The following is a 72089-nucleotide window of genomic DNA, read 5'->3' as shown; positions in this document are numbered from 1 at the left end:
TACTAGCCATGACACAAAAGGATGGAGAATTCAGCAAACTTCTAGAGAATGTCAAAGAGATTTGTATTGAAATCCCTTTGATTGACGCTCTTCAAAAAATGCCAAAGTTTACCAAATTTTGAAGGATATCAAAGAGAAGAAAGAAAGGAGAGCTCGAGATAGTAGCATTGATGGAAGAATGCAACGCTCTATTCGTGGCAACCACTCCCCCAAAGCTTCAAGACCCTAGGAGCTTCTCTATCCCTTGCACAATAGGCACTGAATTAATAGAATTTTTTTTGTGATTTGGTAATAAGTGTTAGCTGATATGAGCTCTCAAGTGTCGTAATACGGGAGCTTATCAAATTATAATTCAAGTTACCGAACCCATGTGCACTAAGGTAGTATAGAGATGACTCGAGTCATCTCCCAACAAATGCAACAATAGGATGGTAATCTAGGATCGTATGTTATTCCTATTTTTGGGGTTCTTAATATAAAAATAGGGGGTTTGAATTTTGATTCTAAACCTAACAAATTAAAATAAAACTAAATAGGAAACTAATCTAATGCTGAAATGAAATCTAACTAAGTGTCAACAACGTATTGTCACGCTACGCTATGGATTAACCATCAACACTATTAACTTAAGGAATGAAATAGCAAAGTATTAAATAAAATATAATATAATAAATGAAAGACACTGCAAGTAATGAAAGCTAAGTCTAATCTAACTACAATTGCAGAAAATAAAAGGACAACATGAAGTAAAGTATCAATGAAACTAAGCATAGAACGAAACCTAAAGAATTAAAGAAATATAATCTAACCTAATTGCATTAAAATGAAGAACAAACATCATGGAAACATAAATCCCTAAGCTAATAAGCATTGCATGGAATTGCACTAAAGAAATAACATCAAATAGAATAGCACAATTGGTTGAGGAATTTCACCAAACATGTTGTGAGCATTGATCAAATTGAAACTAATGTATGAAACCTTAATAAGAGAGTTCAATTCGATACAAGCATTTAACATACTCAACAACCAACAATCATACAACCAAATGATTAACTCAATGAATCAACCAACAAATGAAAGCTTTAAAGGAAAGAAACAACCCAACAAATGGACTGAATGGATGAAGAACTGCTGTCTGGAATGAGGTGAAATGGGTGATGACTTCTCCTCTTCTAATCCTCCTTGCGGTCACAATTCCCGGCTCCAGACCCCCAGAACCAGTGGACAGCAACATAGGTACCGGCTGTGCACACTTCAACAATGGCGATGATGAATGAATCTTCCACCGAAGAACCCCCTCGGATGGAATCTGAACGGAAATAATGGAGGTGCTGTGAGATTGGATGAACCGCCGCCGCTGCCTCCTTGCTTTGTCGCCTGAACCACAGAAGGCAGGAGTGAAGGAAGAACGCCGGAGGTGGAGGACAACACCAGAGAACCCCTCCAGTGAGGTGAAGACGACCGGAGGTCGCTGCCGCCGCCGTTCCTTGAAGCCCTAACTTTTGCAATTACTCTGGCCGGGACTCTAGGGATCGCGGGAAGCAGGGAACTCACTGGAGAACCCCTGCAGTGAGGTGAGCATGGTCGGAGGATCTCGTTTCCGTCGCTCGCAGCTGCCGGAAAAGCTGTCGTCAGTCGAGGAGAATGGGGCGTCGGGGGAAGAAATCGCGAAGTGAACAAAATAAGATCCGAATGGCACTGTGCCCGCGTGAGAGAAAATAAAGGGTTTTCCGGTTTTTAGCTAAGCCGTCCATTTATGAGGAGAGGAGATGTGGGGTCAGATTTAATGATGAGAATGATGCATGGCTTGATCAAGGTAAAGATTATTTCAGATCTAGATATATTGATTCATCTTAATTTTCTCCATTTAACCTTACAATCAATTTAGATTTGATCCGACTCTAATTTATGGTTTTTTAAATTTTCTATAAAATCATAATAAAAATATGAGATTAAATTCCATAATTATAAAAAAAATTATAATTAAGTCCAAATTAGATTTCTACTTGCAAAACATAATATAAATGTGAAATTAAACATGCGAGAAGTTAACGATGTAAAAAAAAAAAATAAGAGCCACAATAATAGATAAAAATACTAGTTATCAACTCCCCACACTTATTCTTGCTCGTCTTGAGTAAGTAAACAAAATAATAAAGATAACTAAAAATACATTCCCCTAGTAATTCTCAACCATGCTTAGAAAATTGAAAAAGAAAGTTACTTAAGATTGTCAAATCTCAAAGACACAAATATTCATGGATTCAATTCATACACTAATTAACTGTTGGATATGTAAAATACCGGAAAAAAGCGGATAATTATAAAGAAAATTTTCTGGAATTTTTGAAAAATTTTCAGGAATTTTTCGGAGCTCGTATGAACGAGTTAACGGGGATAAAAACGGGGCTCGGACAAGCCTGTTTAGGCTACCCATTTAAGCGAGGAAATGTTATTTTCTTAATTCCTTTTTCTATTTTCTTTTCTTTATTTTCTTTCTTTCTCTTCCTCGCCGAAACCGTGCGCGTCGAGTTCTTCTTCCTCATGCCGAGTCGCCATCTCCTCCCGTGCCCTAACTGCCACTCGGCAGTTCCCTATTTCTTCCTCGAGCCGATTCCCTCTCTTCTTCTTCCCTCGATTGCGCCACTTCTCTTCCGTCCGGCTGTGCCCTAGATCACCCCTCTTCCTCTTCTCCTCTCCGGCACCGATTCCTCCAGCGCCGATGGTCGAAGCGCCTCTTGAAGTTCAACCGGTGGCCGTCCTGAGCATCCCGGTGGTTTCTTCTCCTCTGACTGCCACCCGATCCTATCCCTTCGGCAACCAAGCTTCTTCCTCCCGGAGCTCGTGACATTGCCGATCTTGCTGTGCTCAAGTAGCAAAGGACTGTGCCCTAGATCCCGATTCGTGGTCGCCGCCGCACGGAGCAGTGCCGACCATTGCTAGAGATTTCTTGCTTCTGTGCCCTAGCCTCGGTCCACTGCCACCTCTGCACGCGTTTGGTTTCGGACAGAAGCTAGCAGTTGAGGCCTCTGTCGATCACATACCGCCATCGTTGATCTAGGGATTCCGGCGGCCAGTATTGAGGTAGGCTCTCCTAAATCTGGATTTAGGTTTTTGGTGTGTTCTGATTAAGTGGCTAACCAAAGAAGGTTTAGGCAGCAAGGTGGTTTCCAACCGCTAATCCTTTCCGGCAGCAACTTCCTTGGTTGTGGATCAACAACTGTGGCTATGAGAAATTAGGTAAGGTGTAGTGCAATTGTTTCTTTTGTTGTAGCGTGCACCTATTTGTAGGAAAGGATAAGAAACGAATAGTGCAGAAGTTTATTCAAGTTTAAGTTTATACGTAAATGGAATTGGGTTTATGTTTGTGTGTTGATTAGGGTTTTGCCCTAATTTAGTGTAAGAGATTTTTAATTAGCTATTTATAGGAGTGTAGTTAAATAAAATATTTCTTTATCGGTGACTCAGGGTTTTGACGCGAGACGAGCATCTCGACGTCCGAGTTGGACCGGATTGATCTTTTCTATTGGAGGTGGGTACCTCTTGACTTATCTTTTATGATATTGTCAATTGGATATGTATAGTATTTTATAGCTACAAGCAATGATCATGTTTGTCTTTGGTATGTCACGGTTTGATACTCATAGCATGTTCTGTTTTGTCGCTTGTTATGTATCCATGTTTATACCTCGTGATTATTGCCATGAGTACCTTAGTTCCTAGAGTAAGTGACATACCATGCTTTACTGAGTTTAGGACTAGATTCTGGATTTTTATTATCTGGCATGTGTACCTTTATTTTTATATCATATCTGATCTGTGTACCTAGACCCTTTTGCTTTGATCCATGTATATTGTTGGTACATATTTTATGGAGGTGGATATGTTCAGGACCTAGGTTGTTATTTGCTTTATTATGCATCTCAGGTGTTACCCGCTGAGTTGTTGAACTCACCCCCGTGGACACTATCTTTTTCAGGTACCAGGTTGTTTATGGAGTCGCTTGGAGTATCATATCTGTCGGTCCCCACGTCACATCAGAAGACATGTCTACGCCTTTTTTGTTTATTTTATCGTGGTATATGATATGTGTGTATTTGGCTTGTGTGTTCTGGTTTTGTTCCGGAGTGTTGTGTTCTTGTGTGGTGTAAGCCTAGCCGGCTAGCAGTGTTTTGTTTTGTTTTGTATGGGCTTGTATTTATGTTTTTCCGCTGTGTTGGTTTTGATTTCAACCGAGTGGGCTAATAAAAATATATATAACTGCGTGGTTGTTGTTATATTTGTCCAGCCGTGTAGGCTGAGATTATTAACTGCGTGGTCGTGTATATATTCCAGCCGCATGTGGCTGATGTATATTGTGTCTGTAGAAATGCTTCAGATTGTCAGCCGTACAGGTGAGGTGTTGCTGAAATTTCTTCGGACAAGGACTCCCCTGGGGCGTGACAGGATAGAAAAGCGCTAGAGGGGGGGTGAATAGTGCTCGTGGCTTTCACTTTTTGTATTCGAAGAATTAACAAGTAAATGCAGCGAAATATAAAACACAACATAGAAAGACTCAAATATTTTTACTTGGTTCGGAGCCTTGGGCGACTCCTACTCCAAGGCCCACGCTCGTTGAGCGTTTACTTTGGGCAATCACTACAAGCTCGCAAATTTACAAGTATGAAATACAAGTAAAGCAATAATTAAATTATGCCGACAACATAAATAATAAATTTGAAGCTCCTAGTCGTCGAGGGGTTGTTACAGCTGTTCTGGATCGTTTCTTGAGCAGCACACGGAAGAAGAGTCGTTTGGAATGTGTTTATCATGCTGCTGGTCGAGACTGTCTTTTATAGGCTGTTAAGGGAGCCTTCAACCTCCTTGAGGGTGCCTCCAATCCTCGGGACAACAGCACGTGGATATGACCAGACTTCTTCACCGCTTATCCTCTTAAAGGCGCCTCCATCACCCTTGAGGACGCCTTCAAGGCTGTCCGAGGTGCCTCAACACTCCATGAGGGCGCCTCCATCTCCGCTGCGTGCACTCCTCAGCCTTTGCACCCGAGACGCCTCCAAGTTCCATGGAGGGTGCCTCGGGTACTGTTCATCCAAGGCAAAACTTGCTCCTTTGTTCCTGCAAGATATGTTAGTCTACAAAACAACAACACATCTTGCAAAACAAAGTTAGCACATAATAATCACATAAATATAAATGTCTGGCAGTCACCAAACTGTCTGATTCTGACTTCGGATTTCTGACCGGAATTCCTAGGCCGAACCGACGCCTACTGTTCCCTCTCCGGGGAACGGGTCCTCACCTACTCCACTCAGGAGAGTATACCTGTTGCCAAACTGGTCCTCTAGACCGACTGAACTTGTGCTCAGCACCCGAGTCTTCAGATCTTTCTGCTAGATGTTCGCTCCACGACCCGGCCAGACTTTCACCTAGTTTGCGACACCAGGACTTTTCACCTAGGGTTACCACCCCCTAGGACTTTTGTCCGAAGACCTCGACCCGTCAAGGCTTTCTGCCTAGGGTTACCATCCCCTAGGGTTTTCCCTTTGCCTAACCGCAGCTAGGACTTTTCTTCACCTAGGGTTACCACCCCTAGGGTTTTTCACCTGCGTAACTGCAGTTAGGGCCTTTGCCCTAAGTACACTTAGGACTTTTCCTGCAAACTCATTCAGCACATTAGATGACAAGGCAACTTAACTTTGAACCCTTTAACATAATCAAAATATAGGTTCGATCGTCGGATGCTTCCTGCACCAACAATCTCCCCCTTTTGGATTATGGCAACACCGTTCAAAGTTAAGTGAAAAAATATGATAGTAAATACAGAAACTTAAACATGAGCATAAATGAAATAATTTGAAAAACCTTATGCTCCCCCTTTCATTATGTTTAAGTTATGTTTAAGTTCTTAACTTTGACTTTTCTCTCCCCCTTTGACATAAATCAAAAAGAATAAGTAGAGAGAAGAAAAAAAATTATTCTATTTAACTTTAAGCTCCCCCTGAAGGGTAGCATTTAGCAAAATTTAGCTTTTGAAAACTTAGCTAGATTAGGAATTCTTTGAAAATACTTAGCTTTTTTCAACAAAACTTAGATAAACATAAGTTTTGAAACTTTTATATCTTTTTTGAAAAACAAACTTAGCTCAATTTTCAGCTTTAAAATGATTGCGTTGAGAAAACACCTTGCCAAATAGCTAAGTTTTAGAAAATATTTTAACTAAGTTTAAAAAACTTGATTAAGTACTTAGCTTAAGGGGGGTTTTTATAAAAGCATAGTTAAGTATTTAGCTTGAAAAATATTTAGCTTCAAAAATAAATAACATAGTTAAGTATTTTACAAACTTAAAACATTTTCAAAAGTATTTTAACTTGATTTTTCAAATAAAACGTAGCCAAATTTTGAAAATAAATGTGTTGTCAAGTACTTAGCTTTCAAAACTTAACTTAAAAACACTTTGATAAATTTAGTACTCAACTTTAAAATATGTGAAAAATTTTGATGAACTTAAGTTTTAAAACTTTCTTTTTCACAACTTAGCTAAATTTTTGCTTTGAAAATACTTAGAATTTAATAAAGACTTAGCTAAGTTTTTGAAAACTGTTTTTGAAAAGGAGTTAGAGAAAAACTTCGTTAAGTACTTCGTCTTAAAAAAATTTGATAAGAAGCTTAGTAAAAAAAATTGATCAAAACTTAGTTTAGTTTAAAAACTTAGCTTTAAAAATAAAGAGTTTGAAGAAAAACTTAGTTTCAAAAATAATTTATTTTTATTCCAAAAAAAAAATGAACTTCCTTTTTTAGAATATTTTAAAAAAACTTTTAACTTTAAAGAAGAATTTAACTTGACTCCCTTCACTCCCCCTTAATTAATGCCTTAAAAATTTAGGGTCCTAGATTAAGCATGTATTTAACAAAGAATAGAAGTTATTATTTTTCTAATTTTCCATCTCACTCATCCTAATTATCAAGCATGTTCAGCTTATAAGTAAATGTGAGATAGAGTTAACTTTATTTCAATTTTAGCAAAAAATATTGAAATTGATATTTAAAATCTAAATTTGGATTTCAAATGACTTTGAATTTGAAATATGAGTTACCATTTTAATTTTTAAAGATTTTGAAAATATTATAATCTTTTCTATTAACTATCATTAAGACTTTGAAAAATTAATTATTATTAAGATTTGAAAATTAATTATGATTTAAAAATTAAGATTTGAAAATTAATAATTTTGTAAATAATTATTTTGAATTTTGAAAAAAAATTATAATTTACTTTGATTGAAATTAATTATGATTTAAAACTCAATAATAATTAACTTTTTTAAATTTATTATAATTTGAAACTTAATAATAATTTTGTAAATAATGATTTTAATTTAATTATAATTTTAGAATTGGTTATAAAAATAATTATAATTTTAAGATTTTTCAATCTTTATTAAGATTGAGATTAATTAAAGATAATTAACTTTTTGAAATTAATTATGATAATTATAATGATTTGAAAGTAGTGATCATTTTTTAAAAATAATTTGAAAATATTTATAGAATTAAGTAAGGTTTTAAATTTAATTATGATTTTAAAATTAATTATAAAAATTAAGTAAGATTTTGAAATTAATTTATGATTTTAAAATTAATTATAGAATTAAATAGGATTTTTAAAATTAATTAAAATTAATTTAATTTAATTGATTAACTATTTTAACCCTAGGTCCATCTCACCCTTTTTCTAAGTTATCAATCAAGGAACCCTAATAATTTTTTGAGATGGTTAATTTTAATCTTTAATTTAGATTTTGTCTAAGGATTAATTTACATTTAGGTTAGACTTAGGTTTTTCAATTAGTCAATTAAATATACATTTCCAGGATTGGCTCCTAGGCTGTGGCGAGACACTAGGCCTTCTTGGGTATAGGATCATCTACCACTTCTAAACAGAGCCTTTCAAAGGAATTATATATTTAATTTTCCTTTTAAAACTCCTAGGACTAACCAGTCAAATGTAAATTATGCCTAGGTCCTTAATCTAGCCTAATCTAAGCATTTATATAGAAATAGTAAAACAATCATCAATCAATTTTAAAATTTATTTTTCTATTGGCTCTCCCTGGATCATAGCATCGATAGGGTCTATCAAGGTAATAGACTTGATCCTTGGGGACCCATGCTTGGACTATGTTTCTATTTGATATATTTACAATTGATAAATATGATTTAAATTTATGTTTATGTTTAAATCCAAGTCCGAATTTATTGTAAACGACTCTTTGTTTTCCAAGAATCAAATCAAGATTCTTGGAACCCAACGTGAACCGTTCCAATGCGTCTTTAATTTCTTTAACTTGAGTTTTCATATTAGAATTTTCTTCCTCAAGTTGTTGGACTTGAGTTGAACTTTCAATTTGAACAGACTTAGTCAAAGGACTCGGGTTAGTCAATTCCTTAAGGGTTGTTACCTCCTTTTGGAGTGACTTGACCCGGACGTTGGATTTAGCTAATTTCTTTAATAAATAAGAAACTAAATTTTCTAAATTATCTACACTAGAAATTAAAGAGCTTACAGAGGGGTTAGGCCCTTCGGAAATGGATACGGATCTATGGCTTCGCTCGGACTCGATTTCTTATTCACTCTAGATTTCGGCAACATATGCTAGTACTGGTAGAGCGAGGATGCTTGCTTATTCTTCTTCTTCTTCGGACTCGTCTGATGATCCAGACCACGTTGACTTCAGCACCTTCCTCTTTCTAACCTCCTTTGTCTTGCTTGTACCTGCAGCCAACGCAATACCTTTCTCAGCCGGAGTAGTATTAGTCTGCTCATGTAACTCAAATAATTCGTCTATTAAATCATGCTTACTTACTTGCGTATCGGAAGTGTTGGAACCCCAAGGTTGTTTTGGTGTGATCAACAAGTTAAGTTAGGTCCTGTGTGTTTTTAACCTTGTGTCTAAGTGTGTAGGAGCTTAGGAGCGCAGGTAGTCGAGCGGAAGACGCAGCTAGCGAGAAGGATGGCACGCAGTGCGCCCGAGGGATGAGGTGCTGCGGAAGAGTTCACCGGCGGGCGAGAAGGAAGCGTGCGGTGGTTCCGAGGGACGAGAAGCCGGAGCGGAAGACTGCTCGAGGAGCAAGAGACACAACTAGCGAGAAGGTCGGCATGGGGTGTAACCGAGGGACGAAGACTGCGGAAGAGTACGCTGATGGACAAGAAGGAAGCACGTGGCGATTCTGAGGGACGAGAAGCCGGAGCGGAAGCCTGCTCGAGAAGACCGGAAGTTGGGTTCGGGTGAGCCCTATTCCGGATGGCAGAGATCACCCAAGCGAGCGGAAGACTCGGTCTGAGGAGAATGAAGCCGGAGCAAAAGACTCGGGCTGAAAAAAGTCAACGGGGTTGACTTTCCCAACCGGGGCGGCCAGAACAATCCGGGGCGCTCGGAACAATCCGGGGCGCTCGGAACAGTCCGGGGAGCCCGGAACAGTCCGAGGCGCCCGGAATTGACCTTTTGACGAGATCGCGTCAATCGCGATCTGAACGTTGGGGGATAAAGTTTTATCCTCCCAGGGCGCCCAGAACCCCTTCGGGGCGCCCTAACCAAGGTTATAAATAAAGCCTTGGTCCAGAAGCTTTTCAACAACTCAAAAATTGTAATTCCAACATTTGTACGCTCAATCTCTAGATTAGCTTCTTTCTTTTTGCGCTTTCATTGCAGTAAGAGGCTTCTCCGCCTGAAGGAGATATTCTAGTGTGTTCCACTCCTTGAATTAACAACCTCCCCGGTTGTAACCAAGTAAACATCTGGTGTCTCTTTCTTTTCTGTTTCAATTTATTGCTTTTTCATTTTATGCAAGTGTTCTGTTGAAAGTTCGAGAAAGGGTTGTGCTTTTATTTTTTGTAGGCTATTCAACTCCCCTTCTAGCCGGCCGTCACGATCCAACAAGTGGTATCAGAGCCAAGGTACTTCAGGAGGACTAACCGTCGAACGAAGCAACGAGATAATAGCCGGACCAAGCATGTACCCGCTGAAGTTTGAAGGGGAATTCGCCAGCTGGAAAAAGAGAATGCAGGTATTCTTTAAAATCGATTTTGATTTAATGTTAATTATAGAGTTCTGTTTTACAGCACCGGAAGGTAAGGAGAAATACCATTGGATGAAGGAGTAGGCTGACTATGGGGCAAACGGTAAAGTAGAGTACCATCTGCTAAGCATTCTTCTACCATAAGAAGTCAACCGAATCGGCAACTACGACTCTGCAAAGGAACTTTGAGAAAAGTTTCTTGAGCTGTATGAAGGAACGTCCGAAGCAAAGCTCGTAAAATGGGATTTACTTCGCAACCAGCTCACCAGCCTGCGACTTGGGGAAGACAAGATAGTTGCGCATTTGCACTCAAGGATAAAGGAAATCATCACCGGACTTTCGAATCTCGGAGAGACGGTAAGTAACCGAGATTCGCTAAGGTACACACTAAATTCCTTTCCTAGAAATTCAAAATGGGTGTCACTAGTAGATGCCTTTTATATTTCAAAAGACTTAGAAAAAATTACATTAGAAGAATTCTTTTCTACATTTGAAGTGCACGAATCAAGATGTGTAGGTACGAAGGAGCCCAAGAACAACGTCGCCCTCAAAGCATTGAGAGACGAACCTGAGTCGGAGTGTTCTCTCAACGATGAGGAAATGGTAATGATGGTAAGATGGTCTAAAAACTTTGTAAATCTAGAACCTCTAACCATCCGCAGGGTAAAAAGAAAAGGATGATCCGCTGCTACCATTGCGACAAAGAAGGGCACGTCAAGGACAACTGCCCCAAGCTAAAGAACATGGACAAGGATAAAGGTAAGAAGTTTGTCCAAAAGCGCAAGGTCCTAAAGGCGGCGTGGGACGATACGTCATCCGAATCGGAAGTCTAGGTGTTCTCCGAGCTCGCATTAATGGAGAGTCATCAAGACGACAACTGCGATTCAAGCTCTTTCGAAATGAGCATTGAGAGCATCGATGAAGGGGGAGCTACGTCAGAAGAAAGTAACAATTCAGGAGGAGACACGGATAACGAGATCGATAAGGTAAGTCATGTACGATCTCTTTCTCCCGATAAACTCTTTAAATTCATTAAATTATTAACAAAAGATTGCTACAAATTTAAAAAAGAAAATAAAATTTTAAAAGTAATAATAGCTAAATCTTGCTCTCTAAAAGATTTAGACAAATCAAAATTATAAAATGAAAAATTGAAATCAGAAAATAATAATTTGAAAATGCAAATAGATAGTCTAAAAAATCATGCATGTTCAAATAAAACATATTTTAGAAAATACAACAATTTAAATTGGTATTTTCGATATCATAAGGGACAGATTAGAAATATTTCTTAGAAAAATATCCCTAAGAAATTCTTAGTCAATCCAGTAGGCTGGAACCTATATTGGGTTCCAAAGTCCTATCTGACTTGAACTTGAACTAATTAGATTTAGAACTTTCAGTGAGAAAATTAGACATTAAAATTTCTTTATGAGGCTTTGTCTAAGGAAGTGATTGTTGCTCCAATAACCAAGAAGACTTAGTGTCTCACCATGACCTGGAAGCCAAAATATTGAAATAAAAATGTTTAATTAACTTTCTGATAAAAGCATTAAGGTGGAAATTTAATAATGCTTTAAAAAAAATTTAAACATTTTTTAAAAAAAATTCAAATTTTTTTCTTAGAAATTTTCTTTCTGGGTAAAACTTTTACTTAAAAGTTAAAAGTCTTTCTGAAATTAGAAATTTATGCTTAAATCTTTACTTAGAAAATTTTTCAAAAATATTTTTGTAAGATTTCTTAAGTTAGAATTTTTTTTAAAAAAAAATCTCTTACTTAAAGTTTTTTTTAACTTAAAACATTTTTGCTGAAAATTATTACAAATTCTCTAACTTAGAATCTTTGTTAGGAAAGTTAGAAATTTTTTTTAAACCCTTAGATTTTTTCGGAACCCCATTTTTTGTGTGATCAAAGGGGGAGAAGGAAAAGTATAAGTCTAGGGGGAGGTAGACCAAAATTTAAATTTTCTATCTTTTTACACTTTATTGCAAAATTAGTTAGTTTATTTTTTTATGTCTATTTTCCCTAGCTTAACTTGGGTTGCTCACATAAAAAAGGGGGAGATTGTTGGAACCCCAAGGTTATTTTGGTGTGATCAACAAGTTAAGTTAGGTCCTGTGTGTTTTTAACCTTGTGTCTAAGTGTGCAGGAGCTTAGGAGTACAGGTAGTCGAGCGGAAGACGCAACTAGCGAGAAGGACAGCACACGGTGCATCCGAGGAATGAGGCGCTACGGAAGAGTACACCGACGGACAAGAAGGAAGCGTGCGGTGGTTTCCAGGGACGAGACGCCGGAGCGGAAGACTGCTCAAGGAGCAAGAGACGCAGCTAGCGAGAAGGTCGACACGGGGTGCGACCGAGGGACGAAGACTACGGATGAGTACGTTGGTGGACTAGAAGGAAGCATGCGGCGATTCTGAGGGACGGGAAGCCGGAGCGGAAGCCTACTCGAGAAGACCGGAAGTTGGGTTTGGGTGAGCCCTATTCCGGATGGCAAAGATCACCAAGCAAGCGGAAGACTCGGTCTGAGGCGAATGGAGCCGGAGCAGAAGACCCGGGCTGAAAAAAGTCAATGAGGTTGACTTTCCCAGGCGGGGCGCCCGGAACTGTCCGGGGCGCCCGGAGTTGACTTTTTGACCAGATCGCATCAATCGCGATCTGAACATTGGGGGATAAAGTTTTATCCCCCCAGGGCGCCTGGAACCCCTTCGGGGCGCCCCGACCAAGGCTATAAATACAGTCTTGGTCCAGAAGTTTTTCAACAACTCAGAAATTATAATTCCAACACTTGTACACTCAATCTCTAGATTAGCTTCTTTCTTTTTGCGCTTTCATTGCTGTAAGAGGCTTCTCCGCCTGAAAGATATATTCTAGTGTGTTCCACTCCTTGGATTAACAACCTCCCCGGTTGTAACCAAATAAACATCTAGTGTCTCTTTCTTTTCTGTTTTAATTTATTGCTTTTCCATTTTATGCAAGTGTTCTGTTGAAAGTTCGAGAAAGGGTTGTGCTTTTGTTTTTTGCAAGCTATTCAACCCCCCCTTCTAGTCGGTCGCCACGATCCAACAGGAAGTACCTTCATGTAGCTCAATTAGCTTCTCCCATAGCTCTTTCGCGCTTGAGAATGGGCTGACTCGGTTCAGCTCCTCCTTTGTTAGGCCACATTGAAGAGTATACGTTGCTTTGGCATTTGCTTGTACCTTCTTTATTAGAGATGCATCCCAGTTCTCGCACGATATCAGTTTGCTAGCGTCATCAGTTGGAAGTTCAAGACCGGTTTTAATGATCATCAAGGCTTCAAAGTGTGTTTGAAGGTATGACTCCATTCGGCCCTTCTAGTAGCCGAAGTCTTCTCCGGTGAAGAGTGGAGGTCCGGTTGTACTGTAGCCTTCTTGAAAAGCCATAGAAACTTGCACAAGGAAAACAACAAAAAGAAACTTGTCGCATGACTTGATCCTGGATTAGTAGTGTGGGTTAAAAGAAGAACTAACACGCGATCTCGAGTTGTGATGCACTAACTTCGAGAAAAATTCGATTGCGAAAAAAAACTAGATCAGAAGGCGGCAATAATACCGATTCCGATCAACTCCGAAAAGCTGAAAATCACCACGAAAAAATGCTTGATTAGTGGTTGCACCAAATCGAAGCGACCCCAGTCTGATACCAATTGTTGGATCGCCCGGCGTCGTCAGTTGGAAGTTCAAGACCAGTTTTGATGATCATCAAGACTTCAAAGTGTATTTAAAGGTATGACTCCATTCGGCCCTTCCAGTAGCCGAAGTCTTCTCCGATGAAGAGTGGAGGTCCGGTTGTACTGTAGCCTTCTTGAAAAGCCATAGAAACTTGCACAAGGAAAACAACAAAAAGAAACTTGTCGCGGGACTTGATCCTAGATTAGTAGTGTGGGTTAAAAGAAGAACTAACACGCGATCTCGAGTTGTGATGCACCAACTTCGAGAAAAATTCAATTGTGAAAAAAAACTAGATCAGAAGGCGGCAATAATACTGATTTCGATCAACTCCGAAAAGCTGAAAATCACCACGAAAAAATGCTTGATTAGTGGTTGCACCAAATCGAAGCGACCCCGGTCTGATACCAATTGTTGGATCGAAAAGCGCTAGAGGGGGGGATGAATAGCACTCGTGGCTTTCATTTTTCATATTCGGAGAATTAATGAGTAAATCCAGCGAAAATATAAAACACAACACAGAAAGACCCAAGTGTTTTTACTTGGTTCGGAGCCTTGGGTGACTCCTACTCCAAGGCTCACGCTCGTTGAGCGTTTACTTTGGGCAATCACTATAAGCTCACAAATTTACAAGTATGAAATACAATTAAAGTAATAATTAAATTATACCGACAACAGAAATAATAAATTTGAAGCTCCTGGTCGTCGGGGGGATGTTACAGCTGTTTTGGATCGTCTCTTGAGCAGCACACGGAAGAAGGGTCGCTTGGAATGTGTTTATCATGCTGCTAGTCGAGACTTCCTTTTATAAGCTGTTGAGGGTGTTGGCGCTGGGAATTCCATTCTGTGTAAATCCCCTGTATAAAAATTTATATGAGTACAGAACCTTTCCTAGCAACCCACATGCTTGATCAGGCATGTGTTTGATCAATCAAGCAAGTTCTTGATTGATCAAAGCGCACCTTGATCAAAGCACAAGATCGCTAGCCTCTTGTGTTGGTATTCAAAATCAATATGCAAAATCGATACAAAGAAAAACGAAACTAGATACGTAGCGAAATTAAAGAACTAGTCGTACCTTTTCTTTGTAGCTAAAGACCTCAAGATCTTCTGTCGTATTTCTCTTCTCTTCTTGAACGTCGTGTGGGCGATGATCTACCAAGACAACACCACCCTCTTTTCTTCTCTTCCAAAACTGTCGGCCACAAAAGAGTCGCTAGGATGGGGTACCTTCTAAGCTTCTTCCTTCTCTTCTTCTTCCTCTTCTTTCTCTTCTTTCTATTCTTCCTCTTCTTCCTCTTCTTGCTTTTCTTGCTCTTCTTCCCTTTCTTCAAGCCGCCCCCGCAAGTGGATGGGAAGGAGCGCCGGCCACAAAGTGAGAAGGGGTCGCCAGCCACCAAGGAAGAAAGGGGGTGCCGACCACCAAAGAGGAGGAGGGAATAAGGGCGCCGGCCCTAAGCAAGGAGAAGGAGAGGGAAAGGGGGGAGGAGAATAGGTTTGTGTTGTCGGCCCTAGGAGGAGGAGAGGGGGCGGCAACCACAAGGAGAGAAGGGATTATGGAGAATAAGAAAGTTTTTTTTTAGGGGCCACATCCTACTCCTTCTTATAGACTTACCGTCAGTTACAAGGAAAGAAAAATTAACTAAATTTTATTTAGAAAAAATCTAAACAAATTATGCTAAAACAAACCAAGTTAAGTTAAATCAAACCAAGTTAAGTTAAACCAAACCAAGTTAAACCAAACCCGGTTATGGATGGGTGGATGCGAGGCTTTATATATAGAGGCTACAACAGGGACCTAGAGGAGGAATTAGTTTTGGCCTCCTGATAGACTTGAGCTTCCTGTGTTCGACCCGAATACCCAACTCAAGTTCATCAATAATAACCCATACCACTAAAGGGTTATTATTGAACTACCGCACCAATCCCATATTACAATATGGGATCCTACTTATCATGAGTATGTTAATCTCCCTGTGTTTAAGATATCGCATGCCCATTAATTTAATAAGTTACTGACAACTCATTTAATTAACATCTGACTCCAAGAGTAGTACCACTCAACTTTATTATCATGTTGGACTAAGTCCACCTGTAGAGTTTACATGATAATCCTTATGAGCTCTTCAAGGGGGCATCATCAACCTAAATAAATAGGGCACAGTTTCCCTTTATAATCAACAACACACCATATAAATGGTACTGTCTCCCAACTTATCGGGTCTATTGATTTAACTAATAAATCTTACCAATTGATAAGTTAAAGGAATAAATACTAAGTATATGTGTTTGTTATTATATCGGGATTAAGAGTACGTGCGTCCATAATAATAGAGGTTATGTTCTTTTATATAGTCAGTATAAATTGAACAACCTCAAATGGTCCTGCTCAATACACACATAGTGTACTAGTGTAATTATATAGTCAAGACAAACTAATACCAAATTACACTATAACTGTTCCAATGGTTTGTCCCTATCCATCTTGGTTGTGAGCTACTATTTATAATTTATAAGAAACCGATAACATGATCTTCTGTGTGGCACCACACACCATGTTATCTACAATATAAATTAAATGGACAACTGCATCGATATAAATATAAAATGCAAACATTTGACCAAAGTGATCCTTATTTCAAAATATCTCAAAAATATATATTCATACAAAAAGTTATGCTTATAATATACATCCCAACAGAGGGCACCTTCAACCTCCTTGAGGGCACCTCCAATCCCTGAGTCAGCCGCGCGTGGATAAGGCCAGACTTCTTCGCCGCTTATCCTCTTAAAGGTGCCTCCATCACCCTTGAGGGCGCCTTCAAGGCTGTCCGAGGTACCTCAACACTCCATGAGGGCGCCTCCAGCTCCGCTGCGCGCACTCCTCAGCCTTTGCACCTGAGGCGCCTCCAAGCTCCATGGAGGGTGTCTAGGGTACTGTTCATCCAAGGCAAAACTTGCTCCTTTGTCCCTGCAAGATATGTTAGTCCAAAAAACAACAACACATCCTGTAAAACAAAGTTAGCACATAATAATCACATAAATATAAATGTCTAACAGTCACCAAACTGTCCGGTTCTGACTTCAGATTTCCGACCAAAAATCCTTGGTCGAACCGACGCATATTGTTCTCTCTCCGGGGAACGCGTCCTTACCTACTCCACTCAGGAGAGTATACTTGTTGCCAGACCGGTCCTCCAGACCAACTGGACTTTTGCTCAGCGCCCGAGTCTTCAGATCTTTCCGCTGGGCGTCCACTCCACGACCTGCCCAGAATTTCACCTGGTTCGCGACACCAGGACTTTTCACCTAGGGTTATCATCACCTAGGACTTTTACCCGAAGACCTCAACCCGTCAAGGCTTTCCGCCTAGGGTTACCACCCCCTAGGGTTTTTCCTTTGCCTAACCGCAGCTAGGACTTTTCTTCACCTAGGATTACCACCCCCTAGGGGTTTTCACCTGCCTAATTATAGTTAGGGTTTTTGCCTAAGTACACTTAGGGCTTTTCCTGCAAACTCATTCAACACATTAGATCACAAGACAACTTAACTTTGAACCCTTTGACATAATTAAAACACAGGTTCGATCGTCGGATGCTTCCTGCACCAACATTAACAACATGATAACTTCAATTCATACTAGATAAACTGAGAATGATAATAAAATAACCTCACAAGGAAAGTGATGGTGTCTCTTCTCTCATATACATGCAATAGTGGAACTCACTCAAGCTACTCATGGATTCATGTACTACCATATGCTTGCTTTGCTTCTAATCTCCACGACTATATACATAAGAGTGCATAATAAAATAATGAAAACTTATTTGTGTAAGAGAAACATGAATATAAGCAAATGATAGTGTAAGAGAAGAAATGAAGAAGATAAAGCAAAGTAATGTGGAAGACATGGACATAATGAAATGTTACATAGATGAGTACAAGAAAATAATGCCCAAAAAGTAGTACATCCAAACTCTCAAGCTAGCTTTTCACAAATCCAAAAAATATGTGAACAACTTTTACTATAGCTTTTCAATAAACATCCACTCATGATATATAATAAAATCTCAATGTTGCTACAATAAAAATTGTCACTCACCAAAATTCTACCACAAATGAATAAAAATAGCACATGTCAAAGTTTTTCACAAACAATAAACATGAGGACAACCTCTACTATAGTTTTTCAATAAAAGTACCACTTATGATATATAATAAAATCCACATATTGCTACAATAAAGATTGTCTCTCCCAAAAATTCTATCACAAAGAAATATAAAATGATACAACATGTCAAAGTATTTTCTTTTTTTCCATTTTTGGTTTTTTTTCCTTCTTTTTTTTCATTCTCTGTTGTTTTTTATTTTTTTTTAAATGCTTACAACATGTTGTGTCTTCCCTATGCATCATCATCAATAGCTCAAATACAAAGATAAATAGTATGGCTCACCAATGGTGATCAAGCATGGCTTACCTATGTTTCCTCTAAATTCTACTAGGCTATTCCTCTTGGTGACGAGGAAGAAATCGTTAAGTGAACAGAATCTGAGTCGAATGTCACTATGCCCGCATGAGAGAAAATAAAGGGTTTTCCTTTTTTATCTAAGTTGTCCGTTTATGAGGAGAGGAGATGTAGGGTCAAATTTATTGATAAGAATGACGGGTGGCTTGATCTCATTCTTGATGAAGTAAATGTCCAGATTATTTCATATCTGGATCAACAGTTCATATTGATTCATCTTGATATCCTCCATTTAACCTCCAAATAAAGCCATATTCGATCCAATCTAACCCTAATTCATGGTTCTTTGAATTTCCTACAAAATCATAATAAAAACATGAGATTAAATTCTATAATTATAGGAAATTTATAATTAAGTCCAAAATATTTTCCTACTCGCAAAACATAATATAAATGCAAAATTAAACATGCAAGAAGGTAAAAATACAAAAAAAATAAGAGCCACAATAATAGATAAAAATGCTAGTTATCATTAACCTCATTCCATATTCAGTCTCTAATAAGCTAGGTCTCAAAAACTTTAAACTTACTACTATTGTACTTCAGTTAGCTAATTATTTATGCAGGTGCCTAATGGATATCGTTGAGGACATGTCGGTAGAGGTGGGTGGTTGTATCATAACCATAAATTTTGTTATTTTGGACATGGAAGAGGATCGAAAGATCCCAATCATTTTGGGAAGACCTTTCCTTGCAACTGCCGGAGCCATTATTGATGTGAAGAATCATAAACTATCTCTAGCCATTGGTAAGGAAAGGTTAGAATTTGATTTATATGAATTCCCTAACAATGTCTCTTCTTGTCTCGTAAGTATTTGTAGTAGGGAGAACGCATATAAAATTGAGGAAGGGAACTTTCATCCTCATGCGATTACATACGACCATGCCATTCATCCAGCAAGCAAGCAGAAAGCGGTCGTGTGATCCCACATGGCCGTGCCACTCATCCAAAGAGCAAACAAGATATGGTCGTGTGAATTCACATGTCCATGTGACCCTAGCCGAGGCCAAGAAGGAATCGACCATGTGGATGCCACACGGTCGTGGCATGGGCCATGCCAAGCCAATGCCCTACCCTATAAAAGGGGATCTCTTTCCCTTTTCAAAAGGAGGAAGGTTCTCCCCTTATGAGCTCCATCTTAGTGTCGAGCTCCATCTTCTTCGGTCTCTGTTTGATGATCCAAAGCTGTCTACATCACCTCATCGACACTGGAAGCTTGGGATTGGATCTGAATATCACTTTGCGACATTGGATAAGCTTTTCTTCCCTTCTCTCTCATGTTGGGTTTTGAATGCTTGTAATTCTTATATCTTTGGATCTCTTTCTTCTCGCCATGGAGTAGATCCCTTGTTCTAGGATTAAGGGAGTAGTTATGGTGAGGATTGATGTAAGAACTCCTAGATATGCCAATTTCCTATCTAGATGACGTTATCATACCTTGTATCTATTTGATCTTATGTGAATGCATGTGTTTGATCTTAATTCTCATGTTTGATTGAATGATTGTGTAGAATTGTTGATCCCATAGGGGGATGCTCTAGATCGTATGACCGAGGGGCCCTAGTGATAGGGGTAACTCATTAACAGACGTCTAGGGTATTACCTTGAAAGGAGAAACAATTCTCCACAAGGAAGTAGATAGTTGTGTGTGTACTTGTCATCTTCATCTTTATGATTATTGAGTATGAGTGTGTTCTTATGATGTATGACTGAGAGACCCTAGTGACAAGGGTAACCCATTAACGGACTTCATTGGAATCATTCTTATTTAATGGCAAGAGATATTGATCTAAATATCATGTTGGCTTGTCCACTATAGGGAAGAGTTAGTAACTTCCTACAAGTGCATGTGAATTGAGGATAGACAATTGGTAAACCATGTTATGTTGATAAACATCACAATAAAATCAAACCCCTAGAACATTCCCCAAACCAAGTCTCTCTCTCTCTCTCTTGCTTATTCTTAATCTCACTTCTCTTACTTAGCACGTAAGTTATTTCTATCTATTGTTTATCTAATTCTATGTGAGAGGCCACTAGTGATTATACCAGTCTCTGTGGGTTTGATATCTTTTATATTACTGACGACGTAACCGTGCACTTGCAGGAACTTAATAATGGCCAGCCGAAGCCTCACAACTAGTTGAGGCCTCACGGCCAGGGCTGGGGCTGCGGCCGGCCAAGGCCTAATAACTATGGTTGAGTCTATGGTCGATCGATGCCTCGCGGCTAGCCGAAGGCTCGCGACCTGGGCAGAGGTCGCGATTGGTCAATGCCTCTCAGGCATGGCCCTACCAATGTGGTTAAGGAGAGAGGAGTAGGGATTGAGGAGCTTACATGATGAGGAGAGTATATTGTGCCAAAGCAGGAGAGATCATATGGAGAGGAGCAATCGGAGAGGAGAGATGATTGGGCACATGGGAATAAAAAATTCCCAAACTAAAACCCTAATTAAACTAATTTAGTGATGGTAAAAATTTTATCACTAAATAGCGACTGAATGAATTTTTTTGTCACTATTTTAGCAATGTAAAGTTTATTCCTTCGCAATTTTAGCAACAAAAAGTATTATGTTGTTAAAATAGTGACGGAGATAAATTTATGTTTCTATTTAAATAGAATAAATAAAAGAATCTATCAAAATTACTCAAACAATAAAAGATTTAGTGGCGGATTTTTTTTCATTGCTAATTAGCGACCAAAGCTTATGCCTATGGCTAATTTAGCGACGAAAACAAATCTGTCGCTAAATCCATCGCAAATTTTGGGTTTTCTTATAGTGTAAGCTTTCTATTGATAGTTTAGTACCACTTAAATTTTGAAGTAATAGAGCAACCTTGAGATGAATTGTTGGCCCTTGTTTCACATCATAGCTACACACAAACTTGTTCGTCGTCGTTGACTACCGTTTATCCTGGGATAGTGATTTTTAGGAAGTTTTGAACTCAATTTCAACCCTAATTGAGAATTTAGAGGTTGTTTGAAGTTGATCAAATTTTTTGGTGATTTTTTCAATTTTATTTTGATTTTGATATCAATAATTCATATTTGTTGTATCTTTGGATGTAGGTACGAACTTTGCATTGATTTGAGGTATCGAACAAATTTCCAAATTTGTGTGGGCTTTTTTCAAAAATTTGAGTTTGTTTAATTGGAGGTTTTTCGAATTTCTAGCGTCATATAATTTGATATTTTAATATTTAATGCATTAGAATTGTAAATGTCAAGTTTGGAAATCTTAGTTCAAGTTTTAAAACTAGTCTCATGGAATTAGGAAAAATAGTCATTTGAATCTTAGTTTAGCATTATTTGAAGCTAAAATAAAAAGTATGTGACGATTTAAACTAGAAATAATTAATTTTAGGCATTCTAATCTAATCTAGAGATTTAAAAATTAAAGTTCCTAAATAGTTGAAGTTGAAATTGTTGGTTTAATATTTGATGAAATGATAAAAAGATTAGTGATTTTTTTAATAATGTTGGTGTTGTCATTCACTTTTTGTCATATAACTTAATGTTTGAATTAATGTTGTTGTTATTATTCACTTATTTGAACTAATTCGAGTTTTTCATTATCACAAGTTTCATATACTTTAGATGGAAAAATCTATTATGATTGATAAGTTTTTTCAAATGAAGAGAACAAATGAACTAGATCCAACTACTATCCTATAACCCCATCGACAAGATCAAATAATCTTTCATCTAAAATTCCTCTTAAAAGATTCAAAAATATGAAAACTGAAGAGGTTGATCTAAATATTTTAGACTGTGATCCAAGATTGCATCGACAAATTTAGGAATATCATTTTAACCAACAAGAGGAGATTCATCGAGATTATTTGAATCTAAAGGAATATCAACCTATTCTTCGAGAATATCCATTAAATAAAAATATTAATCATCCTCAAAGATTTCAATTTGCTTGGTATGAACAATTTCCTTAGTTGGAGTATTCACCAGCTAAAGATAAAGCATATTGCTTTACATGTTTTATCTTCAACAAATCATCAGGACATTCAAATCAAACTACATTTATTGTTGATGGATTTGATAATGGGAAGAAAGTTCAAAATGGGAAAACTTGTGCTTTCCTTGGCAATATAGAGAAAGATAATGTATCTTCACCCATCGTAATGCTAAAAAAGCATGTGAGGATTTGATTAACCAACCACAACATATATCAAGAAGATTCGATAATTTTAAGGTCGAACAAGTTGCAACTAATCATTTTCTGTTAAAGGCTCACATACATGTAGCTTGCATTTAAGGAATTCCGTTTAGAGGTCAATGATGTGAAATCTAGTTAATCTAGTTGTCTTAATTTTCTTGAATTTTTAGATGTGTTAACCATGTACAATGACAAACTTTCAAAGGAAATTGCGAAAGCTCAAAAGAATGCCAAGTATACATACAAGTCACAATATTCAGAAACAAATACTCCATGTACTTTCAGTGAAAATGAAAAATGCAATTCATGAAGAAATTGGGGTTGCTAAATTTTGCATAATTATTGATGAAGCTCGAGATGTGTCAAAAATAGAGCAAATGTCTATATATTAAGGTTTGTCGATACTAATGGGTTTATTCAAGAACATATTCTTGGGCTTGTTCATGTATCTAGTATTGCAACTTTGACTTTAAGGAATGATATATATTTTCATTTGATTCACTATAATTTAGATGTTTACAATATTAGAGGCCAAGGTTACGATGGTGCTAGTAATATATGAGGGGTGACTTAATGTATTGCAAGCTTTGATTATAAAAGATTGTAGAAGTATTTATTGTATTCATTGTTTTGCTCATCGATTACAATTGGTTTTAGTTGCAACATCAAAAAATGTGATACCTATTTATCAAGTTTTTGATAAATTAAGTTTTATAGTTAATATTATTGGTTCTTCATGTTAGCGTAATAATGAATTTAAGAACGCTCATGCGGATGACATTGCACATTTGATTGCTATTAATGAACTCAAGATAGGGCGTGGACTTAATCATATAGGTACTTTATAATGAGCTCCTAATACTCACTAGAGTTCTTATTTGAGATCATTGCTAGACCTAATTAAGATATTTAGTGCATGCATCGTGTACAATATTACTCAAGGTTATGGAGGATGGACTTCCTTTTCAATGAGCAGATGCAATATCTGCTTATGATGAAATGATTTCTTTTGATTTTTGTATTTATCTTTAATCTTATGAAAGAGATTATAGAGATCATAGATATCCTTTGTCGAACTTTACAAAGTAAGTCTCAAGATATTATAAATGCGATGGAACTTGAAAGAATTTACTTTAATAAATGAGGGATAGTAAGTTGGATGATTTACTTGTAAAATTGATGTATTTTTGTGAACTTTGAAATATTGGCATTCCTAATTTCAGTGCTTTGTATATTGATAGACGAGGTCAAGCCCATCCAAACAATTTCACCATTGAGCATCATTATCAGGTAGACCTCTTTTATGTTGGATCGAGAAGCGCTAGAGGGGGGGTGAATAGTGCTCATGGCTTTCACTCGTTTCGAAATCGTAAACTCGAATAACGCAGCAGAATAAAATAAACGACAAACATAGAAAGACACAGGTCGTTTACTTGATTCGAAGCCTGTAGCGACTCCTACTCCAAGGCCCACGCTCGTTGAGCGTTTACGTTGGGCAATAACTATAATTTCGTTTAAAGTGTTTACAAGATGAAGTACAATAAAAAGGAAATAACTAAATTATACCAACGACAATAGAAAATTGAAGATTCTGAGCTCCGGGTCGTCGGTGTCAAGTTGTGGCTTCGTCGGAACGTCTCGTTAGCAGCTCATTGCACAAAGATGGCTTAGAAGGTGTTCTCTACTACCTCGAGACATCCTTATAAAGGGTGTTCAAGGTGCCTCCATTAAGCTCCAAGGCGCCTCCAACCCAAGATTTTATCCTGGCTCAGCCGCTGTCGATCAGGCTTTGACCGCTGCTTGTTATCCACCTGAAGGCGCCTTCAATGTATAATTTAACAAAGTGTTAGCACAGTTTATAATTTAACAAAAAGAGTATTAATTAGATTCCGTCTCTCTGAGACCGGAATCTAGTCAAGATCTCGACTTAGAGTTCCGAAATGGTTCTAAGTCGGATCGGCGCCTAAGTTCCCTTCCCGGGAACGCGTCCTCACAGTCACTCCCCTCCAGTGACTTACCTTTACTTACCTGCCAGAAGTCCGGTCATCCCTTCGACCCGTTTGGACTTCGTGCTAGCTATTTGGTCAGCCCGTCGACCTAGCTAGACTTCGTGCCAAATGTTCGGTCAGCCCTTCGACCCATTTGGACTTCGTGCCAGCTATCCGATCGGCCCGTTGACCTAGCTGGGCTTCGTGCCAGATATCCGGTCGGCCCTTCAACTTGTCTGGGGTTCTCCTGCACACTCGGTCAGAGTGTTAGATTAACAACAAAACTAACTTAACCTATTTTATCATTCATCAAAACCTGGGTTAGACCGTTAGTGCTAACTGCACCAACAGAATCTACTTTATAGAAACTTCTTGAAAGAAGGCCTCATCATCTTATTTTCTTAACTCATATTCCACTCAAGAGCACTCAACATCCACTCAGCTGACACAAACTTGGCACCCAACTCATTCGGACTTGGTCAAACCAGCTCTACTAATAGCTTGAGATTATCCGCTCACGACACTCAATAAATAAAATTTAATTTAATTTTATAAATTTAGAATAGTTTCCCTCTCTATCTCTCAAGATTGTCTAATAATCTTAAAACAGATTCATTTCTTTTGAGATAGCCACGAAGAGTGTTGAGGTGCAGCATACTCAACGCATGACGACCCCCTCCATCCTGATTGGAAATATTTCAATCAACCACGAGGAAAGGCTAGAGAAGTTCATTGTGTTGAACTTCAAGAGGTGGCAACAGAAGTGCTCTTCTACTTGACCATGCACTCTGGCTTGGCTCTTGACCGAGAACCCTCCCAAGCATACTGAGGATGCTACTAATGTCTAGACCATCAGTGCAGTGGAGGCATAGACTTATTCTGAGTTCCTATGTCGAAACTACACCCCTTAAGTGTCTTGCTAACTTGTTGTATTTTGTGTATAGTACAAAGAGAATAGCTATGGGGTTGTGGGTTTCCTTAGACAAGAAGTACAAGATGGAGGATGCGAGAGCAAAGAAGTTCATCGTAGGTTGATTCTTGGACTATAAAATGGTTTACTCCAAGACAATGATCAACCAAGTCTAAGAGTTTCAAGTGATCCTGCATGAGATCCACTTGGAAGGTATGGTTCTAAGTGAAACCTTTCAGGTGATTGCTATTATTGAGAAGTTGTCTCCTAGCTAGAAGGACTTCAAGAACTAATTGAAATACAAGTAGAAGGAGATAAACATGGAAGAACTCATTGTTATACTTTAAATTGAGGAAGACAATAAGAATTCTGAGAGAAAGTTGTTCTCTCAAGCTACTAGAAAAGCCAATGCGATCGAGCATGATCCCCAAAGTTTCTAAGATAGGACCCAGAGGAGGCATAAGCAAGAAGAAGTTCTTTAGGAAGTTCTTCAACTATAACTGAGTCAAGTATAAATCTTTAGAGTGGAGAGAGTCAAAAAAGAAGTAGAGGCCAACCTACACCTAAACAAGGGGCCAAAAATGGAAGACCTCTACACTATGGTCTCCCAACTGAACCTGGTGGGTTTAAATCCGCAACAATAGTTGATCGATACTGATTCCACTAGACATATATGTTGTAATAAAGAGCTAGTCCATAACTTTGAAGAAATCAAAGATAGAGAAAAATTGTTCATGATAAACTCAGCAACCTCGAATATCATGGGCCAAGGAAAAGTAGTGTTGAAGATGACCTCGGGCAAAGAGTTAACTCTTAATATTATGTTGTATGTTCCGAAGATTCGGAATAATCTAGTATCTGAATCACTTCTGAGTAAGCATGACTTTCGCATTATTTTTTAGTCAAACAGAGTTATTATATATAAAAATGGAGTATTTTTAGGGAAGAGTTATGTAACAATGGACTATTCAAGCATAGTATAATGGCTATTAGGCCTAAGGTTAATAAAATTATAAACTCTTACATTTATATGCTTGAGTCTTCGTGTTTATGGCATGGTAGACTAAGGCTTGTTAACTACGATGTGTTATGTAAATTGATTAATATACAAAGCATACATACATTCCATCTTGACGTGAAACACAAGCGTAAGATTTGTATTGAAGTGAAAATGACAAGATTATCCTTTAAACATGTTGAAAGAAGCAACAGACCACTTGACCTAATTCACACCGACTTATATAACCTCAAAGGTAGTACAACACGTGGTAGGAATAACTACTTCATTACTTTTATAGATGATAATACAAAATACTGCTATATATATATATCTTCTCAAAAGTAAGGATAAAGCTATAGAGAAATTTGTTCTATATAAGAATGAGGTCGAAAACTAACTTAATAAAAAAATTAAGATAGTTCGAATTGATGGAGACAGCGAATATGTATCATCGTTCGTTGAGTTATGTTCTGAATATGGGATCAGACACAAAACAATAGTTCCTTATACTCCTCAGTAAACTGGAGTTGCTAAGCAAAAAAATCACATTCTGAAGGAAATAATGAACGAACTTCTATTAAACTCTGGATTGTCATAGTTTATGTAGGGAAAAGTTATATTAATAACTAATTACCTTTTAAATAAGATACCCTTGAAGAAAATAAATAAGAGCTCTTATGAATTATGGAATGGAAAATAACTGTCCTATAAATATTTACAAATATGGGAGTATCTTGTCAAAATTTTGGTACCTAATCTAAAAAGATTATGATAGGACCAAAAACTATTAATTACATATTTATTTGATATGCGCATAATAGCAGTGTGTATGAGTTTTTTTAATATAAGTGATAAATATCGGATATACACAAGAACTCGATAATAGAATCAAGAAATGTCTTATTCTTTGAGCATGTGTTCTCATATAAGATTTAAGAGGAAACAAGTTCCTAAAAACATGCATTTGACATACAAAAGGAAGAAGAAGATGATGAATCAATTAAGGTTAAGCTCATACGAAGTAAAAGAGCTTGGGTGGAAAAATCCTACGGAATAGATTTTATCACTTTCATATTAGAAAGTAAGCCCCAGAGTTACTCAAAAGTAGTAAACTCCTCACTGAAAAGAGACAATTGCATCTGAGATAAATTCTATCTTGTAAAATCACATTGGATCTTCCTCAAAAAAATAAATCACTAGGTTGCAAGTGGATCCTCAAAAGGAAAATAAAATTAGATGGCATAATTGATAAGTACAAGACTATATTGGTAATTAAAGGATACCAACAACAAGAAGGCCTTGATCATTTTGATATATATTCTCTGGTGTTAAGAATAGCTTCCATTAGAGTATTATTGGCTATTATTGCTCTATGAAATCTGAAAATATATCATATGGATGTAAAGATAGTCTTTCTAAACGAAAATTTAGAAGAGGAAATCTACATGAAGCAACCTAAAGGATTTTTTATCCTAGGGTAGGAAAACAAGTTTTGTAGATTCATTGTAGCAAAATGTGATTATGCTCACCTCAGGTGCCTCTCATAGTCCGTCGCAAGTTATGTGAAGGGAGGTAAATCGCAAGGTCAGCTTATAGCTGACCGCCAAGTTGGCTAGGGGTGGGAAGGATATTTTTCCCCAGGGGCATGCGCCTGTCGAGAATTGATCTCTTGCCCCCATTGTAATAAGTCTGTCATCCTCTAGCCAACTAGTCATCTAAATCAAGCACCAAAGCAGTAACATAAGAAATTTTATAATGTCATGAAGAAATGTGGATTCTAAATCAATGAATAGAATAAATGTGTCTACATGAAAGTCACAGAGAATAACTATGACATCTTGTGCCTATATGTAGATAACATACTTATTATTGGGAGTAATGATAAAATAATCAAATCTACTAAAGACATGTTGAACTCAAGATTTGATATAAAAGACATGGACCTAGCTGATATGATTCTAGGATTCAAAATTCTTAGCACAATAGAAGGACTTATTCTTAGTCAGTCACATTACATAGATAAAATTCATGAGATATCCTACTGTGATCGAAAAATACAATGATGCGAGTTGGATATCTGACATAAAAGACTCCAAGTATACAAGTGGATCTTTATTCACTTTGGGATGTGCAGTCATTTCATGAAAATCTTCTAAGCAAATCGGAATAACCAGATTTACAATGGAATTTGAGTTTGTAGCTCTTGATAAATATGGTGAAGAGACTGAATGATTATGATAATTCTTAGAAGATATTCCTAGATAACTAAAACTGGTGCCAACAATTTGCATACATTGCAATAGTCAATCATCAATTGGCCGAGTACAGAGCTATTTGTATAATGCTAAGTCTAGATATATACGTTGTAGACATAATATCATTAGACAACTACTCTCAACAGGAGCTATTGATTATGTGAAGTAAAAGGATAACTTAGCAGATCCGCTAATCAAAGGATTAAATAGAGAGTTAGTTACAAGTTCATCGCGAGGGATGGGTTTGATGCCAATGAGAAATATTAGTGTAAAGAAAACCCAACCTATGCAGACTGGAGATCCCAAGAACTAGGTTCAAAGAGACAACCTAAATGCACCAACAAAGTTGCAAACTATGGGAGAATGACCCAATAAATCAGTAAAATATAGAGGTTAAGCACACGACTTTTAATGATCTAGAAGAATCATATGAAATACTCTTAAGAGATCACCTATGTGAAAAAGAAGTGGGGTTGCTTAAAAGAGAATTGAAAACACAATTTTTAGAACTTCTCATAGAACCATACGTATTCATAGCTAAGAAAGAACACACTCATGATAACTGAGTTGTATCAAGGAGATACCTAGTTGAGATATGTCAATGCTTACACAGACAGTAGAACAGTTCAAAGACTTCATGTCTACTAATAGCCAGTAAGCAAACAGATTTTCATAAGAGAAGGTTCAAAGAGTAAAATCTACCTATCTTATACTAAACTTAACTCTTGAATGCTATCACACACTTTTTTTCATTCATCTAGGATATTGTTGGAAATGTGAAGAGAAATCTAGAAGTGATAGGAGAGGACTCCATTGTGCATGGAAATTTTTGTCCAATATTGGTAATTCTAGGGCATTATGATCGGTTTATATTGTTTAACATGCATTGTAGTTGTAAATAAATACATGAGGAGAAACTCTCTCATGCGTAGATTTGCAAGAGAGGTGCAAATCCAGGGTCCGGATTACACTGAACTAAGTTGACTCATGTGCGAGCATGACCTGCACGTGTCAAATATCAAACCAGTCAGGACAAAATTTGCTCAAATGGAACAACCAACATTTTGTCACATAGATTCTTTTTGCTTACAACTAAAGAATGTAATAGAAGCATTAACTATTATTAATGGTAATTTCGTAATCTCTCGGATATCAATGGTCGACCATTGATGGCCGACGACTATCATTATGCCTTGGCATTGAATAGTCTTTACTCGACGTTCAATGCAAATGAGGGATGATACTCTTATATAAGGAGACCATGGTCTTGGGACAAAGAATAGACGCTCAAGCAAAGAAACTTCATCCACTTCGTTCCCTCATTCTCTCTCTGTCGTGCACCTGCTCGGCAGAATTACCCATGATAGCAATCACATACATTCTCAGTTTACTGGGATCCACCAGTACTTGGTGGTAATCACGGTCTACCACTGTATCCTAGGAAATAGATGACCCACATAACCTCAAAGCACAATAGGAGTTGGGACGAATCTAGTTTAAGGAAACTGCTTGAAAGCAAGCCTCAACATCTTCTTTTCCCAACTCAACTTCCACTCAAGAGCAGTCTAGGATGCTTCTTCCTGAGTCGATGATCAACTCGAGACTGACTCGGCTTCCTCTCGACATCCAATCAAAAGCACTCACCTTCCACTCTACAGCACTTGACATCCACTCAGCTAACTCAGACTCGACACTCAACAGATTCAGATTCAACCGAATCAATCCTGCTAACAACTTGAGATTATTCGCTCTAGCCACTCAACAAATAAAACTTAATTTAATTTTATAAATTCAAAATTTTTCCTTTCTCTATCTCTGACCACAAGATTGTCGGAAAAACAAATTCATAGATTGTGGAGTTAGGAACTCAAGTGTTTGAATCACGTTAAAAGAATTGAGTCCTTTTATGCTTTCTTATAACAACATTTATATTTCAACGGCAAACTTACTTATATTTGTTATACTCTAATTTCTTCTAAAGTTGCTTTTTTTTTCTTATTATGTTATCCAAACTCCCCCTCTCTCCCCCCACACCATATTTAATCCTACATAAATGATCCCGAAGTTGATCCAATCGCAATTCTTATGCTTTTATTTTTTATGTTTTTGAGTCATAGAAAGTCATCTAACACAGTTTTGCACAAAATTGTTAAATGTCCCTAAGTTGGTCCAATTTCAAAAATAAGTCCTATGTTATGTTCCTTGGATCCTTTAAAATCTAACTATGCTAATAATGTTTTACGTTTAAGTTTTGAAAATTAATCTTTATTGGTATAATTGTGTCGTAAGTGGTCAGGCTCAACTTTGGATTTTGTAGGCCTTTGGGTTTGAGTTAGGTTTTCCATGTATATATATTTAATGTGTGTTAAGTTGTGCAGAGACTTAGCAAGATGCACATGAAGCTTATGGAGTTTGTGACTCAACGAGATCTGAGTGTATAGGACGACTTGGCATTGCCAAAATTGGTTGGCCTGATGACTCAAGGTCAACTAGAAATTGGAAAAGAATAGAACAGTAGAGTTGAGGGACTGAAGGACGAAGAGCATTAAGGTAGCAAGGGTAACATGTGGGGTTAGCTGAGGGATTAATGCATCAGAGAAGACCGATGGAAAATGACTTTGATGGTTAAAGTCAAGTTGTAAATGGTAAACTTAAGTGAGTTGTGAGAGTCAAGTGATTTTTATTTTAGGTTCACAGTAGCTCTTGACTTGAGCAAGAACTATATCATTAGATTTGTTAGAGTTGAAAATCTAGTTGACTAAAGAATTGACTCATGCTTCATTACTGGTGAATTGGATGTTTATGTTCAAAGCTCAGTTGATTGGATTTGTTGAGTCATCTAGGCAACCAAATGATCCCTAACCAGAGCCAAAAAGAAGATTGTCAATCAGGTAGAGAAAAGTTGTAGCCATTAGAAATAAGAAGCAATTAGTTGAGTGGTCTAGTCATTTTGACCAAGTTGGTCGGCTTTTATAGTGGTCTACTATAAAAGTCAAAATGATCGAGCACGATTTTTGAACTTTTAAAATAGGATCTAGAAGAGAAGAAGAAGTTCTTTAGGAAGTATTTCAATTACGATCAAGTTGGGTACAAATCTTTAGAGTGCAGAAAGTCAAAGAAGAAATAAAGGCCAACCTGAATCTGAACCTGAACGAGGGGCTAGAAATTGATGACCTCTGCACCACAATCTCCGAACTAAACTTGGTGGGTTCAAATTCATAGCAATAGTCGATCGATACCAATTTCACTAGACATATATGCTACAACAAAAAGTTACTCCACAACTTTGAAGAAATCAAAGATGGAGAAAAATTTTTCATTGGGAATTTAGCAACCTCGAACATTATTGGCCAAGAAAAAATAGTGCTGAAGATAATCTCAAGAAAAGAGTCAATATTATTAACATTAATTCTATTTATGTTTATTTCCGTTGTGTTTAACCTTATGGATTAACTTTTCTAAAAGCATAAATAAAAGTAAGAACGGTATTCAACCCCTTTAGTCATCTTAACAATCTTTTTATTTTACCCAAACCTGCTGGACAACCCTAAGTGATCTCATATCTTAAAAAAAAAAAAAAAAAAGTATGTTGTGTTTTTTAGATCATTTGGAGCCTTGTTGTGTGTGTGTTTTTGATGTTTGATTCTAAAAACAAGCTAACTGTTCCGAAAACTACTGAAGGATCCTAAACCAGTCTAATTCCTAAAACTAGCCCTATTTTATGTTTCTAGATCCTTTAATGTTTTAGTATGGGAAGGCTATTTAACAATTTTGTCTATAGTTTTTTTTTTTATTTTTGATAATCAAGTTATTCAGCTCCTCAAATAGATTAAGCCTAAGTTCTATAAAACTTTTACATTAGCTACTAGGATAAATATGAGAAACGCATATGAATTTTAACGAATAGCCCAACAGTGATTCAAATACTATCAGCATACAATACCCTCCATGAGAAATTCGAACTTTCATTGCATAGGAGTCCATCCTATCTCATACAATTGCGCCGTGCCATGAGGTAATTTTATCTAAAACTATTGGAGCAGCAAATGATATCGCTCATGCCAAGCGATTAATATCATCAGTCCCATAATAAAATGTAGATAGGTAAAATATTTTCATAGATAAATAAATTATAGAAAATATTTTATCTGACCACAATGACTCTTTGCATGAAAAGGTCAATTGTCGAGAACTATTAAATGACTCTTTGCATGGAAAAGTCAAATTGTCGAGAACTATTAAATGACACTAGAGTAGTTAGCTTTAAAATATAAGTGTTATCTTCCTTGGATGATTCGAAGTCCTTTGGTGATTTTGTTATTAAAGTTTTAAGCCGCCAAAGGTCGTGAGCGTTATGCTCAAAAATTTTAAATGGTTTCAAGATTTTTAGATGGTTTCAAACTGGTTCAATTTACAAAAAAATAGCCCTTTTGTTTCTTTTGAGCTTCTGGAGTCTTGGTATAAAATTTTTGCCCACAACTGCTAAATGGTCTAAATTGATTTGGTTATGGATTTGAGACAAAACGAGGTATTAAGCCAATCCCATCAAGCCATAAGTGAATGAGATTATGACATAATTTCATATGCATTTCCGGACTTGAGAACTAACAAACAGTAGTTATAAACATAACCCTGCGAATTTAAGATTAATTTGAGCTTAGGCATTTCGAGCCAGGGTCAAATATAACAAATGAATGAGACAATTATATGTTCTAGATGAATTGCCACAATATACAAAACCAGCTTAAAAGACAATCAGAGTTCATCACCTGGATGAGCACAAAATGCACTAAGTCAGATGTCCAAAAAGCTGACGAGATCTATTACAACCTTTCCAAATTAGTAACTACCTACCTTGTGCTGCTGCTCCAAGCCTTATGAATTCCAATTCCGCAAAGGGAAATATATTCGTGGCCGAAGGGCAAGCACTGGCAATCTTCTCTTCTTCACTGTGCCATTATAGAACCTTCAAGATATCCTCCAACGAAAATATATTGTAAGTAGTAAAATGCTTAATGCAATCAATAGAACCAGAAGCACAATTTATATAAATAATTGATTCAATCAATTATTTTGATTGCCAAATGGAGCTTCAACAGAAAATTTTCTTGTTCCCATAAGATCGGCCAACTAAATCCACCAATGGTAGCAGCACTTGGAGGCAACCTCTTATAAATCCATTATGTACCATAGAAACATTGCTCTTTCTTGTATGTACTTCAAGTATTCACATTATGGGTATTCAACTGGATTTATAGATGTAAGTTGATTCTTTCTGACCATTTAAATATATCAGTGTAGACTTGATCGCCGCCCAAGTCCTCTCCAGTAGCTCCAGCAGCTACTCTAATAATATCCTCTATCAATGCGAAATTGCCCATTATATCAACATGAGCACCACTCTGTGTACCACGGCCTTCCAAGAGATTAGCTGGAGGAGAGTGATCATACTCCCTGATGTAAGTCTTCATACCAGAAGGATTGAATCGGGTTTTTCCACGCCAACCTTTTGCGCACATATATCCTGAACTTAACACTGGCACAGTCTCGTCTCCATTAGCCAGGTATACACCACCTTGCAAGCAGTTTCCTTCATTTCCACCGTTTGCAGAAGTATCAATCTGAAATGGAATATAGCATTCTGCATATGGCGATAACTTGTAAACATATGCTCTTTCTGTAGGTATTCCCACTCCATATAGGGAGTATATCTCCATATCAGGAGCATTAGGTAACCTGGGAGACAGCAATGTGTACATTATTGAGTATAAGAATGTGAATGTGAACTAACATTGTTTTACATAATTAAATACAGGGTGTTTAGAAAATGGAAAATATATGGATTTATCTTTTCAATTAAAGATGATACAACTACACTTTTCTCAACTGTAAATTCAAATTTTCTCTGTAGATTCTTAATATTCATAAAGAATGCATCTAATACTTATCTTGTTATTCAGCGCAAGATAAAAGATTGTTCTTTCTTTTTTTCTTCTCGAAAACTACATGGTAGTTAAGTAAAATGCTTATTTGCTATTTAATTTGTATCACAAAAACAGAACTTTTTCACTCCAAACTAAAATATTTAAGTTGTGCTTCTAGTTGTTGCATTTCCTCTAAATACTTTTAGGATAATCAGGAGGATACAATTCTGGAGATATTAGTTTGCATGGAATAGTCAAATACCTTTTGATTTTGATGCTTATTATGTTGTGCTTCAGAGAAGTAAAAACCTATCTCAGGAACTGGAAAATATATTTTCAAATATAGCAAGGAGTTCGGTATAAAATCATGATACAGATAAGCAAGGATTTGCTTTTAACATAGGTCCTAATGGACACTTCTAGAGCTTGCAAGTTGCTTACTTTGTCTCCAAGGGATTTGACCAATACTTATAGTGCATATACTTAGGATCATCAAGATCATCAGCAATTCCATATGAATAATGTGCACTTCCACGCTGCATCATCTTTGGAGCAACAAAATGAAGAAGATCCAGGACAGAATCAGCAGTATATACTTTAAAATCAGCAACTGCTTTAATTCCTGCCCAACCCAATTCATGGTATTCGGTCCAAATTTCTCGACAAGAAGAATTTGAATGGGGGGCAACACTGTTTCCTTTGACTGCATCCTGTATACACCGAGGTTACAACCCATTAGAAATGTTAGATCTGGGAAAACTTTATTCTGACATTAAAATTACTTTATCGATATAATTACTTTGACCACTAGGAGGTGGTTTAGTTTGCAAAACCTATGAAGGAAGCCATGCAACAGTTAATTAAGATTGAAGATATTAACCAATATGAGTAAAAAAGAATTCAAAAATTCTCAAGGCATTTTGATAGGCAACAAGAACTTAATTAAATCCATGTCCTCTAAACCTAGCCAATGAAAAGCTGATACGTGTTCACACAATTCTCAGCTAATACTTGAAAAATATTACAAGAATAGGTTGACAAAATTTACAAGAATAAGGCTAGAGCCACCTAAACGACTTGGCAGCATGGTGAATTCTCATTGGACACACCTGTAAAAAGAGAATCAAGCAAGAGAGCTTTTGAGAGCATCAAAAGCCTTATTACATCTTGCTACAGTGCTACAAAGCTTTAGGCAATAAACTTTTCGCCACTTTGAACATACCATCTCCAATTCAATATAGCTCACCCAAGCCCTCCCCATCTCAACCCACTTGATCCAAAAAGCCTCTTTACCTCATCCTATAGCCAAACTTCATCTCAACCCTTCTAGTTCCAACCATGGTTTGAAATCTTGTACAGGGCTAAGCAAAATGGTCGAAACATATCATTCCGGTAAATTACCGAAACTCGATACCACTTGGCACAAACAATGTGTTCTTCCTCTGCTTCATCTCCTTCCTCCTTTAACCTCCAATCCATCACCAGCACCATGCATTGAAACTTCGGCATTGTCAATAATAGACAATAAATTATAGCAGTTAATTACCTATGTAATTGATTCCTTAATAAACGGTATATACTCTCACAAATAGGAGATTTAGGTTACCATATTTAGGTCCAATTACCTCTATAAAATATTGTAATTGATTCCCTAATAAAGGATGTATATACTATGATAAATAAGAGATTTAGGTTACCATAGGTTTCTAGAATTACTCCATGTATTTATTTTCCTTGTATAGTTGGTCTTCTTACCTATATAATGAAAAACTTTCTCTAAAGAGAAGACAATTTTTTTTTGTCTTGGTATCAAAGCCAGCATCCAAGAAATCTAAGCCTTCTTAGTCATAGCCTAGTGATTATGGAGAAGTCAAATCTGTGTCCAATTCACTAGGAAAAATTATGCTGCCTGGGACATTTCTCAAAGGTAAGGAGCTGTGGGGTCATACAGATGGCAGCACCAAAGAAGGAGCTATTGTTGCAGACAGGGCAGCTTGGGCTGCTAAAAATAATCAAATCATGACCTGGATTCTTGTTTCTATGGAGCCACATCTAATTCTTTCTTTACACCCCCATAAGTCTGCAAAGGCAATGTGGGATTATCTCAAGCAGTTCTATAATCAAAATAACAATGCAAGGCGTTTTCAACTTGAGTTAGCCATTGCTAACTATACTCAAGGGGATCTATCAGTTCAAGAATATTATTCTGATTTTCTAACTTTGTGGAATGATTATTCCAAATTTGTTATAGCTAAGGTCTCTGCAGAAGGTGCGGAGGCCGTACAACAAGTACATTAAACCAGTTAAAGAGATCAATTTCTAATGAAACTATGACCAAAATTTGAATCTGTTTATGCCTCTCTATTAAATAGAGATCCTGTTCCAACTTTGGACATCTGTTTTGGCGAACTCTTGTGTGAAGAACTGATCAATACTCAAAACATCATGGAGCATACTCGTGTTACTTCTAATAATGTTTCAATTGCAAATGCTGCATATAGCAAGGGAAAAGGGAAAGGACGAGACATGAGCACAACACAGTACTATACCTGTAAAAAAAACCGCCATATTGCACCTCACTGCCCTGAGAAATTTTGTAAATATTGCAAGCATAGAAATTTTAATTTTTAATTTCTATTTTTTATCGTAGAATTCAAACTTTAAAAATAAAACAAATTTTGAATGCGATACACAATGGAAAAGCCGTTGAACCAGACGATATTCCGATAGAGGTATGAAAATGCTTAGGGAAACAATGTATTGAATGACTTACAAAATTATTTAACATGATATTGAAAACGAAAAAAATGTCTGATCAATGGAGGATAAGTACTCTAGTTTTCTTATATAAGAAGGAGGGAGACGTACAAAATTGTGGAAACTATAGGGGCATTAAACTAATGAGTCATACTATAAAATTTTGGGAAAAAGTAATAGAAAAAAGATTAAGGAAGGAGACCATGACAAAAAATCAATTTAGGTTCATGCTTGGAAGGTCGACAATAGAAGCTATACATCTTCTTAGACAATTAATTGAAAAATATCGAGAGCAAAAACAAGATCTACAGATGGTATTCATTGACTTAAAAAAAAACTTATGATAGAGTCCCAAGAGAAATTATATGGAGAATTTTAGAAAAGAGAGGTGTTAGCGTAACCTATATTGAACTAATTAAGAATATGTATAAGAATGTAACGACCAGAGTAAAGACTTCAGGCAGAGTAACTGAAGCATTTCCAATAAAGATAGGGTTACATCAAGGATCAGCTCTAAGTCCCTATCTTTTTATACTAATTATGGACGAACTCACTGCGCATATTCAAGACACAGTACCTTGATTCATGCTATTTGTAGATGATATTATTTTGGTAGATAAAACACGTGAAAGAGTAAATGCTAAACTAGAATCTTGGAGGGAAATACTAGAAGGGAAAAGTTTTAAGTTTAGTAGATTAAAGACAGAATACATGGAATTTAAGTTTAGCAATATTAGAAGTAATGAAACAATTGTTAAGATAGGAGAGGACGAGTTGCCCGGAACCGAGAGATTTAAATATTTAGGATCATTTTTGCAAAACGATGGAGGGATTGAGAGAGATGTCTTACATAGAATACAAGCAGGATAGGTAAAATGGAGGGGAGCGTCGAGTATTTTATGTGACCGTAAAGTACCTCTTAAACTTAAAGGTAAATTCTATAAAATCGCAATTAGACCTGCTATGTTATATGGAGCTAAATGTTGGGCTATGACTCGAGCACATGAGCAGAAGATAAGAGTTGCAGAAATGAGGATGTTAAGGTGGATGTGTGGACATACGAGGATGGACAAAATAAGAAATGAGAACATTAGAAAGTCGGAGTTGCATCTATTGTGGAAAAACTCCGAGAGACATGTTTAAGATGGTACGGACATGTACTTAGACGACCAATAAATGCTCCAGTTAGGCGATGTGAAACTATGATAAGCATGCATATCAAACGAGGAAGAGGAAGACAAAAAAAACTTGGTTAGCAACAATAAAACAAGCTAAAATTTATTTAAATATAGATGATAATATAATAGGAGATAGAGCTCATAAAAGGATTCATACAGTCGACCCCACCTAGTGGGAAAAGGCTTGGTTGTTGTTGTTGTTGCAAGCAATCTGGGCACATCATAAAATCGTTTCCCACTCATCCTCCTCGCTCCAACAAAGCTTATCATCTGGTGCTTTACAACCTATTATCTCTCTCAGCTGCTGCTACAACAACTCCTGCTGCTGCCCTACAGCCTACAGCACCTCCTTTAACTCGAGAGTCAGTGCGGGAAATGATTGTGCAAGCATTTTCAGCACTTGGACTTCAAGCTGATTATGTATCTACTTCGTGGATCGTAGACTTTGGTGCCTCTAATCATATGACTAATTCTTCTCATGGATTAAGTAATAACAGAGAATATTGCAGTTCTTCATCCATTCAAATAGCTAATGGTAGTGATCTACCTATTGCAGCAGTGGGTGATGTATCTTCTTCCTTTAAGGATGTTTTTGTATCACCTAATCTTTCGTGAAATTAGTATCTGTTGGTCAACTTATGGATCAAAATTGTGATGCTCATTTTACTCATAATGGTTGTGTTGTGCAAGATCGGATGTCAGGGCAGTTGATAGCAAAGGGGCCTAAGCATGGACATTTGTTCTTTTTGCAATTACCTATTTCTCGCAGTTTTTCCTCATCTTTTGTCCAAGCTTTATTTTGTAATGAGTCTAGAATGTCCAATGAAGTTTGGCATAAGCGTCTTGGTCATCCTAACTCTAGGTATCTCTCTCATTTGTTGAAATCCGGTCTATTATATAAGAGAGTGCATTCTTATACTGTGTTTTCCAATTGTGCAACTTGTAAACTTGGCAAAAGTAAAATTTTATCCTTTCCATCTGAAGGTAGTAGAGCTATATACAGCTTTGAACTAATACATAGTGATGTATAGGGAATTAGCCTACCATCTCTCATGCTTATTACAAATATTTTGTGACCTTTATCGATAACTATATTTTATGCACCACAAATCAGAAGTGTTTTGTATGTTTAAACTATTTGTAGCACTCGTTCAAACTCAATTTTCTACTCGTATACAATTCTTAGGTCTGATTCAGGAAGGGAATATATGACTCATGAGTTCCAATCTTTTTTGCAATCTAGAGAAATTATCTCTCAACATTCGTGTCCTTATACTCCACGACAAAATGGAGTAGTTGAACGAAAGAATAGTCATCTTTTAGATGTTAGGACTTTGCTAATCGAGTCATCTGTTCCTCCTAAGTTTTGGGTAGAAGCACTCACTATAGCCATTTTTCTCATCAATGGACTTCCTTCTAAAATTTTAGATTTTGCGTCTCCATATTTTAAGTTGTATCATTGTCATCCTACTTACACAAATCTTCACATTTTTGGTGCGTTTGTTTTTTGCAACTTCCACCAGCGGAAAGACAAACTTTCTGCTCAATTTATTAGTTGTGCTTTCTTAGGGTATAGTGTCACACAAAAAGGTTTTTTTGCCCTATGATTCCACTTCCAATCGGGTTTCAAGGAATGTGTTATTTTTTGAAAATCAATGGTTCTTTCCTCTATCTTCATCTCCACAGTCTTCTTTTAAGCTCTTGCCTTTTTTTGATGACACTTCTGGTGCTCCTAATAGTCAAGTTGCAAGGTTTAAGCTAGGTATTGTTTACCATCGTAGCTCTTCCATGCTAACCCCTTCCACACCTGGCTTGCCAGCCAATCCCTTACGACATTCCACAAGAATTAATGTCCTCCTGATCGATATAGATTTCTATCCCATAACACGAGTAATCCTACATCTGCCCTCTCGGCTACTTTCTTCCATTACTGTTCCTACTAGATATTCACATGAATCAAGGAGGAATGTTGGTAGCAGGCCATGCAAGAAGAATTATGTGCTCTTGAAGCTAATAAGACTTGGCAAGTGGTTGATTGTCCTACTGGTGTAACTCCACTTGCTGTAAATGAGTTTATTCTGCTAAGTTCAACTCTGATGGGAGTTTAGACAAGTACAAAGCCCACTTGATTGCTCTTGGCAATAATCAAGAATAGAGTTAATTATGAGGAGACTTGTGCTCTGGTTGCCAAAATGACTACCATACGCACTATTTTGGCTATTTGTATAAAATGGAGGTAAAGAATGCATTTCTTCACGGAGATCTCAAGGAAGATGTTTATAAGCGTACTCCTACAGATTTAATTTCTAACTCTACTTCTGCCATGTGTTGTTCATTGTATGGTCTAAAATAAGTGCCTCGTGCATGGTATGAGAAATTCACTTCTGCCTTACTCAAGTTTGCTTTTCTAAAAAGCAAGTTTGATGCATCCTTATTCCTTCACAAGACTGAGCAGGGTATTGTCATTCTTTTAGTATATATTGATAATATCATAATCATGGGTACTAATTTCGTTCTTATCTCTCAACTAAAGCAGCATTTACAAGACTCTTCACATGAAAGATTTGGGCTCTCACATATTTTCTTGGTTTAGAGATTAATGTTGGTCCCTATGGTATTTTTTTGTCACAACACAAATATGATCAAGACTTGGTGGCGGCTGCTGATCTCTAAGATTTCGTACCCCTTGATACTCCGATGGAGCTTAATCTCAAGCTACGGAAAGAAGAGGGTGACTTGTTATCAGATCCTGCAGCCTATCGAAACCTTGTTGGCAGCCTAATCTATCTTACTATTTCTAGACCTGATATTTCTTACGCAGTCCTGGAAATAGCCTCTTGCAAAAAGTAAGGTAAGGCTGCGTACAATGGATCTTTCCCCGAGACCCCACATAGCGGGAGCTTTGTGCACCGGGCTACCCTTTTTATATTTCTTATGCAGTACAACAAGTTAGTCAGTTCCAAACTTCTCCTAGGCACCTACACATGGCTTTAATTCGTACAATCATTCGCTATGTCCATGACACAATTACACAATTTCTCATGGACTTTTTATCCTTCTTCTACTTCACTTGATCTTGTAGCACATAATGATGTTGATTATGCAGGGTGTAGTAATACAAGGCGTTCTACAACAGGATGGTGTATGTTTCTTGGACCAGCTCTTATTTCTCGAAAAAGTAATAAACAAGACCGTGTTTCTAAGTCCTCAACTGAGTTTGAACATAGAGTTATGTCCCAAGCTTGTGCATAAATCTACTTGCTCCGTGGTCTACTAGCTGATCTTGGTTTTTCTCTATGCAGTCCTGCTCTTCATGCAGATAATACTAGTGTCATTCACATTTCTGCCAATCTCGTCTTCCATGAACGTACTAAATATATCGAGGTTGATTGTCACTTCATTCATGAGGCTTACGAAGCTCGGAGCATTTTTCTTCCTCATGTTTCTAACAATCTTCAGGTGGTAGATATTTTTACTAAGGTTCTTCCCTGACCAAGATATAAATTTCTTAATGACAAATTGATGCTTGTGATCACCCGCATCAATATGAGGGGAGATGTCTATAATAGGCAATAAATTACAACAGCTTAATTACTGAATTTATTCCCTAATAAAAGTTGTATATACTCATAAATAGGAGATTTTGGTTACCATATTTAGGTTCAATTATCCCAGTAAAATATTGTAATTGATTCCCTAATTACGGTCGTATGTACTCTCATAATAGGAGATTTAGTTTATCATACTTAGGTTTCTAGAATTACTCCATGTATTTATTTTCCTTGTATAGTTGGCAATCTTACCTATATAATGAAAGACCTTTTCAAAAGAGAAGACCATTTTGTCAAGCATGATACCGAAATAGTATCATTCTAGTAAAAGACCATAACTCCAATCTGGTTCGAGATTTTGAACCTTGGTTCCAAACCCATTCACCTTAGCCAAGCTGCTCAACTTTCAACCCAACCCAATCTACATCAAGAGAACTCCTAATAGATCAAGTAAACCTAATCAAACTCTCCATCCACTTTGATTGAAATCCAAGCAATTTGCCTGAAATGAGACAATAATTCCACTCAATCCAAACAAATTCTTCCCAATCTAATCTCCTCTAGCAAACTTCCCACTTGAGCTCTAAGCTAAACGAAACAACTAGCAAACTTCTACATCTGTTACGCTTTCAATCATAATAGACTTGCAATGTAAGATGCTAAGCATAGAAGTAGAAGGAAGAGAGGAGGCTAATTCATAATTCAACCGATTCACAAGTTAAAAAGCTCCAACAAAATGATGAGAAGTTGAGTCAAGAATTTCTCCTATTTCAATAAAAGAAGCTAGCAATTCTAGGCCACAAGTTTTAGGTTATTTCAATCAAAATAGTGACCAATAAAAAAATGGGAAGCAATTGTTGATGCAATCATTGCCTAAGTGGTAGAGTTTAACTACGTCATTAGCTTGTTTTAATGTGGTTGCGAAAGGGCTTAAGTTAGGATTAGTTTATGTTACTCTAATGCATTTCGTTAAGTGTGTCTGCAGGTGCAGAAACATGAATTGCAGGTGCAAGTTGGAGAAGTCCAACTAGGTCAAGGTTGACTACATACATGACAAACTGAAAAATACATATAGCTCAAGGTTGATTGAATTCTTAGCAAGGAAGAGTCCAAAAAATGTTTGGCAGATATGGAATCAGTCAAACAAGTATTGGCAGAAGTCCAAAAGATCCTTGGCAGATGTGGAAGAAGTCCAATATGAATTAACTTAAGTCCAAGAGATCTTAGTAGGATGCCCAAAAGCTCAAAGTTGATTAACAGTGTGGCAAAATCTCATACCAGAATGATTGTGAAGTAGATAGTTCATGATTCGACAAGTTTTAAGATATGCACTATGTTAAAGAGGACGTTCGTTCAGTGGTAAAATACCCAAATTGAGAAAAACTCAAAGGCAAGTCAAGCTTAGAACTTGCACATTGACAGATTAGAGGCTTGTCGAGAAGATTTATTTTTGTAGAATTTTTGCTTATACGTGTACTCAAATACAACATGTACTTGTGATTTGTCAATACATGTTTCCCAATTGCATATTTGTCATTTTAGTATAATGTGTTGTAACAAAATTGTAAATTTAGACAATCAAACCTCACCAAAGCTTAGGTAGGTCACTGGTGGATGAACAAACACTGTCTTTAAGCTACTTGGCCATAAAAATGCCTGATCCATGATCATACAGTAAGTTTGGATAACGAAGTCTATTTATCAATGACTAAATCCTAGATTAAAGATAATAAAAACCCCTCACTAGTCACTGCAAATGGACTTGCTAATCAATAAAGGGTCCTCTTAGCCATTTTTAAAATCTCGTGCCATATTGGGTGATAGGTGAATTTATCATTTCGTCTGTGATCGACACGATATCTACACCAGCATGATCCCGTGAGGCCCCACGCAAGACCCTATAGCGACACGGAGGCCAAGCAGCCATGCATAGACCTCGTGTGAGGCCCCATGATCGCTTAGAAACCTCACACGAGACCCCACAACCTCACAGAGGCCTCTTGTGAGACCGTTGCGGCCACGCAAGGCCTCGCGTGAGACTGCGATGACTGCACAAGGTCGCTGAGTTTTTTTTTCAATTTTAAAAAATCTTTATTTTTTTAACTATTAATTTCTTTATTTTTTATTTTTTTTAATAGTTAATTCTTTCTCTTCCTCCCTATTTTAATGTCTTTTTTATTCATTTCATCCTTAAACATAAGGGAAAAAATTCCTTTTTAATTTTTTTTCTTATTTGTTTCCTCATTAAATACATAAAAAATAAATGTCTTCCTTAAACTAATTAAAATAAATTAAATTCAAGTTAATTTAAACCTACTTAATCCTAATCTTTATGTCTAGACTTTAGTTAATCCTAAATTGACTTTTACTCAATCCTAATTTTTAAAATATTAATTTAACTTAATAATAAGTATTTATAATAATCAAATATGTACAAAAAATTTATACCAATCTCTGCACCATACCGGTAGGCGAGCGAAACGAAATGTTTCACCCTTGTCGCCTAGTGCGACACTAGATTGTAAACCATGTCGAAATCGTAGCGGCACGGCACGACACGGCAAGATGTCGAAACCATATCATTCCGGTCATAAATCGAAACTTTGATACAATCTAAGTAATCCATCTAAAAAGGGTTCAGTTCGATATCACCGGCAATCAAAACACAAATAGCTTGGATGCTATAGAATAGGTGGTTGTATGAAGAAACCTCTATAAACAGGCATTTTTAGTAAAGTTCAAGTCTGGTGGGTTTATTCGGAAGTGAGCATGTCATATCTAATCTCTATGACAACTTTTAGAAGAATAAACTACACCCATGTCATATGCCTCGATCAGTACCCTGGTTTGATATAATGGTAAGAGATTAACAAAGCTTGTAGCAAGTTAAGCTTCACAACCAAAGAAAGACCATTCATTTGCAACAAGTTGTTTGGTTACACAACTTCAATGGAGCTAAGCTACCTGATGGAGCTTAGCAGGGGCCTCTGACATGGGTTTACCTTCTAGGTTGTACATTCTTTGTCTATCTTCATGTCTTTTTCCTTTCATCTTTCCCATCTCACCACTACTGCTGATATAAGGAGTCCCCTCCACCATTTATGCTACTTCATCGTTGCTTTTAGACTTTAGAATTGTCATTTAGTCATTTATATTTGGCCATAAAGTGTATTTGTAGGTATTTATCACTACATGGCACTTACAAAGGAATGTGAACCATGATAAGAGATCTAAGGACAAACAAAGCATTTCATTGGCAGATGTAAAGTATTATCAAGTCAGAGATCTTGTTGTGCAATTTGATCATTTTATCATTAACAGGATAATGTTTTCTTTAATTGGATGAAGTAACCTGAATTTAAGTATCTAAGGAGCAAACACCAAAACATTCATTGAAAGAATCTAGAATTTGATACAACTAGCATATGTAAAATATACAAAGGATTAACAAATTCCTATATGCTAGTGTGGATGTTTGATGACAAATACATATCAAAAACAAAGTTTTAAATACCCGAAAATCAGTCCGCTTTAACTTGGATGAAGGTGTCTCTGCAACATCTTTCCCAAATGAAACAATCCTGCCATAGTTAACTCTTGATGGAACTTCAATCATCTTAGTATCAACATCTTTGGATAGATGAGAATCATTGATCTTATTCTTCTTAGGAGCACACTCAGAGAATTCCTCAGGTGACCAATCTAAACCACCCCAAATTGTATCACCACCTTTTGGAATCATGGACATAGTTGAGTCCCATGTTCGAGTCATGCGCATGACATGACGTAATGTTTGAAGACCAAGAAAATCAGAATCCAAAAAACCAGGTGCAATGCCCCTACAAAGAAAAAGGAGAAGTTACACAACAAGTTAATTAGAGAAATGATATAAAATTAGAAGCCACAAATCATATAATTGGTCTTTGCTCACCATATTAATATGTGAAAAAGTTCTATCACCAGTGTTTGAACTCTAAGCAATTTATCTATCAACTTTCTAGCCTAGCTGGGATTGGAGATGTGGAGCCACTCTGGCTAAACATTTGTTTTAAATCAAGCTCACTAAATAAAATAATATTGAAGAGTCAAAATATTGCTTTTGATGTGAACAAAAAAGAAAATAAATGAAACAAAGACATTGTTTTACCAACACAAAACTGTTGATGTACAAATAGCATAATACATAATTAAACTCCACAGTGAAACTATTTTACCAAACATGAGTAATCACTTTTGCATATTCTCCTACACTAAATTTGTTTGTATTACATGACAACTTTCAAACTGCTTTGATATGACAGGATTGAACATTAAATCAGTCCACTAGAGTACTTGAATTGTGTGCTAATCAAGGCTAGGCAAACTAATATTTTTCATAATTCAAATTTGATGCTGATATACAAACAATTGAGTGCTATAATATGAAGAACAAATTGCGATCAAATAAGTGCAACAAGAATCCTCATACAACTAGAATTCTTATTTGGCACAATATGTAAAATTCTCAATTACAAATTCACAATTCATAGTCTAAGATATAAAATAAAATAAAAAATATTAAGTGTTATAGTCACAAAATCAGTTACTAGGCATAAAAATCATTTTTTCCTCCTCTAGTAAACTGTAACAATAAGAAACTACAAAAAAAAAATTATGGAATATTTCAGTCGATATTCCAGATTTGACTAGAGTACTTTTCAAGTATCGAAGAATCTCATAAATTGCTTCAAGATGTTTCTTATAAGGCAAATGCATAAATTGACTAACTAGACTCACAGCAAAAGCAATACTTGGCCGTGTATGAGATAAGTTGAAAAATTCTCCGTTAGTTTTTGATACTGAGTTATATGCACTAGATCTCCTTCCTTATGATTTCTAAGTTTCTAAAACAATTGCAGTGTTTGTGGGTCGACAGTCATTCATCCTAGTCACCTTAACAAGATCAAGGATGTACTTTTCTTGAGAGAACAATTTTGTTTTTGATCTCGCAACCTCCATACAACATTGTATCTTAGAGATCCCAAGTCTTTGATCCTGAATGTTGAAGAAAGGATAGTCTTCAACAAGTTCATCTCAGATACATCATCTCCAATGAAAACTATTTCATCAATGACATACACAATTAGCATAGTTATGTTTCCATCTGTGAATGTCTAGTGATTATTGTATGAACAATATGTACTTTGAAAATATCCTATGTTTTGACAAATGGAGTAAATTTCTCAAACTAAGGCCTCAGGATTGTTTCAAAATAATTTCAGTTCAAACACACTTGTATTGAAATTTTCAACAAATACTCGGGGTGCATCCATGTACACTTATGCCTCTAAATCTCCATTGAGAAACACATTCTTAACGTTCAACTCTTGTAGAGGCCAATCAAGCTTAGCAGCCAGTCACAATAAAACTCTTGTAGTCACAATATTTCAGTTGAATATTCCAGATTTGACTAGAGGGCTTTTCAAGTATCGAAGAATCTCATAAATTGCTTCAAGATGTTTCTTATAAGGTAAATGCATAAATTGACTGACTAGACTCACAAAAAAAACAATATTTGGTCGTGGATGAGATAGGTTGATAAATTCTCCATTAATTTTTGATACTGAGTTATATTCACCAGATCTCCTTCCTTATGATCTCTAAGTTTCTGGAACAATTGCAGTGTTTGTGGGTCTACAGTCGCTCATCCTAGTCACAAGATCAAGGATGTACTTTTGTTGAGAGAACAATTTTGTTTTTGATCTTGTAACCTCCATACAACATTGTATCTTAGAGATCCCAAGTCTTTGATCTTGAATGTTGAAAGGAAGTCCTCAACAAGTTCATCTCAAATACATCATCTCCAATGAAAATCATTTCATCGATGTACACAATTAGCATGGTTATTTTCCAGCTGTAAATGTCTAGTGATTTGTAAGATCAATTTGTACTTTGAGAGTACCCTATGTTTTGACAAATGGATTAAATTTCTCAAACTAAGGCCTCGGGATTGTTTCAAGATTTTTTTTCAGTTCAAACGCACTTGTATTGAAATTTTCAACAATTGAACAACACATTCTTAATGTTCAACTCTTGTAGAGGCCAATCAAGCTTAGCAGTCCATCACAATAGAACTCTTGTAGTATTTAGCTTTGCGATTGGGGCGGAAGTTTCCAAGTATAAGAGATAGCTCTTAGGACTATTGTTAAGGGTTTAAACTTAAAAGGATTGATAAATTGTCTTCTCTGAAATGTAAGAACAGTAAAAGGGATGTGCATGTTGTAAACCAGGTTTTTAGGTTCAAGTGGTTTGTAATGGCTAAGAAGGAAAAGTAGGAATGCAGTAGTCTAGAAACTAATCCTTACTGTTGTATGACTGCATGCACACTCAAAAGGGTTGTTGATTGATACTTAAGTTGTGATAGATCAATGATCAATGGTTCAGTTGGGCCTCAATAACAAACAGTTTAGAAGAGCATTAAGTTCTCCTTTCCAGGATAAGGTTGCCTAACCATTGTCAATGGAATTCTCCCGACCAAGTACTCTAGCTTACTAAGGAGTTTTAGGACAGATTAAGAGTTAGATGAAATATGAAATGAATAATCTAAGATCAAGAACATTACATAAAATTTATATTATCACACATGTGGAAACATGTCTTCAAACTTTGATGTCTTACTTACTCTTGGGCCTTGGCTTCAATGAATTCCCTCTTTGCTGGATTGGATAAACTTCATTATGTTTAGAAACAACTTAAGTTTCATTTAGGCATACAATTTTTATCAGACAAAACCATCAGTATGTCACTTTAGTTTGTTATTATCAAAGCAATAGATGTCAATGTGAAGTTGTGAACTCATGATAGCCTGAAACCTTGCTCTGTCACCAATGTCTGTCATATATTTCCTAGAGGAGTTTTACTACGCATCATAAGCCATAGCTATTTACTAATTACAGCCCAAGTGAAAGGTCATAAGTATTCTTCTATGTTACTCCTTGATTTGGACAAAAGTCTTACAGAGAAGTGCTTACAAGAACATAGCTACAGCATAATATTGTGGTAAGTAATTTGATACTGAAGATCAATAAATGGCCCAGAAAAGTAACCTGTACTTCTACCCTTGAGCAAAACGATCAGGATTTGATAAAAACTCTATTTTTAAACTGGTATCAAGGATAGGATTTCCTAACAATTTTATCAATGTAGCCAATCAATTCTGCATTTTTACTGGAGTTCTGGATATTTTCTATGTTACATATTTAATTTCACTGGGACAACAATCAATGACCATACTAAAATGAAGGTGGCACCAAAATAGAAATTGGCTCAGCCTTAGTCATATATAGTAGTAACATCCAAGAGGCTCAGAAACACTACCTTGCAACAGCAACATCTTTTGCTTCCGCTGAAAATAATCCAGCAACTGCTTTTGGAACACCTAAAAATGGTCCACCAATATTCATAACTGATTTTATATGGTCTGCACACCAGTTTGGACCACCACCACCACCCATAGGAGCAGGTGCCTCAACCCATTTCATGAAATGCAAAAAATATAAGACGCCCATGGAATGTGGAATAACCACCACCTTCCTTCCACCATTTGTAGAGACCATAAGTTCTATGTTACTTTTTATTCTGCTCAATGTTTGATCACGCACCTGTAAGAAGGAGAATATTGGAGGCTTGCAGTTGACAATGTATGTTTAAACTTCATAAAATATATGATAAAACAAATATAACGATAAAAAATGAGAGATCAAACAAAATGATGAACATAGTAGTTGACAAGGGAATTCAGACCTCCGTGTTCTGGAATGAAATTCGCCAGTCATAAGCTGCCATGTACATAGTTTTCTCTTCATACCCTATGTGAGCCAAGTTAGCAATCAAAACTGCCCACACAAAGTACCCAGGAGCAAAATAATCAGCCGCAACCAGCCCGGTGACTGGTCTAACTCTTATACCAGGAGGGTCCAACCCAGTTTCATTATCCAGAGACATATGCTCAACCCAGCATAAGGGTCTGAGACAAATAACAAATGAGAACTAAATGTTGTTGCCCAAAAGAATTATGAGAACTAAGGATTTATTAGTTTTCTCTCATGTGTAGCATCATATGCACCAGTAAATGCGAGGAAAGGAGGAAGCATCAAAAAACGAGGAAGGAAGAAACTACACAAATATCTAGAAAGATTATTATGAATTTGGTAGGAACTGAGAATAAATAAAACTTAAGGAGAAATAAAGAGTTAACAAAATGAACTACAGAAAAAAAATCTTGAGTCAGAAGTACATTCTAGATAATTTTTTAAATTTTCAACAAGAAAAAGAGAACGGCAACAGATATCACAAAGTATATGATTATAAACTAGTTGTCAAGTTTATCAGGATATAATTGACAAGGTTGCTGGAATATTGGAATTTACAAGCAATCACTACAGAAGGATTATTGTGTTTCATAGTTATCATGAAGCTACAATGGAGAAAGAACCTCAAAGTGAGAAAACTAGAACATGATTAAAATAATAGTGGATGGTGCATCACTCTAGTCCAGTAAACTTAAGTAGAAACAAAGCTAAAGCATTCCATGTTACTACTCATGAACCTTACTTATAGTCTTAAAATATGATAAGAAAGAAAGCAAAATTATGAGAACATCCATGTATGATAAATTCATGCTAATTAAAGGAAAAATAGTAAGTGTACAATTGCAAGTCATATCTATTTCTCAATATGAAAAACAAAGCCAATGCTAAGACCATGCTGACTAGATACAATACAAAGATGTCAATAACTAGCCCAAACTAAAAGAACAAGCCCTTCAAATTTCATGAAAGATTTAGATAGGATCCTAGATGAAATTTGCAATATATCAGACGCTTTCATATTTTCAGTTTGTATTAGAACAGGAAAGCTACCTGAATTTGATTGCTACAAGAAAAGAATCAGATAATTAGATATTGTTTAAGGTTTAGACCAGATAGACTTGACATAGAATAATAACAAATCTTTTGTGGTAATTACAATTTTGCAACAAATAAAAGAAAAAGAAAGAATGTAGGATGGCTTGCAACTTGGTTGGCTTGGAATCATCCTTTTTTTGGAGTCTATATAAGGTAGCATATCATGATTAATATTGACATGGATGAATTGCATCGTCAATTTTCATAAAATTTAAGGACCAAGGAATTATTTCTAGCTAAAGAAGTGCTACAGATCTGATGAGTTACAATTTCCAAATTAAATTTTCCACAAAATCCCCAACTTCAACACAGCAAACCGCTAACTAAGAATGTCTTCAGGTACGGAATTAATTCATTGTCCTAGAAAATGGATTCTCTTTTTATCTTCCTAAGGTGCTCCTAGTTCTCAAAATCCAAACGTCTGACCCAATCGAATTAGGCAGACAACATTAACTGTAAAAAAGATAGAGGCATGGTAGGAAAGGGACCTTCTTACCTTTTGTAGACCTCTCCGAATGTCCCTCCCCAAAGGCGCTTGCGGAAGAGGCCATCAGCGCACTGATGGCCCTCCCACAGCTCGAGTCCCCCAGTGACGATCCCGGGGACGAACACCACGGGATGCTTGGCTTGCAGCCCTTCCTTTTGAAGCTTAACGCCTGGAAGATCAGGCAAGGGGCCAGTGATAGCCTCCGTGACGTACTGAGGGAGAGAGGCGGGCATGGCGTTGTAAAAGAAGAGCAAGAGCCACCACACGGAGCAGATCACCCCGATAAGCCAGCAGCAGCAGTCAAGACAGGACCATCGCCCCTTCCGCTCCTTCCCTCTCTGCTGCACAGCCTTGACCTCCTCGGGAGGACTCGGGTCCCGTGGCGGCGGGGGCGGCGGAGGCTGAGGGCCCTTCCTCCGCCGGAGCATCGACATCTATCGGTAGAGGAGACGGCTGAATTCCGCACCTAGATTTATTCGAGGGAGGGAGGGAGGGAGAAGGATAAGGATAAGGCGGTGTGGCTGGGGCAGCGAGGAGAGGAGGCTGGCTGTTGCCTGAGGAGAAACACAAAAACCCGCAAAGCAGACGGCGGAATGGAAAAGCTGCTGGCCTTTTCAATTGCAAGTTAAAAGTTTCCATTTCTGCGGTCCAGGGAGGGCAACGGGCAAGCAACCAGCCTAGCAGCCGATCGCGGAGCACTAATCTCCACGCTTCTTGCCAGCGCCCGCGTCGAACACGTGCCGAGGATCGGGCCGCCGCGATGGGAAATCCAGCTGTTCGTTGGTGCCTGGCGGAGATCTGGCACCGTTGGCCGGCGGACCGGACCTTCCTGGCGAATGTACAAATGGGGCCCGCTACGGACCCCATCCAGAGTAGCCGACGCTGGCCGTCGCGGACTTTTCTTCTGGCCATTAAAAAAAGGTACTAGCTTCGATTGTCATTTGAATTTTGTGCATGATTTAATAAAATAAAATAAAAAAACAGCTCGGTCAGCTGAATTTTCATCGATAAGGATCTAAAAAAAATCGCATCATATTATATCTATTATACACAATTTTGATATCAAGACATGAAATGAGAGTATTCACAAAAAAAAAAAAAAAAAAAATTATTAGCCAGGTCAAATACGTTTAATTCGGAACAACCAATCTAGTCTTATAAAAAATTTCTATCGGATATAAAAATAAATAAATATTCCTAAATCAATCTATGTATTTAAAATAAGACAAAGTTTATACGTTTATAGTAATAGTCCTAAAATTTTCTCCTACTAGTTTTAAAATCAATTAATTCATTTATATATTTCTAAATTTTGTATAACATCTAATTTTAAATCAAAACTACTGTAATTGAAGCACTTTTAACATCTTATTATATTGTTTCATATTTCCTATATATATACCTGGCAACAGTCAATTCACCCATGAAGAGTGCATAAATTTATATTTTTCAGTTATAATTAAAGGATCAAATAAATGAGAAAAAGTATATTATCAATGCACACGCCAATCAAGGATTTCGAATATAGCTAAGATTAGAGTTCTAACAATGTTCTTCACACGCGCACGCCTGCGAATAGAAGCTTGTAGGCTATTGCTCAGTTCAAATAAAAGAGTATAGATGTAAAGCACATTCTATAACTATTCTTATTCTATTAACACAAGGAATTAATCCACCATAACTCCTTGTTTGAAAACACTCGAGAGTCAATGGTGTGAGACACACTACAAGAAAATTAGTCTATTGTGATATTTTAGTAATGACATTTATTTTATAATGTCGTGATATACACTTTATAAGGACACTTATCTAAAACATTTTTTTTAAAAATATTAAATATTAAATTCGACCCTTTATCTTGACATATTTAGTAAATGTTAGTATTAATCTATTAATAATAAATTATATTAATAGTATTAATCTATTAATAATAAATTATATGTCCCCAGGGCGTAGCACAGACGGTGGGCGCATGGTATCTCTGGCGTAATGGCCAGAGGTCGATTCTCAGGAACTGACGACCTGGGGTTTACCCCACCATGCGCCTATGGCCTGTGTACCTGCATGAACCTCCCTCCATATCCGTGGGGCCGGCACTAGGGGGGTCGCTAAGGTAGCGGATCTACCTTTATTAATAATAAATTATATAATTAGTTAAACCTAATTACTCGCATTCTCCTTCTCCTTCTCTTTCTCGCACACCGTCGTCGCACGAAATTCCCCCTTTTCTGCACGCAGCACCGCTGAAGCTGAGCATCGACCTTTCCTTTCTCCTTTTATGAGACATTCATCTTTCTTTCCTCCCTTGACTTTGTGCCCAAACCTCCCGTGAACACCCATCGCCATTCCTTTTGCTTCACAAACGCTACTTTTATAGCTCAAAGGCCTCCATAATCTCGCCTTCCGAATCAAAATAAGAAGAAAGCTGCTTCTCTTAGGTTTGTGTCCTAATACTTGATTGCCCCTCCTCCTTTTCAATTTCACCCCTCATGACTGTTGGGCACAAACAATCTAATGTCGTAGATTTACTAGTATTAGTTGAATTTAAGTTACTTACAGTCGAAATGACCTGAGTGGATAATCTCAGGCTGCCAGCAGGGGCTGGTTTCTGCTACGTGCGAAAGAGCGGCTGGGTAGGTCTGCAGAGCAGGTCTGGAGAGCGGAAGATCAGGTCTGCAAAGCGGAACGACAGGGCTGGTCTGCAGAGCGGAAGACCAACCGGGCAATTCGATCGGATGGGCAGCAGCAAAACATCTATGTGGTAAAATGTTGATTGTTCCACTTGGGCAAATCCGACATTCGTGTGCGCAGGTCGCACTCACACACGAGTCAATCTGGTTCAATGCAATCCGGGCCCTGCGCACCTACACATAAGAGAGAACATCTCCCCATGCATTTGTTCACATCCTCAATGTATGTGAATCAATATAAACCAACAAAAGTACCTTGAAACTCCCAATGTGGGACTAAAGTCTCATTCACAATGGAGCTTCTTCTCTTCCACCTCTTCTCCATTCACACTTATATATAACAACGACATGGTCTTGCGGCGCTCTTGCTGGAGCACGTCCGAAGGATAAGCATTGCGCTCTCGTGGTTCTCTTGTTGGAGCTCTTTTTCTAACAATTTCCCGTGTTTGTTGGTTGACACTTACTCCCCTCCCTCCCTTCCAATTTCTTCCCCTCACGGTGTAGTTGTGATGGCAGGTGTCGGTCTTGGTGTGGGAGATTAGAGAGGATCAGTTGATGCTTGCTCTTTCCATTTCTAACACATTTCCAAAGTTGGTGCTTGGTCTCGCGACACTTTTGTTGGAGCACGCCAGAAGGATCAATTTTCTCCTTCGGACCTGTTCTTCGAAGATCAGGACTCCCTGAACAAGGTATTCTACTCATTTTTTTCCTTATCTCCTTAGCTTTGGAAATGTGTGAGCGGCATGTACTACCAGATTACAGAGGTTAATGCAAATTTATCAACTAATGAACACACTACTACAAATAATAAAGGAAGCATGATTAAATATAATTTCCAAACGTACAAATTCATGTGAAGATAAGCTACATGAGCAACAGAAGGTGTAGATCACTCAACATCACAAAGTAACTTCATTATTGTTTTGTGAGAAAAACAAGTGATGTTTCCAATGAAAATGATCATAGAGCGTTCCAGTTGTTAGTTTGATTTTTAGCTACTTTCCAAGAAATTTCATATTAAAAATGACAATGCAAGCAAAAATAGTTATACTTGAGGGAAAAAAAATCAAATTCAACAACACATAAATCATAAAAGACTTATCATTCCAACCACCAAATTTAAGTATTGTGTTATTTAAAAGACTTACCTTTTAATCACAACCTTGTCTTCCTCTTGACCTTCTAAAGAAAGAAGCTAAAGAATCATATATACTTCTAAGCAACACTTTAAGGGCTTATCTCATACTAAATGGTTGTCGTTTATGAGTTATGACAATTAATATCTATGCATTCATATTGTGCATTGTAATTTATACTATGTTGTGAGTATTAAATTTAGTATATGTGCATTTTTAAAAAAAATCAATTTATCATAATGTTAAATTTATTTGAATAATTATTTTTTTATAGAATCATTATGGATAAGAGTTGGATGGTTTTATCGAGACAAACCAAGGAGCATAGAAATGGAGTTGAGAGTTTTTTACATTTTGCATTTTCTAATGCTAACATAAATGGAATGATTTTATGCCCTTGTGTACGCATATCTTTTTTATATGTGTATAGATAGTGATGATGAATTTCATAATACTAATAGGAAAAAAGAGATTCTTCATTTATGAAAGAAATTTGAAGTCGACCTAGCACATTATCACACATTAAGATTCCATGTGATGATATGAGTGTCCTATAAGAACAAAAACAAATAAATTTACTAATTTCTTGGGTTCTTTGGCAAGAAATAGAAAATATTGTCCATTTGATGTGGAAGATTAACATTAAATGTTAATAAAAAAAAAAGAAAGATGTGATAAATGTTAGAAAGGTAAATAAATTGTTTTTGCATTATTTTAGTGTTTAAGACTTTTAATTTATGTAATGGTAATTTATTTAAATATTTTTTGTAGGAAAAGTATGATCTTCCTTTCGGGACAAAAAATAAAGTTGCTAGAAAGTATTAGATAATGCGTCAAACCACTGGAAGGACATATCTTTTGCTCAAGTGCAACACAAATTGATAATTCTTCTTATTCATATTATAATTCTATACAAGTTTTGCCATCCCCAAACTTTCTAAATCATAGAGTTTGTCTTTTGCACATTAACCTTAAGAGAATTTTGAATTCTATTGACTGAGTAGAGTTTCAATATCTTCTGCTATTTTTGAGTTTCCTCTTTTACACTTAGGGGCAGTCTTCTTTACCACTTTCTTGTTTAATTGATTCTCAAAACTAGTACTATCATGTCTTTCTGAAGAGTTTGCTAACCTTGGGTCCTCCATTGGCATGTTGGCTGGACTTCCTTGCTCAGATGACTTACTAATTTTTCAGATGACTTACTAATTTTCTGAGTTAAACTTTATTGAACTTCAAGTCTAATCAAGTCCATCTTACTCATTCCCAATCTATTTGATACATCTATTGCGTCTGATGTATTTTTCATCATATCATAGTGATTGGAAGGACCAGCAAAGGCTTCATTAGCTAAATTAGTGGATGCAACTTGCCAAGTTGCAGCACCCAAACCTTTTTGAGAAACATCAACATGCAACAAATTGTTAACTGCTTCCTTCTCCCTTAACTTTGCCTGGCCAGAACTTCCTGTTTGAGGAACAACAATAAATGGAAGGGATGACTTCAAGGCCTGAATGTCAAGTCCATGCTGATTTATAACAGTTTAAAGGGCCCTAAAAAAACATTGTGCCTTTATATCTACTTCCTAGTATGACATATGGAATAATACTTTCGATATATTAAGTACAATATGGAAACTTTGCATTCCCAAAAAAGTCAGTGTTTTAATTTCAATCAGGCAACTTATTATGTGAAGCTAACTAAAATAATAATAATAATAAAAAACATGTACAGGTGCAAAGTGCAATATATTATGTAGCATATGAATTACCATACTTGCTAAATGAGTTGAGTATGATTGATCTTCAAATACTTTAGAGAATGTCTCTTATAACATTCAAACTTTGATTTCTTTAATATCATACTTTTGTTTGATGCTCTTTGGATGTATCAAGTACAGGTATGGTATTTGGAACAGTAGATTGTTAGTAAAATAATTACAAGTATTCCTTTTGACTTTTTGTCTGCATTGTTTATATTTTTTTTTTTTTAAATTTTATCATTATTTTATTAACTTTTTGTCTACGTTATATGATAAATAGATTTTATGAATCAATATCATGGTTGAAGATGATCTACATAGTTGAGTTTTTATTTTATAAGATTTTATTAGTTCTAAAATATAATATTTTAGTATAGTGTATTGTTAGTTTTGGATATAAATGATTCATTATTAGTTTGCATTTGTAATTTTGACTCAAATATTTGTTGGATAAATTTAGATTATCTTTTTACAGTTTAAATTATATTATATTTTATTTTTTTTTCTATTCTTAATGGTAGATAAATTCTGATGATGTGTAAATATTAAATTCATGTTATATATTCTAAATAAATATTATTGATCATTTTAAATGTATTTATAAATTATTATAATGACATTTATTAATGTCATTATAGATTATATAGGTGACATTTTAAAATGATCTTATAAATTATCTTTACTGACATTTTTTTATTGTCCTTATAAAAAACATAAACATCGTAATAAATGAGTTTTGGTGACATTTAATTTTGTCCCTAATATGATGATAACACAACGTACATAAATGTCCTTATAAAAGATCTTTCCTAGCATTTTAGAGTGTTGTTATATCTTTAAATTGAGACACTTTTCATGTTATTATTGATATTGTATAATGACATTATAAAATATCAAGAATGTGTGGAGGGTCTAAGGTGACATCACTTTATAGGGCACCTTTTAGAGATGTCACTAAAACATTAATGTCACTGTAAATATACTATAAGGATATTTATGTGTGTTATGAATTATGATAGACTATTATTCTTGTAGTGATAATTATGAAGGTATGTTATGATGATAGATTTCACCTTACAAAACTGTTGTTTGAGTTATGTGAGTTGAGAAGTAGTCACTGTTAAAGGAAATAATGAAAGGGTAGATTCAGAGGAGAGAGACACATTGATTTTGTGTTGGTTCAATTATGCATGAAATAATCTAGTGCAACTATGAATTTTGATAGTCGGTCTATGTAAATTAGAGAAGGATGGTAATCAATTAATATTATAATTATTTATATGTATGTATGAGTTATAATTATTGATATGGTTGGTAATAAGCCTATGCCATGTCAGTAAGATGTACCTACACACTCTTGAGCTCGAATGGGTTGCACGCCCGGAGCACAAGATGCACCAACGTGGTACACTCCCGAATCCGGATGCGTCACACGCCTAAAGCACCATCCCGAGTGTTGAGCACGAAACACGCCCAAGCACATCTCAAACTTTGGGCTCTCTGTGCTCCCGAGCACCATCCTAAGCTTGATGAGGATGTCGCCTCATATGGGATTTGCATAGCAACGGTAAAGGAAGCGATCGAACTTCATCCTAGAGCTTGTTGGTCTACCTCAGTTTTCTATTACAACAACGGAGAAGAAAATATACAATTTCATTGTCCACAAGGAGAAAAAAGAAAAGAAGAGAGGTACAGTTTCATTGTTCATAGGAGAAGAAAGAAAAGGAAAGCATCCCCAGCACTATAGTATTGTAGCATCTCAAACATTGTAGTATGTTATATTTGAGAGTGTACTAAGGTAATCACCTTAGATATTGTACTATTTATTAGATAAATAAAATTTATTATTTGAGTGTGTATTTTATATATATACGATATTGATCTTAAACTCAATTAATAAAATACACAATATAATGCATAGCATGAAAGAAATTATAATTAGATCATAATTAGTTGGTATCTTTCCATGTGTAATTATGTATGTATTGAAATATTTTGTAATTGATGAATTGATCAGATTAGACATCATTAATTCTATGATAATAACATATGTTATGTTTCTTGGTTTATCCAAGCAATCGATCCTTACTAGCTAGAAACAATCGGATGTTGAGAATTAATATATGGATGTTGGTTAAGAGTAACTAGTTTATTAGAAGTGACCTGCTATGAGACTTCATGTGGTTCTCTATATGTCAATGAAGATCTCATTGCAGCTTGAGTATAAGTTTCCTTAGACTTTAGGTATTCAAATCATCTTGGTCATGAAGACTTATACTTTGACATTTTAACAAACATATCCTAGGAGGTGTAAGTTTGGGATGATTAGATATAAGTCAATATATCCGAAGGTATTTGAATATCTCACAGAGGATTCACCACTCCTTTAATAAAAGGAGACATATACCCTAAGGTCTCTTGTCAAGATTATTACTCATGAATCATTGGTCAAAGTATTACACGTCAAGAGGACGGTGTTCTTAGACACATGTTTGAGTAATTTGAATCTAGAACTCAATTGACCAGAAAATCAACGGTTGATTCCAGAACCACTTTCTAAACCTTCAACAACTACAATGATTCGTGCCTTGTTCCTTTCATCATTTTATACTCACTTGGTTTAGGACATGATCTATGTGTCAGTCCACACTAGGCTAACTATGTCACACCTAGCCCAAGTCTTACTTCTTTATCCTGTGGATTCAAGTTACTCAAACATCTATCAAAGAGTATCATACTCTTGACATGTAATGCTTTAGCCAAAGATTTCTAGTGACAATTCTAACAAATGGCCGCAGGGTATATATCTCCTTTTGCAAGGAGCGATGAATCATCTATCGGTTATCCAAACACCTTTAGACACTTTAATTTATACTCAATCATTTAAGGTCCACACCTACAAGAAGATGTCTACTTAGGATATCAAAGTATAAACCTTTATAACCAAGATAACTTAAATACCTCAAGTCAAAGAAAACTCACACTTCAACTGTAATGAGATTTTCATTGACATAACTATATATGTATAGAATCATATGAGTCTCATGACTTACTCTTAAGTATCCACATTTAACTCTCAACATCCCAATGTCTCCAGCCAGTGAGGAATAATTGTTTGGATAAACCAAGGACTATAATACATGCTAGTCTCACAGAATCGATAATGTCTAAACTTATCAATTCATCGGCTAGGGAATATTTCAATACATTTAAAATTACACATGTAGAGATACTCACTAGTTGTGATCCAATCATAAATTCACTCATACTATGAATCTATTATAGGCATTCAGTAAATGAGTTTAAAATCCAATTATACACATAGAGGATGTGCACTTAACTAGTGAATTGCTATTTATCCATTAAATAGTACAAACCATAAGGGGATTATCTTAAGACATCTCTCAAATATAACTCATTGAAGACATAAAAGGCATTAACTCATCCTTGTGCATGCATAGAATTTTACTTGAAAATGATTATAAATCTTCTGTAGAACATCAAAGATGGTTGAACACGAATATGAAATTATTGGATGCAGGAGTGATCTACCCAATTTGAGATAGTGAATAGGTGAACTCAGTTCATGTGACCCTAAAAAGGGAGAATGATAGTAGTAAAGAATGAGAATAATGAGTTGATTTCCACTAGAACAGTTCTAGGGTGGCGAATGCGCATTGATCATAAGAAATTGAATAAGGAAATTGGAAAAGACCACTTCCCCTTACCTTTTATCGATCAAAAGTTAGAGTGATTGGCCAAAAACTCACACAATTGCTACTTGGATGGATATTCGGGTTTCTACCAAATTCTAATTCACCCAAGTGACCAAGAAAAGACTACATCCACTTGTCTATATAGTATGTTTGCTTACTAGAGAATACCTTTTGATCGTTGTAATGCCCTAGCTAGTTTCCAATGATGCATGATGACTATCTTCTCGGGCTTTATTAAAAACAAAATGGAGGTTTTAGTGGATGACTTTTCTATATATGGTACCAGTTTCGATTTATGCTTGGTAAATCTTTCTAAAGTCTTGCAAATATATGAAGATGTTAACTTGGTTTTAAATTAGGAGAAGTGTCATTTTATAGGGTAGTGTGATGCAGTGTGGTAGCGGGCAAGGATCCCTCCTCTAGATTGTCTCAAGGAGATGAGAGCATTGTGCTCCCTCACTATGTTTGAGGTAGAAGGATAGGTGTACTCCGACAGCATCCCGTCCATTCGGTCACTCAGGAGCAACGATGACAGAGTGCACGGTTGTCATAGCCCTACCCACTCGGTCTGACCATCGCGTGTGAGATGGTTGATTGGTGGGGGTGACCGTGCCATATTGCATCATATGCATAGATTGCATTTATTGTATCTGATTGTTGCATATTGGATGCTGCACTTTGGTGACTGCATATGATTGACATACATACAGGATACATTCTTATTTAGTCTGACTAACTTTACCTGTTGTATGTTCACAGTTATATGCTCAGATAGAACTTGCTAGTGAGTATAGTTTATTTCAGTTATGCATTGCTTATTATTGTTTCAGTAGATTGTATTACATGCCTATTGTTGATTTCTACGGTTTATTCAGTTATGCATTTTATTATATGATTTAGGAGACTGTACTTTACGTTATTGCTGGTAGTTATATGTTACTGTACATATCTATTGGTTACCTGCAGAGTTCATTGAACTCACCCCATTGATATTATCATTTCAGGTTGAGGTCGTCGGGAGGTTCCAGTCACTAGTCCTCCACCCCTTGTCGTGACGGATTTTAGATTTTTGACTTTATAGTTCCTTGTTGAGTTTTGTTATACTGTGGACTATGTGATTGTATTCGTGGACTTAATGTCGAGCATTTGGGTTCGCTACTCTTGTTTTTCGCTACAGTATTTTCATTACATTGTGGAGTTTGTTTTCCTCGTTGTAGTGGATCAGTAGGTTATCCGTGATGATTTCTATATCGTTGTTTTCTTTTAGTAATATTTGTTATCAGCCAGAGGCTGCATTATAAACTGCGTGGATTGTTTTCTTATTCTGTTTGGTATATTGTATTGTTCCGGCCGTGTGGGCCGAGTTATTGATATATGTATCTCAGGATTCATATTGTCATTGGTACAGGGGAGATGCTACCAGATTTTCATCTGGCAGGGACTCCTCGGGTCATGACAAAGTACAGTAGGCTACCTATGACACTCCTATAGTATTTTAAGTCAATTGATTTTTCATTGGGGTCGTCATCTAGAATTGTGTTAACTAGGTGTCTTTATTTCTTTAGTATTTTCCATCCCAAATTTTTTAAGTAATTATTTGGTGTATTTTTGTTGATAAATGTAATTACCCTCATTTATTTGTTTGATTTGTAATCCTAAAAAGTAAATTAATTTCCCTACTAGACTCATTTCAAATTCTTGTTCCATTAGATTCATAAATTCTTCTAAAAATTCTGAGTTGGATGAACAAAAAATTATGTCATCTACATAGATTTGGGCTATAAAGATATCCTCTTTTATTGATTTAACAAATAGGGTTGAGTCGATTTGACCTTGGTTGAATCATTTGGATATTAGGTAAGAGGTTAATCTTTCATACCATGCCCTAGGTGCTTGCTTAAGTACGTATAAGGCTTTCTTTAACTTAAACACATAGTCAGGGTGGTTTAGATTTTCAAATCCAGGTGGATATCCTACATAGACTTCTTCTTTTATTAGTCCATTTAGAATGACGGATTTGACATCCATGTGATATAGTTTGAACCCTTTATGGGCGGCATAATTAAGTAACATTCTAATGGACTCTAATCTAGCTACTAGGGCATAAGTTTCATCATAGTTGATATGGGTTAGGTTTTAAGGGTCTTCAGATGAGGAAAAAAAAAAGGAAGAAAGAGTCAAAAGAGCAAAGATAGACCAATTTCGGCCGATACATGCCTGCCGAACGTAGGCAGGCCAATATCGGTCGATACATGCCTGCCGTATGAAGGTAAGCCAATATTTGTCGGGACATACCTTCAGAACAAAGGTAAACCAATATCGGTCGATACATGCTTGCCGTATGAAGGTAAGCCAATAACGACCGATACATACTCCAGAGCAAAGATAGACCAATATCGGCCGATACATGCCTGCCGAATGAAGGTAGGCCAATATCGGTCGATACATACTTGTCGTATGAAGGTAAGCCAATATTGGTCGGGACATACCTTCAGAACAAAGGTAAACCAATATCGGTCGATACATGCTTGCCGTATGAAGGTAAGCCAATAACGACCGATACATACTCCAGAGCAAAGATAGACCAATATAGGCCGATACATGCCTGCCGAACGAAGGTAGGCCAATATCGGTCGATACATACTTGCCGTATGAAGGTAGGCCAATAACGGCCGAGACATACTTTTGGAACAAAGGTAGGCCAATATCGGTCGATACATGCCTGCCGAACGAAGGTAGGCCAATATCGGTTGATACATGCCTGTCGTATGAAGGTAAGCCAATAACGACCGATACATACTCTAGAGCAAAGATAGACCAATATCGGTCAAGAGGGTTCTTTTGAGCAAAGAACCCACACCGTTCCTTCAATGAATACCTTAGAAACATGTTGAATAAAATATTATTTTTTGACACAACAAAGATACAAATAGAAGTCACATGAAGAAGAATCATACATGAATATATCAAATAGAATAATTCATGATAGAGAATATATATTTTGGCGGGAAATATGCTTTCAGCTTATCTTGCAGGCGCTAAACGACAAAGAAGGTACATCTGGGGTACAAAAAAGATTCCTTAAAAATCATCTTCCGCAAGGGCGCAGCTGACGTCATCTCATAACAAACTCTAACAAATCGGGGTCCACTTCATGGCTACGGAGGTTACATGAAGTGGTATAAAAGGGGGAATCCTCTCCGTTGGCTGGGTAAGTTCACATCATTGTGTACTTTCACAACCCTAATTTTCTGGCTACTGTTCATCTTCTTTATTCTTCCTTCCTTGACATCAAGAGAGATCACTAACTTGAGCGTCGGAGGGCCTAGCCAGGGATTCCCACCCCGGTCTTAAGTCACTGACGATAGTGTTGATTGGTCTCTTGTGCGCAGGGAGCCTCGGGAGCTTGGGAGTTCGACTTTCTCCTATCTGAACGGGGATTTCTTCCTACTTATCAGATTTCCTTCGGTGACTCTGGTTTTCTTCCGATCCTCTTTAGGTTTCTCGGGTCGAGGTTCTACCGACATTATTCTTCATCAGTACGGTGGGTTTCCTTCTTCCGGATCTCCCTCACGGTCAGCTTCTCAGACAGGATCAAATTTGGCGCCGTCTGTGAGAAATTCACCTGAATCTGAGACTACGTGATGTAAGAAGCTGGGAAGTCGAACCTACTTACTATCAGTCGCGAGGATTTGGATCTCCTCATTAATTCTCATGTTCAGAAAGCCCTACAACAACAGCAGCAACAACTGCAAGCTCATACTCGGGCCACTCTGCCGACGGCTCATCATCCGGCGATATCAACTACTGAACCTCTGAAAGGAAAGGAGATAGAAGAAGAAGAACATTTATATTTTCCTCCAGCTACTGTTTCTCCAACCAAGCGTCCACGAGCCTTCTTTCGCACTCCCTTAGATCCAGGGGGTAAGAAGCCTGTGTTCCAAGAGTCCTCTGGCGAGGTACCGGACAGAGAGAAGCGTAAAGTCAAAATGATAACTAGTGATAGTTCACCAGAAAAGGTCATCTCCCCATTTTCACAAAGTGTATTAGATGACCCACTTCCTAAGCGATATCAGAATCTTCAAATTGGAGAATATACCGGAACCACAGATCCGGAAGATCACTTGTTGAAATTTGAGAATGTAGCCTTGTTGCAACAATTCTCTGATGGGGTGAAGTGTCGGATGTTCCTCACTACTCTTGGAGGAGCAGCACAACGCTGGTTCAAAAGATTACCTGAAAAGTCTATTCGAAAATTTAAAGATTTCAAGAAAATCTTTCTACATCATTTCTCCAGCAACAAAAGGTATCATAAGACCCCGTGGAGCATATTCTCAATTAAGCAAACATCTAAAGAATCCATCCGGGCATATATTAAAAGGTTCAATCAGGTAGCTATAGATGTACCTAATGCTACTACTGAAATATTAGTAAGTGCTTTCTCTCAGGGTCTAAATGATAATGATTTCTTTAAAGATTTGGTAAGAAATCCTCCTGATAATTTTGCTTTCTTGATTGAGCGGGCTACTGAGTTCATTAACGTAGAAGAAGCCCAAGCTGATCGTAGGAAAGAAGGTGTTCCCTCTTCTCCTACTCACGCTAAAGAGAAAGCTCCGACCCCAGTACCCCCACCAAGAGGGCCTAGAATAACTCATCCACCTCATCGACAACCAGATTATCGTCCACAAGCTGTACAACATGTAGAGATGCAACCGGAGGCACCAAGGAGATGGTGCACTTATCATAAAACTAGCAGTCATCACACTGATGACTGTTTTGTTTTGAAAAATAGACGAGTCAATAAAGAGCGATATCAGAGACAGAACTATTACCGGCAACCGCACCCTAGGCAGCAGAGTCCGCTCAAGCCGGAATATCGCCCGGATGGAACTCGTCAAGAAGCAATACCGGTCCCAGCGGGTACTAGCCAAGTATCCAAGAAAGCACCTTCTGAAACCACAATAACCCGTCAGGAAGAGAATAGAAACAATGCTGCTAGGGCAATATCAACATGATTACGGGCGGACCCACTGATGGGGATTCTAACAGAGCCAGAAAAGCACATGCCCGAAGATTGGAGATTCATGCAGTAGGGTGCAGCATGGAAAGGGCGGCCGGTCCTGAAATAAGCTTCGGGCCCAAAGATCTAGAGGGGGTAGAGATACCTCATGATGACGCATTAATCATCAAAGCTGTGATAGCTAACTACGCCATCGCTCCTACCTTCATAGGCACGGGCAGCTCTGTCAACATTATATTCAAAAAGGCTTTTGATCAGCTGCAAATTGATCCAATGGAACTTCAACCGATTGTAACTCCTCTGTATGGATTCACAGGCAATGAAGTGCAACCTCTGGGGCAAATAAAGTTGACCATTTCTCTGGGGGAGGAACCCCTGATGAGAACCAGGAGATCTTATTTTATGGTGGTAGATGCTTCATCTTCTTATAATGTGATATTGGGTCGGCTTGCCCTGAATGAGTTCAGGGCAGTCGTTTCTACTTTCTGTCAGAAGATTAAGTTTCCTGTGGAGGATCAGGTCGGAGAAGTACGGGGCGATCAAAAGACAACCCGGAAATGTTATGTAGAAATCATTCGGACTGAGGCTAACACTGCCCGGAAGATTCAAAGAATGGAAGTTAATGTCATTCGGGAAAAGCAACCCGTCCTGGTTTATGAAGAAAAGGAAGAAGTTCAAATTCAGACCGAGCGGCCAAAAGCTACCACCTATGTTGCAGCCGACCTTGATCCTGATCTTAAAGCTGAGTTGGTGCAATGTTTGAAGAAGAATAATGATGTGTTTGCCTGGACTCCCAAAGAAGTTTCGGGCATTTCTCCTGCTGTCATGGAACATTCCTTGCATGTCTTCCCGGATGCTCGCCCAGTCATGCAAAGAAAGAGGAGTTTTAGTGCGGAACAGAATCAGATTATCAAGGAAGAAATAGCCAAGCTTATGGAGGCCGGATACATCAGGGAAGTTCAATTCCTAAGCTGGCTGGCCAATGTGGTATTAGTCTCTAAACCCGGGAATAAATGGCGAGTGTGCATTGACTTTCGGGATCTCAACAAAGCTTGCCCAAAGGACTATTATCCACTACCCAGAATCGATCAGCTGGTTGACTCCACTGCCGGATGCGAATATATCTCTATGTTGGATGCGTATCAAGGTTATCATCAAGTCCCCTTGGCCAAAGAAGATCAAGAAAAGGAGCAACCTATCAGAGGCTTATGAATAAGGTCTTTCAGAAGCAGATTGGTAGGAATATAGAAGTATATGTTGATGATATCTTAATTAAGTCTCTTCAAGCTGTTGATCTGTGCAGGGATGTGGAAGAAACTTGCAAGACATTAAGACAGTATGGGCTCAAATTAAATCCAAACAAATGCTTGTTCGGCGCGAAAGGAGAAAAATTCTTGGGATATATGGTGTCCGAGAGGGGGATAGAAGCCAACCCGAGCAAAGTCAAGGTATTACAGAACATGGAGCCACCTCGCAACATGAGGGAAGCTCAAACATTGACAGGCTGAATCACAGCCTTGTCTAGATTTATTTCTAGATCAGCCGATCGTAGTTTCCATTTCTTTAAAATACTCAGAAAGGCTAATAAGTTTCAATGGAATGAAGAATGTGATAAGACTTTCCAAGAATTGAAAGATTATTTGGCTACCCTCCCTGTATTGGCTAAACCTATAGCAGGAGAAACTCTGTGGGTGTATTTGTCGGCTAATGAAAACGCCGTGGGTTCTGTATTAGTCAGGCAGGAAGGAAAAGAGCAACAACCTGTGTATTTTTCTAGTCATTTATTAAAGGGAGCTGAGTGTAGATACACTACACTAGAAAAATTAGCTTATGCTCTAATATTGACTGCTCGGAGGTTGCGCCCATATTTCTTAGCACATGAGATTATTGTCTTAACCAATAGCACTCTTGGACGGGTATTACTCAACCCCGAGGCGTCAGGACGCTTAATTAAATGGACAACCGAGCTTGGGGAATATGACATTCAATATCAACCCCGCTTAGCCATCAAGGCGCAAGCTCTAGCAGATTTCATCATAGAGGTTCAGGGCCCAGAAGAAGAAGATACCTGGAAGGTTTATGTGGATGGCTCTGCAACTAGACAAGGCAGTGGAATTGGTATTCTCCTTATATCCCCGAAAGAAGATAGACTCCAACTTTCCATTAGGTTGAACTATAGAGCTACCAACAATGAGGCAGAATATGAAGCTTTAATAGCTGGCTTACAAGCTGCTCGGCATGTAGGGGCAGCTCGAGTCCTTATATATTCTGATTCTCAGCTAGCAGCTCAACAATTATCAGGTAATTTTGAAATCAATAATGACAGGCTTAAGTTATATGCTGAAGCATTCGATAAGTTGAAGTCTCAATTCCAATACGTAAACATACAAAAAATTCCTCGATCTGAGAATCAGGTGGAAGATGAATTAGCTAAACTAGCCTCTGCTGTAGTGCCATGGAGTCTTGATCGACCAGTGGAACAGACTCTGTTAATTTCCTGTATTGAGAGACAAACCGATATAGAAATTCAGGGTGATTGGCGAACTCAAATCATATTATATTTACAGCAAGGTCTTCTTCCGAAAGATACAGAACAAGCCAGGGTATTCAAGAAACGAGCTGCTCAATATACTATGGTGGGGTAGCAATTATATAAAAGGGCTTTTTCCAGACCCTTGCTCAAGTGTGTGGGCACAGAAGATACACAATTTGTTTTATAGGAGGTGCATCAAGGTTCTTGTGGTAGTCATATAGGAGGAAGATCTTTGGCTCGTAAAATCCTCTTAGCGGGATATTTCTGGCCTACTCTACATGAAGATGCCGCTAAACTGGTAAGAACTTGTATTTCTTGTCAAAAGCATCAGAATATATTACATCACCCTACCCAGTTATTGAGAACCTCTATAGTCTCGTGTCCCTTTGATCAGTGGGGTATGGACATAGTGGGTCCATTTCCTATGGCTGCTGCATAGAGGAGGTTCTTGTTGGTGGATGTGGATTATTTCTCTAAATGGGTGGAGGCAGAACCACTTGCTAGAATTACAGAAGACGCGGTCATTAAATTCTTATGGAAAAATATAATCTGCAGGTTCGACATTCCTCATAAGTTGGTCTCTGATAATGGAAGGCAGTTTCAAGGCGATAGAATCCTAGACTGGTGTCAAAGTTATGGGATTATCCAGGCCTTCACCTCTGTAGCTTACCCGCAGAGCAATGGTCAAGCAGAAGTAACTAATAGGGAGATTATTAGAGGACTGAAAACTAAGCTAGATCATGTCGGAGGTAGCTGGGTAGATGAATTACCCAGTGTTCTCTGGGCATATCGTACTACACCTCGTGAAGCTACAGGAATCACTCCTTTCCAGTTAGTTTATGGAGGAGAAGCAGTAATCCCCATTGAGGTAGGAGTAGAGTCTGACAGAAGACAATTGTATGATGAGGATAATAGAGATCGACGACTTATGGAGCTGGACCTGATCGAGGAAATAAGAGATAAAGCGGCTACTCGTCTTATATCTTATCGACAGCGGATGAGACAGAATTATAACAAAAGAGTTATCCCCAGATTCTTCCAAGTAGGGGATTTGGTTTGGAAGCGAGTTAAGCCTGTGGGAGATGTCAGTAAGTTGGCACCACAATGGGGAGGGCCTTATAAAGTAATAGAAAAGCTCGCGTCAGGCTCATACTATCTTCAAGATGCCGAAGGAAGAATGTTGGAACGCCCTTGGAGCGCTAATCATTTGCAACCCTATCGAGCCTGATTTGATCCTACTACTTTAAATATGTTCACAGTGGCGAATTGAGATACTTGCAGTTTATGTACTTTGTTTCTTTTGGTGAAAGCCAAGCAAGATAAATATTGACACAGGAAATAAATGTGGTTCATACAAATTGATAAGCATCAGGAGAAGCCTCCTTTCTATTTTTCAAGCAGTAAAATAAGGGGAAATCTTAAAGGCTTATTCAGCTCCCCTCAAGGAATTACAAGCCAACATGAGGTTAGCCCAAATATTATACTTTCCTATAAACCCAAGTCGATCGGGAACACTCTATGAAGTAACTCTGACGGAACTTCATAGGAGAAACCGGAGACTATAAACCAGTATAAACCAAAGTCGATCGGGAACACTCTATGAAGTAATTCGGAAGGAACTTCATAGGAGAAACCGGAGACTATAAACCAGTATAAACCAAAGTCGATCCGGAAATTCTATGAAGTAATTCGGTCGGGTCTTCATAGGAGGAACCGGAGACTCTAAACTATTTCAGAGCAAAGTCGATCGGGAACACTCTATGAAGTAATCCGGAAGGAACTTCATAGGAGAAACCGGAGACTATAAATCAGTATAAACCAAAGTCGATCGGAAAATTCTATGAAGTAACCCGAACGGGCCTTTATAGGAAGAACTGGAGACTCTAAACTATTTCAGAGAAAAAGTCGATCGGGAACATTCTATGGAGTAACCCGGACGGAACTTCATAGAAGAAACCGGAGACTATAAACCAGTATAAACCAAAGTCGATCGAGAAATTCTATGAAGTAATTTGGTCGGGTCTTCATAGGAGGAACCGGAGACTCTAAACTATTTCAGAGCAAAGTCGATCGGGAACATTCTATGGAGTAACCCGGACGGAACTTCATAGAAGAAACCGGAGACTATAAACCAGTATAAACCAAAGTCGATCGGGAAATTCTATGGAGTAACCCGGACGGGCCTCCATAGGAAGAACCGGAGACTCTAAACTATTCAGAGGAAAAGTCGATCGGGAAATTCTATGAAGTAATTCGGTTGGGTCTTCATAGGAGGAACCGGAGACTATAAACCAGAGCCGATCGAGAAATTCTATGAAATACATCAGGCAAGATTTCACAGAAGAAATCAGAGATTTCAAACTAACGCAAGGCATAATTAATCAGGGAATCTCCGGGCTTCGAAGCCTAATTAAGCAGGAATTGAGAAGGGATTCTATACGGGAGCCCAGATATATGAAAGTCTTTATTCAAAATCTGGCTGGGATATTATACTCAGCCTGAAGATCAATAATTTTATACAATTCCGTATCCAGTCTCAACTAAGATCATTCATCCTCGGGGAGATACAAAGCATACCGGATGTTACTTAAGGAAGAATCCATCAAGACAAGGCTTAACTCTGAAAGATGAACAAGGGATTTTTCTAATAAAGTTTATATTTAGCAATCAAAAGCATGTCAGGAAGGGGTATTCTTAAACTAGTATAAAGGAGAAGCAAGTAAGTGTTAAAGTTTTCTTACACCTTGCAAGTACTTAATTACTCAGTATCAACTGCACTTTTTCCCACTGTCAGTTCTTACTTTAGAAGTTTTTATGAATAATTTCCTTAAACATTTGGAAAAGGGTCTTTCAAATCTGAGGGTAGTTCTTCATTAAGCCTGCGGCGATTTATGAAAGAAATGGGAGGTTCTCTGGGTAGATATCCACCCTCTTTTAACTGTTGGAGAACTCCCGATACGGAATGATTTAGCGCACCCACTATCCTGCGAACAAATTCCCGGGCAAATGCTGGGGACTGTAAGTAAGCTTGCCGCCATTCTTCCCACCGACTCTTTTCCTGCTCCTTATAATTCTGGAAATCAGCTTGCAGCTTTGTGTTTTGTTCTTTTAAAACATCCTTCTCTGATCTTAGCTGTTCCAATTCCTTCTGGAGCAGTGATAATTCGTTATCTTGAGCTTTCCTCAGCTCTTGTTCCTGTAGAATAGTGAAATCATGAGAAGCCAGGTCCTGAGCTTGGTCAGAAAGACAGGCATTATGAAGCTTCTCTACTTTCTCTAAGATAAGACTTTTCTGAGAAGCATCTAAGAGAGCTTTCTCTTTTAGAGCGATCTCCAATCGAAGACCGGAATGCAGTCGATCCACCTGTAATTCTAAGGTTTTTCTAGCCAGCTCTTTGTCTTTTAATAGTTGCTGGCATTCTTCTAACTCTTGTTTTAGGATCCCCAACTGTTGATCCTGTAAGGCCACCTTCTCTTGTAATTGAAGCAGGTCACTGGTAGAAGAAGGAGGCGCGACCCTCGATGTTTCCAATTGAGTTTTTAACTTCTGGTTCTCCTGATCTTTAGCTACGAGTAGCTGGTCAATTTGTAAACTTGAGGCAAGTAACTAAACAAAAAGGCAAGGTAATTAGGAATCAGTAGACAAAATTGATAGCATGTAACCAGAAATGCTTACCGCTATTGCCTGGCGACTGTGACGATCAGCTCGATGAGGAAGACTGAGGCCCCTTAGCTGCTCTTGACCTTGTGACCAAGATTCAGCTAATAAGCCC

General features: G+C 37.3%; 1 protein-coding gene across 1 annotated transcript; it reads right to left on the bottom strand.

The window, feature by feature from the left end:
* Positions 1-33225: 33225 nt before the first annotated feature.
* LOC122026964 (phospholipid:diacylglycerol acyltransferase 1-like) lies at positions 33226-52093 on the bottom strand. Its single transcript, XM_042585732.1, has 6 exons — positions 51472-52093; positions 49813-50035; positions 49387-49670; positions 45545-45869; positions 34986-35254; positions 33226-34356 (listed from the first exon to the last, which is right to left on the bottom strand). Exons 1-6 carry the CDS (start codon positions 51894-51896, stop codon positions 33873-33875), a joined length of 2010 nt encoding a protein of 669 aa, XP_042441666.1. The 5' UTR covers positions 51897-52093; the 3' UTR covers positions 33226-33872.
* Positions 52094-72089: the final 19996 nt, after the last annotated feature.

Source organism: Zingiber officinale, chromosome 10A (genome assembly GCF_018446385.1).
Source record: "Zingiber officinale cultivar Zhangliang chromosome 10A, Zo_v1.1, whole genome shotgun sequence".
Taxonomy (NCBI): domain Eukaryota; kingdom Viridiplantae; phylum Streptophyta; class Magnoliopsida; order Zingiberales; family Zingiberaceae; genus Zingiber; species Zingiber officinale.
This window is presented reverse-complemented; position numbering and strand designations above follow the sequence as displayed.

What these genes read in the sequence shown, in the direction of transcription:
- LOC122026964 (XM_042585732.1), bottom strand. Translation starts at nt 51,896, where the DNA reads ATGTCGATGCTCCGGCGGAGGAAGGGCCCTCAGCCTCCGCCGCCCCCG. An exon ending in TTCGGAGAGGTCTACAAAAG is followed by an intron (nt 50,036 to 51,471) that starts GTAAGAAGGTCC and finishes TATTTGTCTCAG; the next exon opens with ACCCTTATGCTGGGTTGAGC. An exon ending in AAAGATGTTGCTGTTGCAAG is followed by an intron (nt 45,870 to 49,386) that starts GTAGTGTTTCTG and finishes TTTTCTTTGTAG; the next exon opens with GGGCATTGCACCTGGTTTTT.